The sequence below is a fragment of the Nelumbo lutea genome, chromosome 3, assembly GCF_056320005.1.
Source record: "Nelumbo lutea isolate HS-2025 chromosome 3, American lotus-T2T, whole genome shotgun sequence".
Classification (NCBI taxonomy): Eukaryota; Viridiplantae; Streptophyta; class Magnoliopsida; order Proteales; family Nelumbonaceae; genus Nelumbo; species Nelumbo lutea.
The window spans coordinates 8,508,095-8,566,244 of record NC_142686.1 but is presented as its reverse complement, the minus strand read 5'-3'; the positions used below and the strand labels follow the sequence as shown (position 1 = coordinate 8,566,244).

The following is a 58,150-nucleotide window of genomic DNA, read 5'->3' as shown; positions in this document are numbered from 1 at the left end:
TTCAGGACCTCATACAGAGGTTCTGCCTCCCTAGCGAGTACTCATATGGTCTTCCCACCGGCAACTTCCCATGGGAGCACGGTCCCAACGAGATCATGATCTTCAGGGAGCAATTGATAGCCGGGCTCAGACTTCCACTTCACCCTTTAATCGTTGAGGTGTTGGTACACTTTAACATTACCCTGGACCAACTCCACTCGAACTCCATACAGAATGTGGTGGGGTCCATTTCTCTTTGCTTTGACTGTTCCCTTTCCATAGATTTAGATGTTCTTAGTACGATCTTGACTATAAAGAAGAGCGCTTCGGGCGCTCTCCTTGGGCATAGGCGGTCTTACTACCTATCCCCCCGCCCAGGTTTTAAGCTCATGCACAAGCTACCGAGCAAAGTCCCAGCTTGGAAGTGGGACTACTTCGTAGTCCGGAGCAATATGGGGTGGCCCTTCCCCACCAATTGGAGGATAGCCGTTCAAGACCCTAGTGTCATCTTGGACGGGAAGACCAAGAAGGAGCTCCAATCACTGGCTAAGCTCGGGTTGCATTATAAAGACTTCACCTCTGAGGAGAAGCTCGTTCGAGTGGGCTTGAGTCCGGGTAGGTTTTTCCCACTTCAGCTTTTCCACTCATATATTTGCTTCGAGTTACTGATGTCGTATTTCACCACAGGTCCTATGAAGGCGGAAAAGATAGACAACCAGAGACTCTTCCACCAGATGAAGAGGAAGAAACGCATGGTAAAGAAGGCGTGTGTTGGGTCCCCGCCATCTCCAGCCGAGCCTCAACTTCCGCAGACCTCTGCCTCGGGGCCCGAGGTGGCAGCCATGCCCGTCATAAACTTGGAAGAGGGGACTGTGCCCAAGGGGCCCGAGGTGATGGTGGAGCCCATTGCTAAGTCTACTTGACTTGCTAGGGAAAGAGTCACCGAGGCTAACGCCGCTACTACCGGGGCCCATCCTACTGAAGATGCCGCCGAGACCTCTGAGAGCTCCACTCACAATGTGGAGATGACGGCTTCCAGCTCAGAGGGTCAGGGGAGCCAATCTGTCCTGAACCCCAAGTGCAGCCTGAAGAAGAGCACGCTTGTTGCATACTCGGGGGAGGTCAGCGAGTGGGCCAAACTCACTCCTGGTCAGCTCGGCGCCCGAGCTGCCACTCATACTATGGTGGTGAGTTTCTCTTCTTTTTCTCTTTTTCCTTCTTTTTTCTTTCTTTTTTTTTTGACTGGTTTCCCTTTCGTAGGTGAACACCGCCATTCGCGCCTTGACCCTTCAATCAAATCGGCACCTGAGGTGGGCTCTGGAGGCTGAGAAGTCGTCTCGCGCAGCCCATACTGAGTTGAGGGCAGCTCGTTGTCAGGTTCACCACCTGGGGAGTGACACCTTGGCTTAAAAGAGCTTCATCGAGATGTTAATGGCAGAGAAGGGGGAGCTGGCCCGAGACAAAGACAAGTTGAGGGCCAAGGTGAATGACCTTAAGGTCGGTCAGGAGGCCTTAGGGCTCGAGGTGAGTAGCCTCAAGGCTGAGCGGGATGCCCTGAAGCTCGAGGTGCAAGGCCTCAAGGAGGCGAAGGGGAAGCTGGAGCATGAAGTGGGGTACCTCTAGGAGGACATAAGAGAAGACTGTGATCTTCTAAGGTGCTCTTGAGGAGGCCGAGACCCAAGCCGTCATTGACTACGTCAAGTCTTCGAGATTCGACGATGTGATGACGGAGGCCTACCGTAAGGGCTTCAAGCTCAGTTGGTGGCTGATTAGGCACCATCTACCCCGAGCTAGACACGAGCGCCATTACTACTTCGCGGATCACTGATGACATCGTGCGTCAATCAAAAGACGGCCCCGATTCCGAGGATGAAGGTCCCGAAGATGGAGCAGAGGACGCCGGTCCAGTCACTGTCCCCGAGGGGGTCCCTGATAGAGGCGGCGAGTCCTCGAAGTAGTTTGCTCCTTATATTTGTAACTTAATCTTTTCCCTTTCTAAACTGTTAATGTACCCTCCTGAGCCTTCGAGCTTGGGTAAAAACTCTTGTACCTGAACTCTTTTTAATGAAATATAGTTTCTTTAGAGTATCTCTAAGTGCAAAAATACTTCTAAGTGTGAGCGGACTCCAAGCTGATCAATTTAATGTATGGGTTACCCGAGCTGTCAAGCCACCGAGTTGGTGGTAAGGGTGACTGAGTGAAGTTGTGTTACTTCGGGTTGCACGGGTTATCCCGGGCTATCGGGTTACTGAGCTGAGTAAGAGCAGCAAGGTTATAGACACCGTAGGGTTCACACCCGAGCTGTCTTTCCCTTAGGGGTTAGAGATAACCAGGTTTTTGTCAGTTTGCTATGCCGAAGTGGTAGTTGGGGTTTTCTTGTGGCCCTTAGGCTTAAGAAGGGACCCATAGTCTGTTCTTAGGTTTCACTCAGGCCAAAGTGGCGATTGGGGTCTTCTTGTGGCCCTTAGGCTTAGGGAGGGACCCATAGTCTGCTCCTAGATTTCACCCAGGCTGAAGTGGCGGCTGGGTCTTATGTGCCGAGGTCATGTTAGCTCGGTATTCTGGCCCTTAGGCTTGGGGGTGGCTCGTGGCCTACTCGATTCTTACAAATAATATTGTCTTAGGTTGACAATATTCCATGCTCGAGGTATTTGTTTCCCTTCGAGGGTCTCGAGTTCGTATGTTCCTTCCCTGAGCACTCGTTTCACTCGGTAAGGACCTTCCCAGTTGGACCCGAGCTTGCTAGCGCCGGGCTCAGGTACCATAACTTTACGAAGGACCAGGTTGCCAACGCGGAGGTTCTGCTTCTTGACCCTGGCATTATAGTACCGAGCTACTCTCTGCTGGTAGGCTACGGTCCTAATGTACGCGAGGTTCCTTACTTCGTTGAGTAGATCGAGGTTGGTACATAGCTCATCTTCGTTTGTCTGATCATTGTATTCTTCTAGTCATAGTGTAGGTACTTCGATCTCTACGGGGATCACTGTTTCGGTGCTGTAGGTGAGATTGAAGGGTGTTTCTCCCGTGGCAGTCTTCTCTGTGGTTTGGTAAGCCCACAGGACACTGGGTTGTTCATCTGCCCACAATCCTTTAGCTCGGTCCAGCCATGCCTTTAGTACGCGGAGGATGGCTCTATTCGTTACTTCTGCCTGATCATTTGCTTGAGGGTGCGCGACTGAAGTAAAGTTCTGTTGGATTCCCATGTCTCGACATCAATCTTGAAATTTGATGTCCTTGAACTGTTTTCCATTGTCGGAAATCAATACCCGAGGTAGTCCGAAGTGGCATACGATGTTCTTCCAAAAGAAGTTTTGGACATTTCGGGCTATGATTGTCACGAGGGGCTCGGGTTCTACCCACTTGGTAAAATAGTCCACTGCCACTACTAAGAACATTCTTCCACCCGTTGTTGGCGGGAATGGCCCGAGTAGATCAATGCCCCACTGTGCAAAGGGCCACGGGCTGGTGAGATACTTGAGGTTGGCAGCGGGTTGGTGGTGAATATTAGCATGTCTTTGGCATTTGTCATATTTTCTGACGAGCTCAAAAGCGTCTGCCTTCATTGTTGGCCAATAGTACCCTTGTCGAAGTGCCTTTTGGGCAAGGGCCTTGCCCCCAAGTGCCCACTGCACAGACCCTCATGGATGTCGCGGAGTACGAGCTTGGCTTCGATAGGTCACAAGCAGCGCAAGTAGGGAAGCGTGTAAGATCTTCGATATAGTTGTTCGTCTATCATGACATATTTGGCTGCCTGACGCTGCACCCTTCTAGCTGCATTGCGGTCTGCAGGGAGGGTCCCGTGTAGTAAGAAGCTCACGAGCGGATCAATCCAGCTCGGCTCTGCTTGAACGACGGGAGCGACCTCCTCTGCCCCCCTGAGAATGCTAGGCCGAGACAGGTCCTTTATCTATACGGTTCTCATGGTGATGTCGCTGGTGCTGTCTAACTTGGATAGGGCGTCGGCCTCAGCGTTCTCTGACCTAGGGATTTGTCTGATAAAGTGTGACTAGAAGTTGAGTAGGGCATTTTTGACTTTGGCTAAGTAGGCGATCATGGTTGGCTCGCGAGCTTCGTACTCGCCGGTGACCTGGTTGACCACAACCTGGGAGTCGCTGCAGATAACGATGTGCTTGGCTTTTACTTCTCTGGCCAGAGCTAGTCCAGCTATTAATGCCTCGTATTCTGCTTCATTGTTGGATGCCTCGAACTCAAAGTGTAGCGCGTACTCCAATTTTATGCCGCATGGGCCGTGTAGAACTATTCTGGCACCGCGGCCATGTTGGTTCGAGGAGCCATCTACGTGAAGGATCCAGGGCTCCTCATCCTAGCTCATGGTTGGCTGAGCTAGGAGAGGTGCCACACTAGATACTACTTCACAAGGTTTGGACTCGACCGATCCGGGAGCTTCGGGCTCACTCGAGGTGGGAGCCTCGCGCTCAACCAGACTGGGAACTTCGGAGCTGAATGTGCATTCGGCTATGAAATCTGCTAAGGCTTGGGCAGTTCGCGGCTTGTACTAGAGGTCGTACTCGCTGAGATCAATGACCCACTTCGTCAACCGACCAGAGACCTCGGGCTTAAGCAAGACTTGCCTCAGAGGTTTGTCAGTAAGGACGGTAACAGTATGAGCTTGGAAGTATGGGTAGAGCTTCTGAGCTACAATTATCAATGTGTATGCTAACTTCTCCATCTTCGGGTATCTCGTTTCTGCTCCTTGCAATACTTTACTAACATAATAGATGGGTCATTGGACCCGATCTACTTTATTAGTACCGAACTGACCACTTCGTCGCTCACCGAGAGGTACAGTTCTAAAACATAGCCCTCCTCGGGCCAGGTTAAGATCGGCACACTAGCGAGGTAATTCATGAGCTCGTCAAACGCGAGATGACAGTCTTGGGTCCACTCGAACCCTTTGCTCTTGATTGCCTTAAAGAACGACAGACAGTGCTCCGCCGATTTGGACGTGAAGCGGCTCAGGGCGGCTATGCGGCTATTCAACCTCTGAACCTCCTTCAACTTATGGGGTGATCTCATTTCTAAGATGGCCTTAACCTTATCAAAGTTGGCTTCAATGTCGTGCCGGTTAACGATGTATCCAAGGAATTTACCTGAGGTCACACCGATCACACACTTGTTTGGATTTAATCTCATGTTAAACTTACGCAAAATTTCAAAAACATAATGCAAGTCTTTTATTAATTCATGTGAGAATTGAGTTTTGACGACCATGTCGTCTACATAGCATTCGATTTTTCTGCCGATTAACGACGCAAACAATTTATTTACAAGCCTTTGAAAGGTTGCCCCTGCGTTTTTTAACCCCAAGGGCATAACCTTGTAACAGTATAGGCCGAACTCCGTGATGAAGGCAGTCTTTTCTTCGTTTGCCGGGTCCATCTTGATCTGGTTATAGCCCGAATAGGCGTCCAAGAAACTTAGCACCTCATGCCCTGAGGTCGCATCCACCAAACGGTCGATTCTGGAGAGCGAGAAGCAGTCTGTGGGGCAAGCCCGGTTTAGATCGGTGTAGTCGATGCACACGCGCCACTTGCCATTGGCCTTCTTTACCAGGACGGGGTTGGCTACCCAGCTCGGGTAGTGGACTTCTCTTATGAAGTCCGCTTCAAGGAGCTTCTCGACTTCCTCGTCGACCACTTTCCACCATTCTGGAACTAGGTTGCGTTTCTTTTGTCTAATGGGCCTAACTACAGGATCAGTATTCAGTTTGTGAGTCATGATTTTGGGGTCTATACCAGGTATTTTTGCCGTGGACCATGCAAAAATATCTAAATTTTGAAGTAAAAAACTTATCAGTTCGGATCGTAGGGGCTCCTGAACGGAAGCACTGATCTGAAGCATCCGAGTTGGGTCTGCTGTTAAGGTCAGGACCGCCACTGTTTCTTCTATGGGCGTGGCTCGCTCTTCGCCTTGCTTCGTGGGTCGTTCCAGTTTGAGTTCATTGGCCACCTTGGTTTTCCCTTTTAGGGCGGCAACGTAGCATTTGTGGGACTCGAGCTGGTCGCCTCGTACTAATCCCACACCGAAATCTATTGGGAACTTCATAGCCAAGTGGTAAGTGGAGACCACCGCCCGTAGGACATGGGTGATCGGTCGACCTATTATGGCATTGTAGGGAGAGGGGGTCGCTACCACCAGGAAGTTGTGTTCGAATCTGACCACACAAGGCCATGTGCCGATCTCTACAGGTATTGTTATTTTCCCAAGGGGGCGGACTTCCTCTCCGCTGAAGCCCACTAAAGGGGTGTCCGTAGGCCTCAGATCGCTTCTCTGCAACTGAAGCTAGTCAAACGTAGATTTGAAGAGGATGTCGGCTGAGCTGCCTGAGTCCACGAGTACGCGCCTGACCTCAAAGTCGTTGATTCTTAGCTTTATTACGAGTGCGTCATCATGGGGGTAGTGGACCCCTTGCGCATCGTCTTCTGTGAAGAAAATTGGATCTCTCATCTTCGGCCACTTTGGGGGGTTCTGCTCTTCCTGAGTGGCCTCACGAACTGACGTCCGAGTTGCTGCAGAGGTGCAACCCGCAACGATCGAACCTCCCACTATCATGTGGATGGTCCTTTTTGAAGCGCTTCCCACATACGGCGCCAAATGATGTAGCACAATCCGGTCACTCCTAACTGGTGCTCGTGTGGTTCCTGAGATGTACTTGAAATGAGAGGAAGGATGAAGAACTCCCGGGGGGTTTCCCAGTGGGAACGCTCCGATGCTTAAGTTAGTATTGCGTACAGGAAGCAAAGAGAGAACGAAGGCTAAGAGTGTAGGTTACGCTAGTGATTTTCAGATACCTTGTTCCTTGAGGGTAAGTTCCTTATAGCTGAATTCCGTTGCTCGTGGCCCTCTAACTTCTGACAGGGCAGGTATAACCGCCACTGTTAGTCTACCATAGCCACTACAGGCAAGGCTGAGGTGGCACATGCGGGGCCGTTGTGCAGGGTACGTGTCTGTCAGGTGTGGGACGCTTTCCTAAAGGTGGCAGGCGAGGCGAGGGGACATGCCTGCAATTCGCAGGTTTGCCAGGTACGACAATTGGGCAGGAAGCACTCCTATGGTATACCGAGCTGTTCTAATGCGAATTGCCCCGAGCTGGGCCGTTCCTTAAGTGACGGGCTGCCTGTAGCCGGTTCTGCCGAGCTAGCCGACCTGAGGTCTTTGTGCCTCAGAGCGTCCAAAGAAGAATCGGTGCGTTCTTGCTTGGGAGTGGCCCGAGGTCTATTGGGAGGAGCTCGGGTCTCAAAAGGGGTCAGGGTGCCCTGAACTCGGGACCCCCCGAAGTCCCTTGACCCCAAGGAGGAGGTGCGGGCGAGGCGGCTTTCGGCGAGTAGTTTACCTGCCGAGTTGCCGTGCTGAACTCGGTGTGACTTCCCCACTGAACTGTGCTCTTGTCCGTTGTGCTGTCATGCTGAGTCACTGTTTGAGCTAGATCACGCCTACGTGTACCTGAGCTACGAGGTCGGGCCAAATCACCCTCCATCACTATTTAACTTATTGTCTTTTTTTTTTCTCTTCTTTTCCCCTCCCTCACCGTCCTCTCTCATTATTTCTATCTCCCAACTTTCCAAAATTAAAAGAAAACACATTAAAATTGTCAATCCTTGAATTGTCTATGTGTTCGCTAAATTAAACAAAACAAAATGAGAAGGAAACTAACTAAATGCCTAAATTCCTAAGAAAGAAATCTCTCTCTCTCTCCAGATCTTAATCAACTCACCCAGGGAGGAGAGAGCTTTCCTGCCGTCACTACTCTATTTTTCGCATCTAGGTGGGAGACGATGAATAGTAACTCTTTGTCCCTTTTTCTTTATTTCATTGGAGAAAATGGGAGAACAGGGGAGGGAGATGTGGAAAAACAATTAGAGGTGAGAGGATCGGAGGTGGAGGAGATCGTTGTTGCCGCTACTGTGTCGAATAACCGAAGAAGATGAGCAATGCCCCCCTTGGGTCATCGTAGAAGCCAAATGTTTCAATTTTCAAATCAGAGTCTTCCCCTCACAATAAGTAGAAAAGTAGAGAATTAATGGCAGGCTATCTGCTGGATAAAATGGGGTCACTGTAACTTTGGAGGAGAAGCTCTAAGGCGTGTCTGAAGACACTGTCTTTAGAACGTTATTTGCCTCCACTCAATTTTACTGAGTTTGCTGTTGGGTTACAGGCAAATTCGTTCCTAGGATACAATAGAGCCTTGGGCGAGAATTTGCAACTAACAAAGTTTAAGAGTTTCCAAAGAAACCTTCTGTGAGATTGTAGTAGACCGGACTGAGAGAGAGTAAATATCGAAATTGTGTGTTTTGGAGTTTGATTCATGCTCCTTAAATAATTTGTGAAGAGGTATGAAGAAAAGGTACGTGCTGGTTTAGAGAAGGCACCTTGAACAGTCACAATTTCAAACATTGTGACAGTTTAAAAAGTAGTTAACAGTTAATGACTGTTAACTTTGAACTGTGCCTCTTGATTACACCCGATCGAATCGTGACCATTGATCTCATCAACGGTGATCAACGGTCACCAAAACCAAAGTCGTCCATCGCGAGCCACGCGGGTGCAAGCATAGTGTGCCTCTAAAACGCCTCATTGCGCTGCACACACGTGTTGCGTAGTATCAAATCTCCATACTCCCCTCTACTAATTATAAGGAGTGTAAATTAGCTCTTATTGAAATACTGAAAACAAAACTTATAATTTTCCAATGTGGGACAAATTTAAAACTAGGTTTTGTATGAGAAAAACTGATTTTCAATCAAGTGTGCAGGTGCAATTTCTCATGTAATTGACCATTCAAACCCATTGGATAAGGCTAGGGTGTGCCACCCACCCGGCCTTATGGAACGGCCACTCCCTACAGAGCACCACCGGTGCAACCCTAGGCTCTAGTAGCCAATCCCTACGTTGTGCCTTCTACGCCCTACGCTCCCGGCCACACGCCAGGGGACAAGCCCTGCGAGGACAAGCACAAGAGCAGCTCGGGTGGTGCTCCTTTGCCTTACTCCTTCTATCAACCGTCTTCGGCACCACTGCCCTCTAGCTATCCACCGGCTTCCGCCCCACCGCTTTTCGGCTACCCACCGTATGGAATCCCTTTCGCCTCTCTAGTGCTGTCGGCATTCCCTCCGGGAATTGATCCCAACATTGTCGCTTGCTTTCAGGCGGCCGATCAGGTGACTCCATATAATATCAGTGCTTGTTCCCTCTACCCATCTCAAGACTCTCAACTTCATCAAGAATGAACTTGCCCCAGAAGGGGTGCTACCTCCACACGAGCATCATCTTCTCAATGGGCACACCTCTCTTCTCCGGCAAAAACAAGTAGATGAACACCGTCATGATCAACACCCACCCAGCAAAGAAGTAGAGTCCGAACTTGAATTTGCAGAGCATCGCCAAGAACACCTGACCAACGATGAAGGTGAACATGTTCACTGCCACCAGTAATTTGGGCGGCCGACCTGATCTCGAGTCCTTAGTCTAAACGTGGCCGACAAGAAGAGTCAGAATGCCAGTGTTAGAATTTAAACAAGCAAAACAGATGATACCACCGGCAATCTAAACGTGGCCGGCCTCCAACCGACTTGAAGTCAGGCACTGTAAGATTGTTTCATCCTTGTTATACAGTAACTCCATCCTTCTGCTGTTTGTTCTTCATCTGCAAGGAACGAAAAAAAGAGGAAATCGAAAAGAAGAAAGGGGAGAGAGAAAGGGGAAGGGGAAGAAAGAGATCGGGGGAGAGAGAAAGGGAGGACTTCAATAGAAGTCCGCTACAACAGCTACCACCGCTGTTGTTCCTGTATCATGAGGTCGAACAAGATGAACACTTTTTTTTTTCAATTAAAAGTTATTACAAAGGTAGTATAGATATTAAAATATATTGGAACGATAGATTTCAATGAAAAACTAACGGAAAGGGGTATTTGTCTCACGGTCGTACTGCAACGAGGTCTTAATCCCAAAACATAGTAAGGGATCTTGTCACAGAGCCATAGTACGGGAGGGTCTTTATAATTTACCCATAATTTTGTATTCTACAAAGATTTGATTACGTGGCTTCTCTCTTCATCTAATCAGGTTGATGACCTGCCAAAAAGGAAAAGGTTGGTGACCCGTCACCATCTTTGGTTCCGGATTTAGCGCTAAGAAATGGTGAAAATACTTCTTCTGTTCTCACTCTAGCTGAAGAGCACTATTTTTAGGTTCATCTAACTTTGCAGAAGTTTAAGCGTGTATCCATGGAGATCGGATTCAGTGCTCATTAAGACCGTTATCATAGCCTTTTACAGCTACGTAGTGAAAATATTTCTATACTTGTAAGATTTTTTTGGGAATATATTTCCGATGCAAAGCTGCAAAAGATTGGGTGTGAGCACGGACCAAATCCGATTCTACAGCCAACCAACCATGAGTGTGACTTGTGGAACAATGTGTTATATAAATTAGGAATGGGTAACGAGATGGGTTTGGCACGCGGACCATAAGTCCTAGTCCCCCACTCTCTGGTTCCCGGTCCTACTGGGGAGAAAAGCTAACCTCCACCTCCAATCCCCATGGATTCTCCATTGGGATCCCAAATCTTTAGGGTGAGGACGTCATTGCCAATCCAATCAGGTCCAGAAGGTTGGTACGGGAATAGTAAAAATTGCCATCCTTATAAAAAATGTGTGTATTATTTATGGTTTTCTTTAATTAGTTTCTAAGTTATTTTGAATCTACTCGTTCTTTAATTTTTATGAGCGTTTATATGTTTAATGCCTTCGATACCCTCCTAGCATTGATTCAATATATTGATATGTATTAAGTTTCAGGGTCATGGAAAGATAATTTTTAGAAATTAGAACACATGGTTAAGGCTGTCAATGAGTCGGGTCTGGGTAGAATCGGAGCTGACCTCACAAGAAGAATCAAGGAATTGAAACCAAGGCAGACCTATAGGGTCTGTACTTTTAGACAGAATCGAACCGATCAGTTCTCAAAATAATCGGGTCTTACCCAATAAACCCGATTATAATAAACTTGTTAGGTCAAGTCTGAATCAGTTTGAGATTGGGTAGAACCAATTCTAAAACGATAATAATAGAGATAATAGATAAGAACTAGAACCGCCCCATCAGTTCTAGATCCTATAACAAGAGCTGGCCCAATTGATTCAGATCCATCGGGCCGCATCTGACCCAATGACCAACCCTACATGTGGTGATGATCAATGGTTAATACCCTTATCAAAGACAACTTGATTTCATGAGTATCACTTAGGGGTGGATTCGAGCCAAACTGAGTCAAATATTTGGCTGTTTGAGCTTGGTTCGCCAATAAATTATTAGGCTTGAGCTCAAGCTAGAGATTTAAGCTCGAATTAGACTCAAGACAAAAACTCGTAAGTTCAAGTTTGGCTCGATTTGAGTTCAATTGTAAGCCAAACAGATGCAGTGCGATCTGACTACTCCATGCTAGAGGATGATCTGGCTTCCAGTCGGGCGGCGAGCCAGGTGAATCTGCAAGAAAGGATCAGAGAATCCAGGGTGGCTAAGCCAGCGAGGTCACTCCGATGCTTAAGTCAGTAAACTAATGCAAGCTGAAAAGCTTTGAGAGCTTAGAGAGCTAGAGAGTAGAAAAATCACACGTACCTTTTCTTTTTTTTTTTCTTTTTCTCTCCCCCGAGTCTTTGGGGTTGGTGCCTTTATATAGGCATTGTTCAATGTGGGCCTCACACACCGCATCCAAGATTTCCGAGAGGTCATGCCTAACCAGTCCGAGATCCTCAGAGGTAACCGCCATGCACGTTGACCATCCTCCGGAACATTCGGTACGTGGTCCAACTTCCAAGAATCGTAGGAGTGTCGAGATATGCATGCCGAATTTGTTGGTGAGCACGTGCCGCATGTCACCACCTGGACCTCAGTCAGGCCGACATGCCCTCGAGGGTGGTTGCTCCTTGCGTCAAGGTCACTTTGGCCAATGACGAGGTCTACAGGTCAGCCCTGGACGAGGTGCTTCTAGCCGATCGGAATTGTGGTCAAGGTCGCTAGGTCGGCATAAAGGCAGGTCGCCAGGTCGGGGTAAAGACAGGTCCACAGGCCGGGGTAAAGACGAGCCGCGATCTAGGACTCCAAATATCACTTAGGTGGTGTTTACGTGTCATCTAGTTGTTCTGAGATGCCATGTGTCACAATGTTATTAGAGGGCCAAATCCGCCCTCATCAATTGCCCCCCACTCTCGAGCTGAAAGTAACTCGGCGAAGGGAGTAGATCGCTCCTTTTGGCCTGGAATGACTGATTCGATAAGCTCGTAAGTGTCGATCCAATTTGCTTCTCAGGTCGGAAGAGTTCAAGTGTTTGCTGCCTAATGTAGGACCTCGCCATCTTTATTTTCAAGGCGCGAGAGCAAATTCATCTGCTCAAGGAGAGGTGGAGCAAGTACCCCGATGACATCTACCTTATTAGGGATGTGACCATCAAGGGGTTCTGCAATTTGGCTAAGTACCTCAAGAGTGAAGCTCATCATGCCGTCATCAAGAGGGGGTTCTGTTGTGACTGCTTTATCAGGTCGCTCCACCTAGGTAGACTTTGACGCAGCATCCTTCGAGCTGGTTATAGCTAGTGAATTTGATGTGGAGCCTGCAACTGAGGTGGAGGTCGACTATGAAGAAATTGGCCAAGTTTGCATCCATCATGGTGTTGAGAGCGAACTAGTCTTTCCTTTGTTTTCTTTCTCGTGCTGAATGCGAACTGCATTTTATTTCGCCCATGCAAAAGAGGCGACTGGGCCTTATGTGGTGCTGAGGTCTTTTATCAACTCGGCACCTTAGCCCTTGGGCTCTAGGAGTGACTCGCGGTCAACTCTCCTTATCCTTGATTTTGCCCATGTTGAAGAGGCGACTGGGTCTTATGTGGTACCGAGGTCTTTTATTAGCTCAGCACCTTAGCCACTAGGCTCTAGGAGCGACTTGCGGCCCACTCTCCTTATCTTTGATTTTTCCCATGCCGAAGAGGCGACTGGGTCTTATGTGGTGCCGATGTCTTTTATCAACTCGGCACCTTAGACCTTGGGCTCTGGGATCGACTTGCGGTCCACTATCCTTATCCTCGATTTTGCCCATGCCAAAAAGGCGACTAGGTCTTATGTGGTGCCGATGTCTTTTATCAGCTCGGCACCTTAGCCCTTGGGCTCTGGGAGTGACTCGCGGTCCACTCTCCTTATCCTTGACTTTGCCCATGCCGAAGAGGCAGCTGGGTCTTATGTGGTGTCGAGGTCTTTTATCAGCTCGACACCTTAGCCCTTGGGCTCTAGGAGTGACTCGCGATCCACTCTCCATAATATTGTTTAGTCGACATATGGCCTAACCAGTTCGCTTAAGCGGGTGGTCGTTCTATTGTACCCTTAAATGTGGCTACTTCTACATCGTCACTTGAGATTGGCTTCCTGGGTGAGTGCTTGCGAGACCACAGCGTACACGTTCTACCCCCCTTGCGAGGGCATAATGTTATTGTCGATATGAATCGGCTATTCAGGGCCAAAACTGCACTGTATCAGCCTCGTTAGTGGCGACGGTCATCCATTCCTATAAGGAGCCACTAAGAGCTCAACCTACGGGGGCAACACTACTGACTTTAGGTTCCCAGCTCACACATGAGCCTTGGAAGGCTCAACCTGCAAGGGCGTCCATGCAGTCCGTTGGCTGCCAACTCCCGTGGAAGACACGAAGAGCTCGTCTTGTAGAGGTGACCTCGCGAAACAGGGCTGATGAGGCCTCGCCCTGACTGACTGCTATTGAGGATGAGTTGAGGATGTTCTACTGTTGTCTACATCAGGCTTTTCCCATGCTCAGATCTAGAAATTCATACTTCATCTCATAGAATTGCTATGCTTCAATCCTGAGGGAACCACTGATGGCTCTACCGTGGGGAGTGGGGCTTTCACATACAATGGCGATGTATTTATCTAGGGCACTAGGGATGCTGAGTTTGGCCTGAACTTGTCTGCTTGTCACAGGGAAGTTCTATAGGTTCATCATAGGTGTTTTTGTCCCCCAATAATCGGTATTCGTTCTAGGTGTTGATATTTTTGGAAGAAGAGGACTTGGCCTTTTAGAAGGTGAGAACTTAGCTTCTTGTAGTGTTTCCCACAGATGACACCAATTAATGCAACGCGATCTGACTACTCCCTACTGGAGGATGATCTGGCTTCTAGTCAGGCAGCGAGCTAGGTGAATCTGCAACAAAGGATTAGAGAACTCGGGGTGGCTAACCCGGCGAGGTCGCTTCGATGCTTCAGTCAGTAAACTGATGCGAGTTGAAAAGCTTTGAGAGTTTAGAGAGTTAGAGAGTAGAAAAATCACACGTACCTTTTCTTTATTTTTTCTTTTTCTCTCCCCCTGGGTCTTTATATAGGCATTGTTCAGTGTGGGCCTCATGCACCGCATCCAAGATTTTTGGAAGGTCGTGCCTAACCAGTCCGAGATCCTCGGAGGTAACCGCCATGCACGTTGACCATCCTCTGGAACATTCAGTACGTGGGCCAACTTCCAAGAATCGTGGGAGTGTCAGGATATGCATGCCGAATTTGTTAGCGAAGACGTCCCACAGGTCCTCGAGGGAGGTCACTCCTTGCGTCTAGGTCACTTTGGCCAATGATGAGGTGCTTCTAACCGACAGGAGTTGTGGTCCAGGTCGCTAGGTCGGCATAAAGGTAGGTCGGGGTAAAGACAGGTCGTGAAGTCGGGGTAAAGACGAGCCATGATCTAGGATTCCAAATCATCACTTAAGTGGTATTTAGGTGTCATCTATCTATTCTGGGATGTCATGTGTCACAATGTTATTGAAGGGTCAAATCCGCCCTCATCACAAACGTTTTATAAAATTAAAACATTAGTTATTATATATGTTGGGGAAGATGGGGTCACTGTAACTTAGGAGGAGAAGCTCTGAGGCGCGTCTGAAGACATTGTCTTTAGAACGCTATTTTCCCCCACTCAGTTTTACTGAGTTTGCTATTGGGTTACAGGCAAATTCGTTCCCAGGATACAAAAGAGCCTTGGGCGAGAATCTGCAACCAGCAAAGTTGAAGAGTCTCCAAAAAAACCTTTTGTGAGACTGTAGCAGGCCAGACTGAGAGAAAGAGAGAGATAGTGAATTTTGAAATTGTGTTTTTGGAGTCTGATTCATGCTCCTTAAATAACTTGTGAAGAGGTATGAGGAAAAGGTAGGTGCTGGTTTAGAGAAGGCACCTTGAACAGTCACAATTTAAACCATTGTGACTGTTTAAAAAGTTGTTAACAGTCGGTGACTGTTAACTTTGAATTGTGCATCTTGATCACACTCGATCGAATCGTGACCGTTGGTCTCATCAATGGTGATCAACGGTCATCAACGTACCAAAACCAGAGCCACCCATCGCAAGCCACGTGGGTGCGCGCGAAGTGCGAGCAAAGTGCGCTTCTAAAGCGCCTCATTGCGCCACACAAGTTTGTCTCTTGGATGCCTAAGAGATCGCACCCCCACCAAAGACAAAAATCCATCCAGATGTGGACTTGTTATCTCCATTACTAGTAATCCAACTTGCATCAGTGTACCCTTCTAGTACAGCTGGATAATCACAATAAAACAAGCCAAGTTCCAAGGTTCTCTTCAGATACCCAAGAACTCTCCCAACTGCCTTCCAGTGCTCTGCACCGGGATTACTTGTAAACCAACTGAGTTTATTTACTGCAAATGCAATATTAGGTCTGGTACAAAGCATAGCATACATCAAGCTCCCTACTGCACTAGCATACTCAAATTGTGCAATTGATCTACCAGTATTTTCTACTATCTTTCTACTAGATTCATATGGCGTGCTGTATTCTTTAAACCCTAAATGCGTAAATTTCTCAAGTACTTTCTCAATATAATGTGATTGGCTTAATGCATAGCTCCTACTATGCTTTTTAACTTTTATTCCCAAGATGATATCTACTTCTCCTAAATCTTTCATCTTGAAAATAGAGGATAAGTAGTTTTTTGTTTCATTTATGCCAACCATATTTGTACCCACAATAAGCATATCATCCACATAAAGACACACAATTACTCTATAATTTTTAGTGAATTTTGAGTAGATGCATCTATCAGCACTATTATGTTTAAAACCAAAAGCTAGAATGCAAGAATCAAATTTCTCATGCCACTATTTAGGTGCTTGTTTTAATCCATATAGTGATTTAACCGGTTTACAGACTTTCTTCTCGTTTCCAGGAAGAACAAATTCTTCTGGTTGTTCCATGTAAACCTCTTCATTTAAATTACCATTTAAAAAAGCAGTTTTAACATCCATTTGGTAAACAGATAAGTGATAAATGGATGCTAATGCTATAAGTGTTCTAATAGAAGTTGTTTTAGCCACTGGTGCATATGTGTCAAAGTAATCAATCCTTTCCTTTTGACTAAATCCTTTGGCTACCAATCTACCCTTAAAAGTTTGCATAGTTCCATCAATGTTGTATTTTCTTCTAAACACCTATTTACATTTTATTGGTTTTGATCCTAGAGGCAGATCTACTAGTATCCATGTGTTATTTGACATTATTGAATCAATTTCATCATTTATAGCTTCCTTCCAAAAGGCAGCATCTCTAGAGGCCATGGCCTCACTATCGGTTTTTGGATCATTTTCAATGTTTAGGACAATGGGTATTTTATTTAAAATCTTCTCTCTATCAGCCTCAACCAAAAATACAATTGACTGAGTAGAGATAAAATCTGAACCTAAGTGTTTCTCTGTTCTTTGTCTTTGACTTCTTCTAAGTCTTATTGTAGGTGTAATAGTTGTGTCATTTCTTCTTTCAGTCTCATTATTATCAACAGGTATTGAGATCTGAGTTTCTCTGTCATTTTCTGTAGATTCATTTTCTGCAGGTTCAAAACACAGTTTATTTTTAAAGAATTCAACATCTCTAATTTCAATTATTATGTTGGACTCTAAGTCTAGAAGCCTATAGGCCTTGCTATGTTTTGCATATCCAATAAACATACTTTTCTTAGCTCAGAGTCATAATTTGGTTCTTTTAGGATCTGGAACTCTATAATATGCTAAGCACCCCCACACTTTTAGATATGCTAAAGTAGGTTTTCTTCCTGTCCATAATTCATATGGGCATTTGTTATTAACTCTAGAAACAATTCTGTTATGTAAATGGCAGGCTGTTAGGAGTGCCTTCCCCCCACAGGTTTAAGGGTGCATTAGCTTTTAACAATATGCAGTTTATCATTTCTGTAAGTGTTCTATTTTTCCTTTCAGTCAAGCCATTCTACTGAGGGGTATAAGGAGCAGAACACCGATGTATTATTCAAATTCTTCACAGAAAGAATTAAACTCATTTTTAAAGTATTCAACACCCCTATCACTTCTAAGGATTTTAATTTTCTTTTCTAGTTGATTTTCAACTTCAGTCTTATATAGTTTAAACATGTCAAAGGCTTCATCCTTAGTTCTCATAAGGTAGACATAGGTGTACCTAGAAAAGTCATCTATAAATGTTATGAAGTATCTCTTGCCTCCTCTAGTTAATACACCATTGAGTTAACAGATGTCAGAATGGATTAGTTCTAGAAGTTGAGAATTTCTCTCAACATTAGGGAAATGTTTTTTAGCCATTTTAGATTTTATACATATTTCACATATTCCAGTTGATTCATTATTGTAAACAATTATACCTAGTTTGCTCATGTTCTTTATAGATTTAAAATTCAAGTGTGCTAATCTATCATGCCATAAAGAGAAAGAATCAACAATATAAGCAGAAACTTTTTCTTCACTAATACTTAATTTGAACATACCATTACAATCATATCCCTTTCCAACAAACATCCCATTCTTGGATATAATTAGTTTGTCGGATTCAAAGACAACTTTGAATCCTCTCTTACAAACAAGATTTACTGAGACCAAGTTCTTCTAATGTTAGGAACATGGAGAACATTCAAGAGAGTCAATGTCTTTCTGGAGGTGAAGTTCAACTCTACGTTGCATCTTCCAGCAATTTTGGCACATGTTTGGTTTCCCATCTGTACCTCCTGGCCATCAGTCACTTCTTCATATGTCTTAATAAGGACTTGTCCATACAAACATGGACTGTGGCGCCTGAATCAAACCACCATCCAGAAGACGATTCTGTCATGTTGACTTCAGTAATCATGGCCACGAGGTTGTCTTCTACCATGTTTGCAGGACTTGGTTCCGCCTTTCCGATATCGGCAAACTCGAGCATAATGCTCCTTCTTTCCACAAACATAGCAGGATCCTTTCTTATTGTTGCTCTTTTTGAAGTTCCCATCCTTCTTCTTTAATTGTAATGCAGGGTTAGTCTTCTTCGATCCATTTTCCACAAAATTTACCTTAGAGTTCAGCATACCGGTCAGGGTCTTATCCCTACTGTCTCTAATTCGAGACTCTTCTTTAATACGAAGGTGTTGCTGAATTTGCTCCAAGGTAAGTTCTTCAGCCTTGTGCAGAAGCTTCTTCCTGTAATCCTTCCAAGAGGGTGGAAGTTTGGCAATGATTGCTCCCACTTGGAAAGATTCAGGAAGGATGATGTTAAGGGATCGAATTTTATTGACTATCACCTGTAGTTCATGAACTTGCTCCAGTATAGGTTTATGGTCGTTCATGGTGAAGTCAAAGTATTCTGCAATAAGATACTTATTCGTACCTGCTTCTTGCACATTGTATTTGAATTCTAGGGCCTTCCAGATTTCTTTTGGAGATGCAAGTTCCTTGTAGAAGTTGTAGAGCCGGTCTGATAAGGCATTCAGAATGTGTCCTCGGCACAGAAGTGAGTCATCTTCCCGTTTTGTTTTTTCCTTCTTTAGTTTCTCAGAGTCTTTGTTAGTGGGTTCAGGAAGTGATTGCAGATTCGGGTCCAACAGATAGTATAGCTTTAATGCGGTCAGAAAGAAGATCATCTTGTCTTGCCATCAGCTGAAATTTGCTCCATCGAACTGGTCTAGTCGAACAAGATCTTGGTTCATCATTTTGATCGAAGTCATGCTTGCTCCCGCCTCCATTGCAGAATAATGTTCTAAAATTGTTGGGGAAGATGGGGTCACTGTAACTTAGGAGGAGAAGCTCTGAGGCGCGTCTGGAGACACTGTCTTTAGAACGTTATTTGCCCCCACTCAGTTTTACTGAGTTTGTTGTTGGGTTACAGGCAAATTCGTTCCCAGGATACAACAGAGCCTTGGGCGAGAATCTGCAACCAGCAAAGTTGAAGAGTCTCCAAAGAAACCTTTTGTGAGACTGTAGCAGGCCGGACTGAGAGAGAGAGATAGTGAATTTTGAAATTGTGTTTTTGGAGTCTGATTCATGCTCCTTAAATAACTTGTGAAGAGGTATGAGGAAAAGATAGGTGCTGGTTTAGAGAAGGCACCTTGAACAGTCACAATTTCAACCATTGTGACTGTTTAAAAAGTTGTTAACAGTTGGTTGCTGTTAGCTTTGAATTGTGCATCTTGATCACACCCGATCGAATTGTGACCGTTGATCTCATCAATGGTGATCAACGGTCATCAACATACCAAAACCAGAGCCGCCCATCGCAAGCCATGCGGGTGCTAGCAAAGTGCGCTTCTAAAGCGCCTCATTGCGCCACACACGCGCGCACGTGTGCGCGCGTTGCACGGTATCAAATCCCCATACTCTCCTCTACTAATTCTAAGGAGTGTAAATCAGCTCCTATTGAAATATTGAAAACAAAACTTATAATTTTCTAATGTGGGACAAGTTCAAAACTGCGTTTTTGTAAGAGAAAACTTATTTTATTTTTTATTTTTTTTAAACAAGTGTACAGATATAATTTCTCATGTAATTGACCAAATCTAAGGAGTGTAAATCAACGCATTGCATTAGAAATATCTCCCTAGTCATGTAATTTATTTGATGAATAAATATTCCCAATACAAAATTGGTTGAAACGGTGTGAACGAGGTTGTATATTAGGAGGCGAATCAAACTTTTCACACGAAGCTAGACTCGTTGCCACCCTATCACCCCATCGCATGTATCAATACTTGAATTATCATAGCTAATTTTAACAAAAATCCTCATCATAATTGTGAGGGCTTCAATCATTGATCTAAATCTTGACCACAGCTGAACAGCTTTTCTCTCTAAGTCAATGGATCAATCCGTGATATCGATATCAATATATTTTAAAAAGCTAAAAGAATACAAAAAAAAAAAAACGGTGACCCTCTGAATTGGTCAAAAGCATTAATGGACCAACCATGTTGGTCGACAGCTTATTGGTCAAATAGTCGATTAGAGGCAGTGGGCAGTGGGGAACTGGATCTCAAGCTAAAAATCAAGACCAGGTAATCCAGCTGTCCCACTGGCCGTGTGAACGACGGATTGGCTTTCAGCCATATATCTCTACAACGCACATACGTACACACATATAAGGGCATATGCGTGTTTGGCTGCACGCCTACACATCCTGATGGCTTGATGACAAAGGATTGTTTTTATTTTTCCCAAATTAATCATTTGGCCTTGCAAATATGAACCCCACATCCCCACCTTTATCTTTTTCTTAATATTCTATCTTGTCCCACACAAACAAAAAAGCAAACAAACACTGCAGCCTTTCTACAAATAGCCACCAGTTGATGAATTGGCCTTTGGCCATTGGGCTTTGTTCTTAATTTTTAATTAACCCCAGGCTCCGCCAAATGACATTCCCTCTTTAGATTGATTCTATGCTAATACTTTACATTAGCTAGAATAGAATAATATTAGTTTAATGTAATTTCCTTGATCATGGGGCTAGAATCTATTCCCCAAACCCAACTTTGCAAAGGCACAGATCCACTGAGATATCTTAATCACTGGGACCCCATTGAGAATGACTCCTTGTGGGCCAATATTCCTGGATACTTTCCTTTTATTTATTGCAGAAGTGATGAGTGGGTTTTTGTAGGATTAGATAAAATAAAAACAAAGGACTTTGCTATGGAAGTGGGAAGCATCATTGCCAGAACCCTAAAAAGGTAAACTAGGGAAAGGCTGGGGTCCCTATCCATTATTATTACCTACTTAATTCAACTTGTTTTACTATTTTTCTATTTTCTTTTATTTTTTATTGTTAGGTAATTGAATTTGCTTGCTCCAGCAAAAAGATTTAGAGCTACAAAATTCTTATATATCTATATGTGTATGTATGGAATGAATAAGAGTATAAGACTAAAAAAAAGAACCCTTTTCAGTAAAGCAATGAATTAGATGAAAAAAAATAGCTTTGATAGAAGATTTAATACAATCTGTGTTATCATTGAAAGATGTTGTGCGTACATAATTCTTGTCTAATAGGAATATCTATCTCATGGAATCTTTTGATTGATCATATCATTATCCACGTGGCTAGCTAATAGGTCATTTAGACAAGAAATTCAGCTGACCCATCTAAAGTTGGGTAAATTCCTTGTACCTCCACATGATTTTCCTTTGTACTAAGACCCAACTTAGATCCCTTTTACTACAAAACTACAAGGGATTTGTCAGAGGAAAAGACAATTAAAACAGAGATAACTATTTTATTAAAATGTCCTTCATTATATAACATCCGTTTTGTCTCTAAATTATATATTTAGAAGCTGATATAAACAATCTCATTTATGAATACTACATACAATTGTGTCATCTCAAATTTTTATTTTGTTTTAGTTTTCTTCAACTTATATTTTAAAAGGGCAAATGGACTTTTGAACAAATTTAAATGACATGTGACCCTTTTCATCACTAAAAGCGAGGTAAGCTAATGGAGGGATAAGAATATAAGATAACTAACTCAACCCCAAATTATTAAAAAAGGGGTAGCATTTGACCAAAACCCTCAATAAGGGAGGTATAAGTAATTTAACCCCCCAACTTTTTGTTTGTTCTTTTTCTTGTCCGGTGTTCTACAATCAGGACAGTCCATCAACTGACAAGGTTAAGCTGGGGCAGTTTGGCGGTTCAATTGGACGATTACCCATTGGTCCAAACAAAGCCCTCAAATAGCAAAGACATAGTCACTCTCAGTCAGTTGTCTGGTTCATCAATTCAATTCACCCTCTGAACTGCCTGGTTCAATGTTGATTTGAAAACAATTGTTGTTACTGTTATGCAGAGAAATACTTCAGTATCTTAATTCTGTCGCTTTTTTGTTCTAGTTGCGATTTATAAGATTTATCCGCTTTCTATGTTGAAGGTCAATCTATTATTAGAATGCATTTTATACCACACATATTTCATATGATATCCAGTGTTTTCAATTATATTCACTATTGATGCAATTGGTTGAAATATTTAAACCGTATCTGGGCTATGATTATGGATTTTGTTTTTTTTTTTATAATTCAGTTTTGACAAAAAATCATCCGATCTAAATGCTTGAACGGTTGACCATTTGACACAATAATGATGTCACGGCTTATACACTAAGAGGGTATTCTAAAAACTGATTTTGTTAATATGGTAGTTGTTTTTGTTCTCAAAAACAAAATCAATCATACTGTCGAATACCTTCTAAAATTTTCAGAGACTATAACTGTGCTTGGTTGTCTAATAAGGGTGATATTTATATTTATTTGGGATAATTTTTTGAGATTCTTCAACCCACTATTTTCTTTAAAAGAATGACCTAAATTCCCAAATTCCAAAATTTTTATAAATAAAAAAAAATTAAAATTAAAATATAAATAAATAAATAAAACATAAAATAATAATAATAATTATATATACACGTATTAGAGGAAAACAATGCTCAGTCTCCATATCGATTTTTAAAAGTTCGGATAATATCATATATGGGATCCACCTAACCGATATTCTTGCATCCTCCCTGACAATTTGGCGTTGCTCAGAGGAGGGAGGGTGGGCTTATAAGTTATAACCCATACAAGGGGAACCGGAAAGCCAACAGTTGGCCTTGCTTGATCATGGCATGTTCGGAGTGGCCCAAAGACCAATAGGCCATCAGCATTATTGGGTTGGATTCTAGTGCAGTGGAATCAGGAACGCCAAACCAAAGTACAGCCTTACTTAGCTACTATTTGAGACTCAGTTTAGAAAAGTGTATAAATGTATAAATATACAATGCAACTGTTGTATTTTGTATTATTAAACCTTGTATTTTGTAATTTGTACGTATTTTTGTTATATAAATTTTTATTTATACTGTTTCCAAACTAAGCATAAATTTAACTTTGGAATTATATATATCATGGTTTTTAAAAGCAAACCGGTGACCGAACTGGTCAGGGGTCCGGTTTCCGGTTTGAATGGTTGGCCCGTTTTGATAAAAAAATAACAAATTAAAAAATTAAAAAACGGGCAAAACTGTTCAAATGGTTAACTAGCTGGTTCAGCGGTTTGTTAACCAAAATGAATGGTTTTAGGAGAAAAAACGGTTTTAGAAGAAAACGGAACCAATCAGGTGATCGGTTCCCACTTTTTCCAGTCCAACCATCTGGTGCGATCCGGTTTTGAAAACAGTGATAAATACCAATGTACACTCCGATAAAAAATATAAGGTTTTGAGTTTTACATATTTGTATTTGTACGCCTTCTAAATAATACAATAATACCTTTATTTGTTTTTGGAAAAATCGCAGAAAAGATTTGGTCAATTGTTTTTCCGATATCATATCTTTTTTATAGTAGTCGAACCCGTTTTCATTATTAAGCATGTTTCACTTCTACCCTTTTCTTAATGACTTGCTCTTAGTTTAGTGACAGAGAAGGCGACCTGACCTCGTGGCCAATACAAAGAGCTGACAAAAGATGGATGGTGGGGACTAAGTGCGTCAATATCCACTTGGCAAAACCTCAAATCAAATAGTTGCTCTTCTGATTAACAAACGATTTTTTCTTTTTCTTTTTTTTTCTGGGTGATTAAAATAAGAAGTTAATAACAAATTCAGATTTAAAGGTAGAAGGTCAAGAGTCTAAACCTCGATATAGACGCCCACAGCCACAGCCACAGCCACAGCCACAGGCGCATACGGAGGCCCCATGACGCACACATATGCATGCACATAACCGAGTGCGTGGGCCGCCAGTGGAAGTGCGCTAGCGGCGAGTGCGGTAGAAAAAAAAAAAAGCTACACCATTCACCTTCACCATACGTAGAACGAAAAACAGCATTTTTCTCTCTCCACTAAAGACCAAAGAGGAATCGAGGAAGCAGGTATGTGTATGCACTTAGTACGTACTTACCATTTAGTGGTGGTTCTGGCAGCAGGATTTGTACACATGTTCTACCAGACTACGACCCCCATTGATCCACACCATTGATTTGGGATATCAACCTAAAGTTATACCATTCATTCAACCTGTCAAAAGAATGCTGGTCCCCAAGAAACAGCTAAGAGCCTAAAGACTAAAAGCAGTCTAAAAACTTCAAAGTCTAAACATCTAAACAGAGAAACTGTCGGCCACTGTTGAAGATAAATCTGTTCATCTCGTCATGCCATCATGATCATGTAAGTAAGGCCAGCCTATAGATTCCAACCAGTTTCTGATCTATTCTCTGCACGGTATAGCTTCCTTCCCCAATACTGAAATTTTACGGAATACAAACTAAAAAATTTCACAGTATACATGAAAAAAGAAAGTAGAGTGGCTTTCCATATTTTTTTAGTAATTTTTATCTTTGAATTTGCTTACACACCTATATTGTTACCCAGTTACCACATTACCTGACACAAAGAACATCTGGGGAAGTGAGAAAGAGGACACCCAAAGCAAAGAACATTAGAAACCCAGAATCAAGTGTAATTCTTCTTTGTCTTCGTAACCAAGGCAAAGAATAACAGAAATCAGTGTCCATTTACCCCCTATAAAAATATCACAAAAAGCCTAAAGCTTCAGTCTTTGTATCGGAGACCGGAAAACCCATAATTTCTTCCAACTCTTACTTTTCTCTTTTTTCCAACCAAGATTAAAGAAACTCGACAAGCTCTCAAAATTTGGGTCTCTTTCGATCACAATCCATTATTTATCCTTCCATGCCAAAAACCTCTTAAACACCCCCCCCCCCCCCACCCCCACCCCCCCACCAATTTGGGTCTTTTTTAATCAAGTCGTGCCTGAAGGTTCTTGTGTCAGAACACCAAACCAACCTACTTGAAGCTCTGAGCTCTGAGGGAGAGATCACTTTGGGAGAGAGACAAACAGACAGACAGAAAGAAAGAAAGAGAGAGTTTGGAGTTCTAAAAACCTTGGAAATGGTGAGATAGCAAGCTTGGTGTGCTTGGTGGGAGGTGTGTTTCCATGGAAACAACTCCGAATTCATGGGGTTTTGCTGATCGCAGAAGAAGACAATGCCAATGTATACAAATACAAACACATGTAGCAGAAGAAACAAGGCACAGAAATTTCTCTAACATGGCGACTAGCTGTTGCAGGATTTCCCCAATCATTTCCATGTTTGTTGGTTTTCTCGTTATTGCTTCTTCTGTTGGTCCCGTCGTCCCGGTATCGATTTCATCTGAAGTGAATGGGCGGCTTCCGGCAAATCAGACTTTCCGACCGGGGGAGGAGTTGCAGAAGTTGAAGAGGATTAAAGCTCTACTCGGGGCAATCAATAAGCCTGCTGTCAAGACAATTCAGGTATTTCTACGAGAATAAATTTTCTTTCATATTCTTTTCCCTTGATGGGACTTTCTTTCCTTGTTTGTTTCGTCTAAAAAGATTTGATTTTTTTTTGTTGGTTCTATGGATTATTGTTTACTGTTGCAGAGCCCTGATGGCGATCTCATAGACTGTGTTCTATCACATCAACAACCAGCCTTCGATCATCCGCTGCTTAGAGGACAAAAACCATTGGTAATTCATAGTTGAATTCTTCGAGCACTAATTTGAACTTTCTTTCTTTTACACTTTTCTCTCTTTAATGGGTTTTTGAAGTCTTGGACTTGGGAGCTTTGGGAGTGGAATTTAGGAGACAAGAAGTTGTAAATGTTTCTTCTTTTTGCAGGATCCACCAGAGAGACCGAAAGGCCATAGTCCAACAGGTTCTGTGCCCGAAATCTTCCAGTCATGGACAATTTCTGGCGAATCATGTCCAGAAGGAACCATTCCGATCAGAAGAACCAGAGAAGAAGATGTGTTAAGAGCTACTTCTATTCAGAGATTCGGAAGAAAAGTGAGGAGAGCAGTGAGACGCGACTCCTCAAGCACTGGCCACGAGGTTAGTTATTAAAACAGAAAGCTGAGTAAACACCCAGAAATTGTAGAGAAAACGGGAGTAGGCAAGACGACTGTATCTTGATATCTGAACAGACTATAAACTGCCAACCATAGAAAATGATGATTCAGAGGACAATAAAATGGCGTTTTCGATCTTTAAAGAAAGAAATGTCGTTTTCAGATTTTGCATTGCAATCTATGGTCGGCCAAAAGCTTTCCACAACTCCCTTGATCCTCTCCTTCATTTCTGGTTCATAACAGCACAAATACAATGGATCAAGTGAATTTAGGGGGAGGGAAAACATTGACAGAGTTAACAGTTTTCTTATCTCTTCTGTTCTTTTTTTTTTCTTTTTTTTTTTTTATGGCGGGGTGGGGATGGGGAATTAATTTTCCTTATACGACAAAAACCTGCTGTCAAAATCTCAACTCTTTCCTACCCAGCAACCAAACAGGGAGGGTAAGTTTCATTAAATTTATTATAATTTCATTAAAAAAAGACACTAAAACTGGCAATATTAGAAACATGAAAAGAAGCTTCCTGTCTGAGTAAAATAGCAAGTTTTGGTAGATGGGTATTCTTTACTTTCACTGATGGAGCATTAAATTTCATATCTGCTTACAGCAATCCCAAACTTCCATGTTTTTTTTTCTCTGAAGCATAGTAGTTTCACTTGTTTCAATGAACAACAACTTCCATCAATGACTACTCTGTGATTTCCTGAACGTAACTACCCATTAATTACTCCGCTCAGTACTTTCATCAGAAGAATTGTTCTGTAGAATTAAATTCTAAAGTTTGACGTTTAATTGAAGAAAATAAAGAAATCGTGGAATTTCCTGAATGTAATCGCTTTCAATAATTATTTATTTATTTATTTTTAACTTGTGTGCTCATACTCAAAGTGAATTCCAATTGACAACAGCATGCAGTTGGGTATGTAATGGGAGATCAGTATTATGGAGCAAAAGCCAGCTTGAACGTATGGGCGCCCCACGTAGCTAATCAATATGAATTCAGTCTGTCACAGATGTGGGTCATCTCTGGTTCATTTGGCGATGATCTCAACACCATTGAAGCTGGTTGGCAGGCAAGTAAACCACTTCGACTACTAATTAGCTTAAAACCAAAGGAGTAGGTAATTACTAATTAGCTTAGGTTCAATTACTAAAACCTTCTACTTGTTCTCATTCAAAACCAGTTATTTCTGCTCAACTACCTCTCCATGAAAATCCCAGATTTCTTCAATATAAAGAGTCTTGATGCCTCTTCATTGTTTTTATAAATCCAGGTGAGCCCAGAGCTATATGGAGACAACTATCCTAGATTCTTTACCTATTGGACGGTAAGTCTGTATTATTGAATATGGATTGCTTTCCATTAAGATCATGAGATTAAATGCTAATTTTGCCTTGGTTTAAAAAATATATATTTACAGAGTGATGCATATCAAGCCACTGGATGCTACAATTTGCTCTGTTCTGGCTTTGTCCAGACTAACAACAAAATCGCCATTGGAGCTGCAATCTCTCCCATATCGGCTTATAATGGTGGCCAATTCGACATTAGTTTGTTGGTTTGGAAGGTAAATTTTAATTTTAATTCCGGTGTTTGTTGAATGGAAATAATGTGTTGGGAAAAAGAAATTTATCTGAAAAATAGGTGGTTTTTACTTTTTACAGTTGTTTTTCATTTTTTAAAAGTTATTTTGTGTGGTAAGGCTGGGTGGTTTGCCTCTCTGTGTGTCTTTTGACTTTAAAGTAAAATGGCGAGCTCTGAGGAAACAACGTTGATTAATTGAACTTGTCTGACGTGATGTACAGCAAGAGAGGATTAGCTACTCCGAGGTACAGCATTATTCTTATGCTTGCACATCAGCTGGTGCCCATTTACCGTTGATTGTCCTTTAGTGGACCCGATGTAGGAGATCCCTTAGCTAAAGTTAAGCTTGATTGGATAGTTTGACTTTGACCTACCTGTGGAGTTTTATTCGTCCAAAGAAGATCAGTTCTCGGGGTTTATAGGAACCGTCCGTCTAGCATATCTCGTTAGAAAGCCCGAATCGACAAGAACAGGATTCTTTAACGTAGAGAAGCCCAAATTGGTTTTTTTTTAATAATTGTAGCTAGCAGTCTACCACCAGCCTGCTCCTTCTGTCCCCCCTACGGTACGTTTGCTTAACATGCACCGAGTGGACAAGACGCACGCGTGACAATTTCCCGTTTCTCAAAATTACTGAAATGCCCTTTTACCATCCCTTTTCTTTTCTTTTCTAAGATAAGAAAGATTCTCCTCTTTTACAAACAGAAGGGGTTCGCTGACGCCGGCCTCCCGGCTTTTTCTTTTTCTTCCTCTTCTCAATCTCCCAGTTGGTACGCTCGACTTTGACCGGCTTTTTTCTCTCTTTTTTTTTCTGAAAAATGAATTTCAATAGGAAAATGATCATTTTTCATGGCTATTTTACGTGCAACCAAACGCTGTAACATAATATTTTCCAATAAGTTTCGGAATTCTTGTGTGTAGGATCCAAAGCATGGAAACTGGTGGCTGGAATTTGGATCAGGATTGCTGGTTGGCTACTGGCCATCATTCTTATTTAATCATCTACAGAACCATGCAAGCATGGTACAGTTTGGAGGAGAAGTGGTCAACAGTCGACCAGGTGGTGTGCATACGGCAACCCAAATGGGCAGCGGTCACTTCGCCGGAGAAGGATTCGGAAAAGCTTCTTATTTCCGGAATTTGCAGGTCGTCGATTGGGATAATAGCTTGGTTCCTCTCTCAAATCTTCGAGTCCTGGCCGATCATCCAAATTGCTATGATATCCAAGGAGGGATTAATAGTGTTTGGGGAAACTATTTCTATTATGGAGGTCCAGGAAAGAACGTGAAGTGCCCCTGAAGGAAATGGATGGTATACAAGTCGCAGAAATTTTCTTTCATTTTCATTTTTTATTTTTTAAATTTTTGGGTCGATTTGGGTTTTCTTTCCAGATCAATTTCCTTTTTATTTTATCTTCTTTTTTTATTAATCCATTTTTTTGGTTCTAACAGATGATCCATTAAATATTTAAATATACCACCTCTAGGGATTTTATGTAAATGTGAAAAGGAGAAAATATAATGAATATACTATGGGTTTTGTGATTTTTGTATCTCGTCTTTTCTCTTAACCATTTCGTCGAACATATGAATGGCAAATGCAAGTCTATAGAGACTTTCAAGTCAACCATAAAACTAGCGGAGAATGGCTCTGAGCTATGGGATTTTACTAAAACAATCACAATCCATCATCTTACACTTGCACAAGTCGGTACTCGATTCAAAGATTTTACACTGCATTGGGCCCAGGCTTTGCGGACTGGGCCCATTCAACTTTTTACAAAATCCCAACTTGAGTTGAGCCCGCCAAGTTCCACCTCAACATTTCAAGGAGGCTAAGAAAACGTACAACTTGTAAATAATTTGAATTTTTAAAGAATATATGACTATGAGACGGGAAACTTGTACTTTCATATAACTTTCAACTTTTATAATATATTTATATTTATTGTGTGCATGTATTTAAAATTTAATATATCATACACATATGTGCCAATGATTTTACTTTAAACTTATTAAATAAAAATGTGTTTTGCATAAATACGTATTTGGCTGATCTTTTACCATATTATATTAGACTGGTTTTTTGGCATACTCTTTATTCTTGGTTCTAAGTTAATAATAATAATAATAATAATAATAATAATAATAATAATAATAATAATAATAATAAATGCATTATACTCTCCTGTCTCTTCATATTCTTCATAGGGAGAGATACTACTAAAATAGGATGTCTTTTGGCCGAATAAACTAGAAAATAGAAATATACAATTTAGTTGTAATTCTCATATGTAAATAAGCGAATGGGCAGAAGACTTAAACCTCCCTTGAAGTTGCGGATAAATACTTACACAAACCTCCCTTGCTAGAATAATATACAGTTATGTTTGACAGAATTAATGAAAAGACTATTTTGCCCTTCAACCCCTTTCAAACTTTCAAAGAGAGCCATCGATATTGGATCAAATTTGTCAACCATATGCAGTTGCTAACACAAAAGTAAAGTCGTTTGAGAGTAAGCATTCAATCTCCAGTCCAAATAAGAAAAACAAACCAGTTAATGGTAGTCAAGTGTTTGCTTCAGTCTACATACTCCACTCAAAGTTCAAACATCTCACTTCTGAAGAAAAAAAAAACAATAGCATATACTTTTAAATAAAGGCCCCGTTTGCTTTTTGGTAAGTTATTTAACTGGGTAAATGTAATTATCTAGGTAAGTTTTTCTTGGAAAACACTTATCCGGGTAAGTGCATTACCCATGTTCTTTTATTTCCTAGGTAAACAAGGTAATTATCATTTTAGCCATAAAAATCCATTATTAAAAAGGGCATTTTTGTCCCATTCAAGTATTAGCAACTTTCCCCCTAGGTGGGAAAGTTATTCACCCACCTAGGAGATGGGTATCACTTACCCAGGTAAGTGGTACCCATGAAAATAAACTTTCCCTAGTCCTCACATAAATCTGAAAAATGAACATGGGATTCTTGGTCAATGGGAACCAAAATTCTATTGACCAACTTTCCCCCCTCTCAAAATCCAAAAAAAAAAAAAACACCCCCCCAAAAGACACGAATAAATCTAAGAAAACCATCAAAATTCCAATAAAAAAAAGTTAAGCACCTAAATATTAGGTAAATCTAGCTTTGGCTCTTCAGGAACGCTAGGTAACCCCAACTACAAAAAAAATAGCTTTGGCTCTTCAGGAACGCTAGGTAACCCCAACTACAAAAAAAAAAAAAAAAAAAAGTGATAATTCTCTTATATTATATCTTTAATAGAGAAGGCAAATTAACGAGAAAAAATATGGAGATAGGTATCTCAGAAAGAAGAAACTCGATGGAGAAAAATCAATATAACCTGAAGGGGCAAATTTAGATTAAAAAAATCACTAGAAACTTGATGGAGAAAAATTAATATAACCTGAAGGGGCAAATTTCAATTAAAAAAATCACTAGAAACTCATGGAGAAAAATCAATATAACCTGAAGGGGCAAATTTTGTTTTAAAAAAAAAAAATCACTAGCCCATCATGTCATATGCAAACAGTTATTCATAGATCGTTAACAAAAGGGGAGGTGCTTGTCCAATGACTATCATCCGGCAGGGAAAGTCCTAGTCTATTTTGGGTAGTTTCATTATTTAGGAGAGAAGGGAGGTTTTAAGTCTAAAACGTTATAGTTAATAATAGTTGTTTTAAGGGAGAATGACGATTCAGCCCACAGGGTCAGAATTTGTAGGTCCAAAGTACTGTTGGGGTAGGTGTCAACTCGGAACTGATTTCAATTCAAGGCGGTGGTGCATAGTGTGGGTTATTGTCATTTTGAATGCTTATAGCTCTGCAGTGGAAAGAAATCAGCATTGGGTCTGTCTGTACTTTTCCGTTGTTTTAATCATTTGATAAAACATGTATCTTGTAAACCTTATTGGCTGAGAGAGAGAGGATAAATGTAACAAACAGAACCACCAAGAGCTTGAACCCATTGAAACCAAGGGAAAATCATGATAACGAAAGGGGTTTGACCAATCAACCCCCCGCCCCCATGAAGGGGTAAATTTCTTAAACTACCCTTATGGTTTAGTTAATTGACTAAATGTCTCCTTACTGTTTGAAAATTGACTAACACTACCCCTACTGTTTTTGGCAATTGACTAATCCTTCTTTGTGAGTAATGTGTGTCAATGGCAATTGACTAACCCTTCTTTGATCACAGAGCATCAAATATGGGCGTCAATAGATCCTTAATGTGAAGAATGAAGCCTTCAAGATGTGTTCAAGTGGAAGCATCTGTAAAGGGTGTTGCGGAAACAATTTGGGGTTCAGGAACATGCTCCAGTGCAAAATCAAGACAAAAAGTTGACCTCGATTCTGTTTCAGAGTTGGAAGTTCATAAAATGAAAACAAAAAAGACACATCCTAGGCAGATCTTCTCTGCAACCAACCAAGACAAACTAGTTCTATTTCAAAAATCAGTTCTGAAATCACTTATGTAGAGGGTGTTCAAGCAAAGAGTGGACTTCAGAACTCAGTTTTGAAATCACTTATGTAGAGGGTGGTGTTCAAGCAAAGAGTGGACTTCTGTTTTGTTTCAGAGTTGGAAGTTCATAAAATCAATACAAAAAAGACATCCTAGGCAGATCTTCCCTACAACCAACCAATGCAAACTAGTATTGATCACTCACAAAATCGACGTTAACATTTGCTAGGTGAAACCAAATACCACTAGGTGAGAGTAGTGAGTAGAAAAAATAAGTTTGTGCGGGAGAATTTTCTGCAATGGTCCAACCGGACTGATTTTGCGTCGATAGCTTTTATTGGTAATTTTTTAGCCCTTCAAAGATCATCCGATGCCCGTACCACCATTATTGGTTGCACTCCAGACTTTAAATTTTTATTGGGTTTTATTTTGAAACAGGAACTTAGTTCCTAGGTTTTCGACGGAATTGAGGATGTTGGAACTAAGATCTCTTCGCCAGAACTGAGATCGACATCTCTGCTCTTGGGTTTTCACTTGGAACAAATAAAGAAGTACTGAAAGAAGAAAGGTTTTAGGGATAGTATTTTAGGAACAAAAGTCAAAGGGATGTGAAAAGGGCATTTTAAGAATTTTTAATAAATATCAGTACGTGAAAGGTTTTAGGGATGGTATTTTTGCATACCCCATCTTCATCCCCACCCCTTACCCTAGTGGGGATGAAAATCACAGCCCCATCCCTGTCACTGTAATGGACATGGATTCCCAAATTTGTTCCACCTCCCCCGGCCATTCCTGCCTATGAACTTACTTTTGATTTTGTCTTGAAACTTACAACCATTTTATCTTTAAAGTAAATCTTTTAGAGAAAAAATCTCTCTAGGGATCACTACTAACAATTTAAGCTTTTAAGGTTAAATAGTTATTTGGATATCAAAGTTTGTTTAACAGTGATCCAATATTAGACACTCGCTGCCCCTATTATAATTATTTTAAATTTCAACACAAGGTATGGATGGGCCTGTGCTATTATAGTTGCTTTAAATTTCAGCACAAAGTATGGATGGGCCTGTGCTTGTCCAAACTTCATGCCCAATAGACTAGATTTTCCCGACTCTTTGAGAACCCCCTCCCCTCAACTTTTTATATCTCCTATCAAGGTTCAAAGTGGTAAGGCGTATCAGCCTGTATTGATACTGTTTTTTTTCGCATAGGTACAGTATACCCCCTGAACCACTTGTCGACCCAAAACACCCGCTGCAGGGGCATATCAAAAAGGTTCCGACACGATACATATCAGCCAATACAGAACGATATTTTGAACCTTGTCTCCTACCTTTTGCCAAACCAAAAACAGCTTTGAGTCTACACATTCCAAAAGTCATGACACTTCAAAATTTGAAAGAGAAACCCCATTTCCTTCTAAAATACAACTAGCAAGTAGCAACTTAGCTAGTCATGTGGGATCCCATGCCAGATCGTGTCCAGAGACCCAAGATTTTGGCCATCAAAATTAGAGTTTACCACACTTAATTAAAACGAAATAGATTTGCAACAATTGCAACTGCGACTAACCGTTACAATTTCATTTGCATTAATACAAATGCATGAAAGTGCAATTGCAAATAATTGAAATTCTGGTTCACCTTTATTTCAGTTTTATTTTACTTTGTGCACTCCAAGTCCAATCAAAGAGAACAAGGTAAAAACTGGAACAAAAATAAACTAAAATTTGTACTTAGCACTTACATCATTTGTATCATCATGTTTTTGCACCAGTGCAAATAAAATTGAACAGCAAGTCAGCAACAAACCAAGACAAAAAGGAGAAAACTTAAACGGTGATATTTGTGCAAAGGTACGAACACATGGAGTGGAAGTTAGGTTGGCCCAGTTTGTAAAGATTCAAATACAAATATGTACAGTACAAAATACAAGGTTTTGCAGTCTACATATTTATATTTGTTCTCCTTCCAAACTGAACCTTAGCCTGCATTTGGTTGCAGAAAATGCAAATTTTGATTTAATTTTGTTTTAGGTTTTATTTTATTCTGCTTCAGGTCTTATTTTACTTTATGTGTACTGATCAAACAAATCAAGGTAGAATTTAAAACAAAAATAAATCAGAATTTTCACACAAATCATTTGCACTACCATAGTTTTGCATCAGTTCAAATAGACTTGCACTGCAAACACCAAACACAGCCTTACTAAATGTTCGGTTTTGTCTTTCTGCAATTTAAGGGATCTCCACCATTGCAGCTCATCTCTCACCGCACTCGCATTCTCGACCAAAAAGAAAAGGGAATGAATTGTATAATAATCAGGAAAAAAACTGAAATTTGGATGATCCGCACTTGTTAATCAACCAAAAAGGAAACGACTAATAAAAATTGGTATAAGGTATTTCAATAGAGCGATGAGTTAATTAAAAACAAAATAGAAACTCGGTTTACAATTACGTACTTTCATCAGAGCAAGAGCTTGTACAAAGCCTTTGTATGGGAGCAATGTTTCGTGTGTTTCAGAGGAAGTTATGCCGGCCTTGATCCCACCCTAGTCCAGCATACCCTTTGTTACCAACTGCTTGTAATGGTTCTAGTAAACCTTTTGTACTGTTTCCAAGAGCTTCACCCTATATGCACATTAGAAGCGACAAAAAAATACAAAGGTAATAAGTTTCACATGTAGCTAAAAAATAAAGGAAGCACTATTTCATTATGCTTTATGCAGCATTTAACAATAAACTTCTTCATGTTCGTCAACCAACTACCTTGTATTGGCATGACACTAAAAGTCCCCCCCCCCAACCTGACTGTGGAATCATTTACCAAAAAAAAAAAAAAGACTGTTGAATCACAACCCAATAGAGAAAGGAGGGAGAGGGTGATACAGTAGTGCACATGTGGGTGTAGAAGTTGTTTATCCATTCTATTTAATCATTTAGTGCCTGTAGAGAACTTCCTATACAAAAATAAATAAATAAAATCTGGAATTTGAATGATCCTAACAAACAATTAATATTTCTTGATGCCCAAAGATTACAAAATGGTCCTCTAGAAGATACTGGGCATGTTGCAGAAAATGTCAGTTATGACTGTATTATGATATTCTATTAATCTCAAATAGATACAAGTTTTACATGTCGTTTAATGGGCCAATTCAATTATCCTATTCCTAAGAAAAAGTCATTGAATTAATAATAACAGCCATCCAGGTAGGTGTCATCTAAACTCTTAGTAAATGATGTCAGTAGATAGTAGATGCCATCTACAAGGCAGATTGCATAAAGTACACTTATTAGAACACAGTTCTACATGTCTATTTTATGAGTCTTTCATTTCTCTCCTACCAATCATATACATGTCTTACTTCAGCTATGCAGTAAACTTGGAAAGAATTAAAAAAAAAAAAAAGAGTATATAGTTTACCTCTTTCCAACCCATGCTTTCTAAAATTCGCCTGGCATAACTACCAGCTCCAAATGACATGTTCAAGGCTTCAGCAGCAGAAGCAGCAATTTCTGTATCAACAGAACAAGAGGGTGATTCTGTATCCGTATCACCTAACCCTGAAGTCTTTTGGCCTGGGCCCACTCCAAAACCACCATATAAGGCTCTTCTCTCAGCAGCTCTATCCCTGTAAGCCTTGCCCTTATTCTATGAAAAAGAGAAATTCCAACAGGAGAAGGCAATGATGTCAGACTCGGATCATTCTCAAAAACGGAAAGGCCACTGAATCACAGCCTATGGGCCAAATGGTCTAGCCACTAGGTTGGCCCAGTGACCCATGACGTCAGCTATATGATTATATAATATGTTATTTTAACATGTGTATTAGCTATATTCCAGTGGTCATTCTTCTTGTTTTCATACAAGTGGCACAGGTTCAAGTCTCACAAATCATGCTTTTGCCAAAACAGATGTACATATCCAGTCAATATGGATATTAGATAAACAAAAACAAACATAAATGGTGTCATTATTGCATGTAAATAGGAGATCATAGGTTCAAGTCTCTCTACCGTTTTATTACTTATAATAAAGCAATGACTCAGGCTGATCATTAAAAACCAGTTGGGATGTTAGAATCCAGATGTTTTTCAACAGATTGTCTAGGTTCAGTAGCAGGTCAGACTGTTTTATGAAAGAAAAGGAAAAAGAAAAAGAAAACCAGTATTCTTAAACTGGAAAGTTCACCGGTTCCCAAGTCTAGTGGTCCAACCAGTGTTTTAAAAGCGAAAGGCACAAGGCGCAAGGTGAGGTGCACACCTTTTTGAGGCAAGGCACACAATTAAAAAAAAAAAAGCTAAAAAATCAAAAAATTATAAAACATAATATTAATAAAAATATAAACTTAAGTTTTAAAATAAATGTTTTAAAAAACCTATTATGTAAAATTAAAATACATAAGCATAATATGTAAAGCATATTCAAATGAGAACTTAAAAATGAAATCAATCATATAAAACATTTTCAAGCATATATAACCCACAATCTCTTTTTTTCTCAATTGCATCATGTAGCTAATGTCACATATTACATTCCTAATTCTACTAGCCACCTTTGCGCCTAGGACCTGGGCGAAGCGCCTATCCTAAAATGTGCCTCGCCTGTGCGCCTAGGCGCGCCTTTTAAATCACTGGGTCCAACCTTTTGGTCTGGTCCAAAACTCCAAATCTCACAATGTAGGTAAAAGGAATGCTCAACAAGTGATCTGGGATTACGAATGAAAAGATATCATCTCCAATTTGCCTCATGACAAAGTTGATACCATGTGATGGCTAGATATGAACCATTTGACACTTCCAAGCATTATGGGAATTCATGCCAGGAATAAGCATAATGTATGGCAATGTTTTGGCGTTGCATATATCATGTGAGTGATTCACTAGTCGGAAACTCAGAATTCTTTGGATGCATAAATGGAATTACATTAATCTTAGAGAAAATGCAGACTAATACTAATTAAAGTCCTTTGGTCTCTTGCTTCTGGAAGGCAGCTTTAATTTAACTGGATAGTTGGATCATGAGATGTTGTCCCCATCAGGTTTAACTCCTCCAAAGTTTCACATGGTTTGTGTGTTTTTACATACTATCTAAACCATTTACATATGTATGTATGTAATTGTATATTGCAAAATAGAGAAGAGAGTATAATCTAATTTCAGTGCAAATTGCAAAATAGAGAAGGGAAAGTATAGGTAATTAGAGGTTACCCAACAAATAGGAAATAAGAAAAATAAATCATAATAACAAAATCCAGTTCAAAATATAGCACCCCCCTCCCCCCGGTGAAATTTCAATTTGATTCCAAATTTCAAAAAAAAAAAAAAAAAACGTTTTGAGCCAGGTTGAAATGCAGCTTGAAACCAAATTTTAAATCCTTAAGCAGAACTGAATCCACATCCTTAACACCTAAACCTATAGATTACCTTCAATACTGAGATTTGATTTGGCAGTGAAGATGAATCTTCAAAAGCAACTTGATCTGTGGTCCCAGATTCAGAGCCTCCATTGAGATTAGACAAGAGACTTTGCTTGTCAACTAATAGATCAGGAAAGCCCCAATCTTTTGTTGGGTTGGCAGAATCGTAAGTTGATAAAGAAGCCAAGTATTTTGCATTGGGACTTCTCAACCTATAAACTTCCCCTGGGGAAAAGAAATTGCATGCATCTATGTAAATATTATATTTTTAAATCAGCAAAAAAGATGCAAGAAAAAGGAGAAAATTGAAAGTCTTAAAGATTATACATGATGTAAAGCCTCTATAATGACTGTGAACAGAAGAAAAATCAGAAAATGTTGGGTGATCATTGGCCAGACAGGGCTTAGCACCTGGTATAAAGGGTTTAACCTAGTCCAGCCCAGTCAGGCCCCAACCCCAGGCCTGAAATATAGACCCAGTCCAGGCCGAGCTTTTGGCCTACAAGCTTATATACATGCGCATAGTATATACGATGTATGTTGTGAAACCACCATTTATGGTGACACCTATATGGTTATGTATGTCAAAACAACATGAACAGATAGTAGTGACTAGCAGTTGCTTCATTGGAAGTAAATGTAGTTGTCATCAGATGAGTAAAGGCGGACCTGATGCAACCCGTACCAGATCAAGATGTACTTCAGATATGGCAGCAGTTTTCAGAAGACCGCCACCAGAAGGCAAAGATGGATGAAGCTTAGTGGACTGTTTTACCAGTCTCCCAACCAGCCTGACTATCTGATGCTTCTTCTTGAACGAGTCTTTAACCATTGCCCAGTCCCATAAATCTACCACAGGGAAATCTGGTAAGTCATCTTCCCCAGATTGTACGACTTGACCATACTGAGCTCGCCATCTTTCCTCATCCTGTGAAGCACCTGTACCAAAATTCCTTGTAAGCAACCAAATGTATTTGTAGGTGTTGGAAAAAAGTCTAGAGGTATTGTACATGCAGCTTTTGGAAGCATCAAATCCAGATAATTAAATTGGTGGCTACACACCTTTCAGGTAATAGGCCATTCAAGAGAAATAACAAACAGAAACTTGGATATGTGTGTGTTTGTCTGAAAGTATAACCTCTCCATTGTGAAGGGAAGATAAACATGGCAAAATAAAAATATTACTTATCATAACCTATGGGATTATTTTGATCATATTGTAAATTTTTTTCCTATAAACTTCTTTGTCGCCATGGTTTTTGAGGTGCCGAGGCAAAGTTTGATGACCAGGGAGAGCCTATACACGCTTAGGGGATGAATTTTGCAAGTAAAAAACCTCTAAATCCAAAGTTGATTTATCATTTTGCATGGTAAGTTTGTAACCAACAATTATCTACACTAACAATTAGCAATTCATCAAACAACTATAACTTCCATACCAAAACATGGAAAATTATCAAATCACAAAAAGGTAGACATTTAAATATATTAGTTCCAATATTTCAAATATTACATTGCAATAATAATAACTCAATAAAGCAACTACATCAAAAAAGTTAAAGAATATTACAATCACTTCCACACCAAAAAAAGCCCCTAAAATAAGTTTCTATATAATTTTTCTTCAATTAAAACATTCACATAATCTGTTTACATGATTTAATTTAGATTTTAGAATATAAAAATTCCAAAAAAAAAATCAAACATAAAAGAGAAATAGATGCAGAAAATGAGTTCATAGGTTGTTAATAGTTATTTAACGTTGCATCATGTTTATTTTAATAAAACGAATCAACCAATTAAAGTATCTTGAGATGATGCAAAGTGCCAACCTAGCATCTTTAGACACTTAATTGTCTGTCTTGAAACCTAAGTGTGAACCTATTGGGTTGACCAATTAGGCAACCCCCCAAAACCACCCAGTCACCCAAGTAACACCTAGGGAGAGACCATGAAACCAAGTTTGTTGTAAACATCTCCTCTACATGTTCATCTTTTGCATTCTTATTCTCCCTCCAATCTGATAGTCTTACTTGTGTATGACAATGTTACTTCCACAGAATATAGTAATGCCATTTCTTTTCTGACAAGATTCCTCCCCTTTACTACATTTCTGCTAGGCAATCTTGGTCATTCAGATGTAAGAGTGGCCTTTATGGATCTAAATGAGAGAGGTGATTATGATATTCCAAGGACCTATAGGGGAGGGAGCAGAGATTGTGGAACTATTGCGGAGTGAATATCTTGTTCATTTTATATTTAAAAAAAAAAAAAAGAATACCTTGTCCATTAGAGAGATAAATTATTCCAAAAAGAATAGCCCATTTAGATGGATCCTTAATCAGCCAACTCCTTAGCAGATGTCTTAATGCCAATATGGAAGCAAGAAAAGAATCCATGGTGAAATAAATAGATTTTTAATTTCCTACACCAATTTCATAATTTTTGGATGCTAGGGGTATTGGTAATTTTGAGTTTCTAATTGTAGGTGTCTTAAGATTTAAGAACAGGGTTTTAATTCTTCTAGAAATTTACTTTTTCTTATCAGTATAGAAATTTACTAGTATTAGCTAAATAAAGTTACTATTTATGGTAATTTTCGGACTTACTATTTATGGTACTTCGTGTAATTACTGTAGTAGAATCACAATTTATTGTCCTTACTAATACCTGGTTTCTTTACATTAAGTAGTTTTAGTACAATTAGGAAAGTATTATTGGAGTTGTTTTATGAGTTAGGGTCCTTGTTCTCTTAAGGACTTTCCAATCTTGCTTCACCAATCCACTCCACCAAGGGTCTTGCCCTCTGTAAAATTGAGTCCCCAAATCTTTTGTTACTCCCCAAGTCCTTTGGCCTTCCCTGACTCTTAGAGAACTGCCTTTTTTTTTTTTTTTGATAAATTAGAGAACTGCCAACTTCACCATATCTTTTTTATTTTTGGTAATTATTTCACCATATCAATCCTTGAACTTGATATAACAAGTGTATATCTTTCTAATGCTAGGCATTTCCATTTCTTTCCCATATTTTCATGCAGGAATCAGGATATCTTATATTCCTAATTCTTATCTTTCTATTCATGCCATTTTTTAGTGTTTTCAGTAATTGCCATTTCAACACAAAATTGTTGGGAAAAGAGTATCTGCACAAAGAATCAATACTTTAAATTTCAATGGTTACATGAGGTAGAGCTTTGGTATAATTACCAAGTCAACAAAATAAATTGCTCTTTTTTGGCTTTTTTGGACTAAATCTAGTTTATAGGGAAAAAGGAACCTAGATGGATCTGGAGCCTTCAGAACTTCTCTGTGACTGTCACACGTTATCCTTTTTTATAGTCAATTTTCTGATTTTGTGTATGGTCATTGCTTTAAGAGGGGCCTGCCTAATGGATCATCAACTTTGAAACACGGAACACTGGCAAGTTATGGAGGACCCAGACCCATATAAGGGTCTTGTGTTCGCAGATGCAAGAAGCACCCTTTTTTATCTTGATTAAGAGTTAAACATATGAAAACAATATAATAGCATCCCTCTACCCCTCCCCCCAAGCCCCACATAGAAAAAAAAAGGCTTATTAAATTCTTTTACAATAATCTTTTTTTATTCATCATGATTATGCATCCAGTATTTTGGAAATCTCCATCTGACAAGCATGATACCATGGATTTGAGTTTTAGAGCAGCCATTTTGTGCAAAAGAAGAAATGCCAAATGTTATGTACCCCTCCCAAGACCCCTGATGTCCTGGACCATCATTGGATAATGGCCCTAAAAGTTTAGGCATCCAGTATATCTCATACTATAAATAAAGTGCAAGACTGCGGGCATCTAATATGTGTGTCAATGACTCGATGGTTAATCCTCAAAGTGATTGCCTTTTGAAAAGTTGATGGAAAAGAACGATTATGAGTTTGGACTCCTCCAAAAGCCAGCCGACTAAAATTAAATTTTGATGGTTGCAACCTGGGTAACCCTGGTGTTTAAGGTATTGATGGGGCGTTTAGGAATGACAAAGGTGATATATTGCATAGTTTAGCAGGGAGTGGCAACTCCCTAAGGGCAGAACTGATGACAGTAATTCAGGGATTAAAGCTTGCACAAGTGAAAAATTGGAGGACATAATCATTGAAGGAGACTATCAAGTTGTAATTTCCTGGTTGTGCACAGGAAAAGAAGTACATAGACTTTCAGATTTCTGTTAGGGAAGCTCAACCCTTGGGAGGAAATCTGAATTGCTTATTCAGATGGATTGCAAGAAGTGCCAGTGAGATGGTTGATAGGTTAGCTAAACCAGGAACATCAAGGCAATCTTTAGAATGGGGATGTCAGAGACCTGAGATAACATTGTGAAAGTAGGTTACTGGCATCTAAAGAATGGCTGGTCAGCTTGTTGCTGTTTGTATTGTACATACTTCCCATCTGCTATTCATATTTGGATAGCATGATTCCATTGCATTGAATGAAATTCATTCTGTTGAAAGACTATGAATGTTCAGATTCCACATTTACACTATGTAGCATAAAGAAGACAGCTTATAAATCAGTAAATACATATGAACAATAGTTTCTTTTGAAAATTTGAGAAATATATGTAATAAATTTGACATTGTATGAAGAACAACATAAAGATATAAAACAATTCAAAGGAATGTCTGTATCAACTGCTTAGTAGATTAGTAGTAAACTAACTTTCATCAGTGGCTTGAAAACTAGACTCAGTTGCATTTTGAAGGTCTTCACAGATCCATTCACCTTCTTCTATTTCATAACTATCATCATTTCCTGAAGCAGAAAAGGATAAAAGTCACTGAGGCCTATCCTTGCCCATGGATGGAAATATTTTTAGCAGATGAACAAGAAAAATCATGAAGAATAACATACTTAATTTTGAGTTAGACTCATCATACACTTCCAAGGGCATCACCATATCAGCAGCATTGATTGCTGACTTGGAATAACCAGTCAAATAGAGCTCAATAAGTGTGTCCTCTAACCTGGAAATAATCATTTATTATTTCAGTGAAAATAAACTCTGAGCAATCTGATGACATAAAGATGCAGAAAGCTAATGACTGCATACCATTCTGAGGTTGGTGGTGGATTTTCAGCCTCATCATTGTTATTGCACTCTGTGTGGCCTATTTATAGGTAAAATGGAAAGTGAACCAGTGATAAATCACCATTCTAATTTCTAATGTTACTGATAGTTATAATTTATATATGTTGGTCTACCATTACCAATGGTACAAAGTGAATGAGCCATCAGAAGGAACCACCTTGGGCATTTTCTACACCTATCATCCAACCCAAATTGTCAAAATAATCCAACTGACTACGTTTTTAAGACTTCAAAGTTTTATTTTCCTTATGAAGGAACAACAAGATGTAAACACAGCCCACTGATACCATTTTATGAGGATGGCATCAGCAAATCAGCACATATCTAAGCTAAGACTAAACATGCTTTATACCATGAAACCCCAAAGACTTCCTTCCCAGAAAAGGGGAAAAAAAAGAAATGGTACATCCTAACTAGCCTGATACCACATAATCCAAAAGTGCTGGTGGGCCATCTTTATGTTCTGTCCATTGGTTGTCAACTTAGATGATATGTGTGTGTGTGTCATATGCTTACATGGCTCATCTTGCAACTGTATGTTAGAAAGAGAAACATCCTCTCCACTTTGGCAATCTCTGGATTCCTCAGCCTGAAATCCACACATGTTACAGAACCAAATCATGCAAATACAATTAGTAAAGATCTCCAATTTACATATTACAATTCCTACCTTGTTAGATTCCAACAGCACGTAATTTCCATTCTCAAATTTGTAATAGAGGTTATCTCCACTGCTGTAGTACCATCCCGCATTTGGGTCATGATAAAATCCACTACTGCAGCAGATAAAGCCAAGAAATTTAACAAAATCAAAACTAAAAAGAAAATGGGCAAGAAAGAAACTTTCCTATTGCTTTTTTCTTTCCGTAGATTTTAGCTCTAGTGAACTATTTTCAACATGCCCATGTGGTTTTACCAAAAATACATGCTTGAGTCAAAGAAGAAACAGCATTGTAGGTCGCCCCTTAAATCTACATGGAAATAAGATGTCAAGAAAGACAACTAGTAACTTGTCAGTTAATTTTGATGTTAGCATGAATCCACAATACTCTACCTCTCTCTTATCTAAATTTCAAGCTACCTCGCTTAAATATTCATTAAACATTTCCTACGACTACATATGCAATGGCCTCCTTATCCATCACTTGAATAGTGCAAAAGGCCGTTAACTGCTCCAAAAGAGATCTATAAATCATGAGAATCTTTTGTATAAGCAATTTCTTTAGCTGAAACGAATCATTTCTCCTATATCTTATATACATGAAACCATCCTCGTTTTAGCCATCCAATTTTGGTGATATTTCGTGTAGGTGAGCATGCATTGTTCTTGATCTATTTTCACCCTTATTGCAACATTGCTGTCTCTGCAACAATGATAATCAAATTAAACAATATGTCACGAAATCCACCCCGGGACCAATTTCAGTTTTCAGACAAACTAGGGAACTAGGGGAAGGAATTGTTGTGAAATATTGATCTCAATCGTTATACTATAATATTCGAATAATAATATTGGTAACAACATGACTTCCTAATCCCCATAATGGATTTCGCTTACACATGATATAACATATTGCTGAATTCTAGGTTGGTTTGCATTCAATTTTCGAGTTATCAAAACCCTAATCATGAAACGTGGAGAAATAAGCCCAAAATTTTCAGACCGGCTAACCTCGCATGGAAGTAGAGTTGAGATTCGTCATCCCATACAAAGAAGCACTCCTCGCCCTGCTCCTGTTGATCTTCGCACTCCCTGGTTCCCGCCATTTCTTTCCATTTTACAGTCGTTAAGGTCGACCCATTAGGTGAATAGCAGCGGCTTGGCGGTGTCAAGTTCAAGTGCGAACACCATAACAGGATTCAGTCAGAGCAAAATCCATTCGAACAACCATCATAGCATGCATTGGGAATATCTTCCTAGAAGTACGGAGATATTCTCGATGCAAGGCTATTCGAACAGTGTTCGAACGGATTTTGTTCTGACTGAAGCAGATCTCACGCTGGATTTCGGTCCCGCTGTATTGCTATAGACATAAGAGACCCACATGGATCTGATCACGTATGTGCAATACTTGCAAGCATCACGCCATCACCTATGTTACTGTGACAAGTGTGTTGGATGATCATGCGGATGCAGAGGCTGAGTAAGCACACGATTGACACCTGTCCCTCGGAAAACAGGAGAGCTGCTTAAACACGCTAGAGGGACAGCCGCGTGGAACACTGATTCTATGACCACAAGCTACAAAAGAATTACATTTGGGCTGATAGATTTCTAAGTTTTGAACTTACGTAGGCTTGTTTGAGCCTGACGTGAGGGCAAATATCTTAAATTAACTCTAACGTTTAGAAATTTGACTTACTCTATCCTTAAATCAATGATTAAAATATTAATACCCAATGCCTTCAAGCAAGTGGATAATTGCTTCCTATCAGTGGCTAATACGTTATGTTTTTTTTTTTTCTATTTTATCGATATTAGAGGGTCCTATTAATTATTTTAAAAGTTTAGTGGTTAAAAAAAATCTTTGTGTTGGTATTCGAACATCTTTGTGATATGCTATTTTATTCTTCACTCTTTAAAATTTTAAAATAGACACATTTGCCGCTCTTTTTTTTTAAAAATAGACTATTTTTCTCTTCCTTCTCTCTCTCCTATTCTTCCTCCTCTTCTTCTTCTTCCATCTTTACTCTTTCTCCTCCTATGTCCCCCATCTCATCCAACCCAACACCAAAATATATGGGATGAGGGAAGTGTAGAGGGCAAATGATGGAACTCAATTTTATTTCTCATTCACTTGACATCATTAAAATTTTAATTAACAAGAAAAAAAGGTGGTTGTGTACCAATGATTTGTAATTCTTTTCATTTCCCAAAGCGTGATGGTGGCGATGCTGATGGGGTGGTGCTAGTCATGAGGGCGGTTGTGGGGGCAAGCTTCAGTCTATTGTGGCATTAGTATTCTTGACCTGGCTGACTGAAGGCCTTTCTTTAGAAGATAACGTCTCACAAAAAAATAGACAACTCGGGATTTAGCTCTCAAAATAAAGATGACAATTCATCCGATTGCCTTCACTGATTGTGCAATCGAGAACAAGGTGGATGTTGGATTTTATTTTGAAAATTTGAAAAATTTGAAAGCAAAATCGACGACAAAAAAGAATAATATATATTGGGTTTTAAAAAAAAATTTAAACATAACATGGAGCCACATGTGAATGGATTGCAATGGAACACTAAAGGAAGCTAACAGCAAGGGATGATTTAATCAACCGATATAAAATGTAGGAATACTATCAATTGCTAGAAAACATGGGGATAGTTTAAGTTAGTTTCTAAACAGTAGGATTTATTAAATCAATTTCCTAAAACTTAGGGATAATTTAAGAGATTTGTACTAATGTTTAAATATGGACTGAATTAGGTGAGTGCAAGCAAGCATGCGTGCACACGCACGCACAATAGTGTGTCATGGGGTGAACTTCCATTCATTTAATAACATGCCATTTGCATGAGAGCCTGAATAACTTGTGCAAACTTACCAAACGTCCTCCATTAATGTTTTAGAAAGTGTGAATGTACTTCATGTAATAGCAATGGGTGGTATTTGTTAACATTTCAGTTTTATATTTGAATTATAGTTATTATTTACCTATATATGCATGCTATTTGGGCTTTCTAAGTGGGTTAAGCTCAGTAAAATGTCACAAATTGTATAAAAAACTTGACCAAACCATAATACAACGGTTTAATTTGATTTAGTTTGGCTTGAAATTTTCTTAAATGCAGTTTATTGATTTGGTCTGAATTCTTCTCCAAATGTATATTTGAGTTTTCTAATTTATAAAGCACATACTTGCTTTGGTTTTGTCCTGGGTTATAAAAATTAAATTTTACTTTATGATATCAACTTATACCTTTATCCTCCTCAAAGTATATATTGATACAAAATAAAAGGAAATTTTTCAAAATTAGTACCCTAGGGATAGTCCCAATTGAGTACCCCAACTTCAAAACATGCCATTAAAGAACTTGAACTCCCGAAAACTATCAATTTAGTCCTAATTGTTAGTAGTTGGTGAGTTATAAGTATCACATGAGGACATGTAGATTTAAAACTTTTAAAAATGTCAAAACTACACTTTAAAGAAAATATTGTTCATTATCTTTTACCTTGAAACTAAACAAAAAGAGAGGGACTTGTAGTTGCATTGGTGTTTGATTCTCTCCATCCACTGTTTTAGGGACATGTAGCCGCATTAATGCTTGCCCTTTACATTATTTTATTTCTACATGTGAAAGTCGCAAAAGCCTTCGGTAGTGGCTCCAATGGCAAAAATTGCAGAAAAAGGAACAAAGCAAGAAGCTAAATCTGTAAGATGGTTAGATAGGGCTGATTTGTTCATATCTCTTGACCATCATAGTAAATGCCCTCAGTTGGGAGAGAATGCAATGTCTTTTATTTCATGATGGCTTTGGATGGTTTGAAAGCCATGGTGAGATGGGTTTCCGCTTATAACAGTAATTGAGAAATAATCACCAAGTGCAAGCGCTTGTATTAATTTAAAGCTGGACTGTTTGAATACAAATAGGATTGAATCATACAAGGATCAAGATAAACATTGTATAAGATATACATTAATTGGATAAGATAGGCTGCTTAGAGTTTGTTTCATCCTGGGTTACGTCAGTGATGAGAGGAGTTTTGTTTATGCAAGGTTTCTTCACCGACATGCCATGTGTTACTCTAACAGCCCCCTCGAGCGATGCAGATTGGAGATCACATTGAGCTTGGACTGAATGGTGCTGAATTAGCGGGAGTGGAGAGCTTTGGTGAACACATCAGCCAATTGGTCCGCAATGGAAACGTAAAGAACATCCAATTGTCAAGCAATTACCATGTTACGAACAAAATGATAATTCACTTCAACGTGCTTGGTTCGTGCTTTGAAGACAAGGTTGTGTGCAATTATGCTACACCAAGATTGTCACACCAAATAACAGGTCTAGATGGGGGTGGATATGCAATTCATCAAGCAGCTATTGCATCCAAATGAGTTATGTGGTAGCATTTGCAAGAGCACATAACTCTGCCTCTGTGTTGGATCGTGCAACTGCTGGCTGTTTTCGAGCACTCCATGATCAAATTGGAATCCAGAGATGTCATATCCATCCCTAGAGTGTCAGTCATCCACACAGCCGACTCAATCCACATCAGAGAACCCAGTAATAGTGAAGCCATTGGATGAACGGATGTACAATAATCCAAAGGTGATGGTACTCCTTAGATATCGAAGGATGCATTTTAGGGCCATCCAATGCTCCGAGGTGGGAGAATGAAGATACTGACAGATTTTATTAACGGCCTATGCAACATCAGGCTGGGTCAGTGTTATGTATTGTAAAGACCCAACAATACTCATGTAACTTGTGGGGTCATCAAGAGGAGTGCCATCAGAATGAAAAAGTTTATCACTTGGCGCAAGGGGGTGGAGATGGCCTTGACTCCATCCATACCAGCCCGCCTGAGGATGTCCAATATGTATCACTCCTGAGAGATGAACAAAGAGTTGGCATCCCGTTGAACCTCAATGTCCAAGAGGAAAGATAAAGGGCCCAAATCTTTTAAGGCAAACACGACTTGAATATTAGAGATAAGATTGGTGATGGCTGAGGCACAGTTGCCTGTTACTATTATGTCATCGACATAAATGAGTATGAAAACCATATATGAATCTCTAGAGAGGATGAATAGAGAGTTGTCTGCATGTGACCCAACAAAGCCCAAAGAGAGTAGATGAGAACACAACTTGAAGAACCAAAACCATGGGGCCTACTTGAGTGCATAAAGAGACTTGTGTAGTTTGGACATGGTGAGGGAAGCAAGTCAACGAAGCCCATAGGTTGGGCCATATAGATTTTTTCTTGCAACGTTCTATGTAGAAATGCATTGTGGACGTCAAGCTGGCGAATGGGCCAACCAAACTATAGTTTTGACCATCGGGCTAAATGTGTCAGTTTAGTCAATCCCACATTGTGTGAAGCCCTTGGCAACCATACAGGCATTGTACCTGATGAAGGAAGATTTGGTCCGACCTCATAGTTATGCGACACGTGGCAAAGTCAATAGTTCGGCACAAAAGCAAAACTAAGGCGCGAGCACTAAGGGGAGAAACCAGCAGTCAGAACTCCCTACTAGGGGTCCGAACTCACCCTTGGCCCCAAACCAGAAAAGTAATCTGAACTGGCCTGCATATAACAGTTCGAGACATACTTCGCGCGAACTGGCTTGCCTTGCAACAGTTCGGGACATACTTCGCCGAACTGGCCTGCCTTGTAACAGTTCGGGATACCCCTCGCCGAACTGGCCTGCCTTGTAACAGCTCGGGATACACCTCACCGAACTGGCCTGCCGTGCAACAGTTTGGGATACACCTCGCCGAGCTGACCTGCCCTATACATACCTCCGAACTCAAGACTTCGCCTCGCTCACCACTCCACATCGCCCTCAGGGCACCAAAACCAAGTAAACCGCACTATGCCTGACACCGAGGAAGTCCGTATCCGAGGGCGCCACACCTGACTGACTTGGGATCTGACGCTTGACGGCCGCACTCTAAACGGCCACCTGCCACCGCCTCCTGACACCGCCATCTCCAGTTAGAGAGACGATTAAGCAGTGACAGTTCTGTCCCAATAGTAAGGACGACGCCCGAGTTGACAGACGCAAGGGTAATCATACCCGACCTGACAAGGGCCTCGGGGCGAGTGCACGAAGTGATTATAAAAGCCCCCTGCCCCCAACAAACAAGGTATGTGAACTTTGCGCTATATGGTCTACACTTTGCCTTTGAGAGATTACTGACTTGAGCTTCGGAGTTATCACACCGGGCTCCCCTCAGAGTTCTCTCATCTTAATCGTTTCAGGCTCCCCGATGCTCCAGCTCAGAGGCGAATTCGTTGACAGTTAAGACCGGCCGGATTGTGCTCCATCAATTGGCGTCGTCTGTGGGAAAGCTTCTAAAAACCTCCCTCTAAATCTCTTTTACCTACCCTTCTTTCAAAAACTCCAACACCCACTCCAACACCAAAATGGCCTCCTCCAACAGTGCCAGATGCGGAACCGAAACAGCCACTACCGGAGAGGAACACCGTGTTCTGGCGGTGTGCATTGGGCAGTTCACCATCCCCCTTTCAGTGGATGGGATCCCAAGTCTGAATGTGCCACAGGCGGTGGCACCTCTGAACACTCCCTCGTTGAACATTCCTCTTCCACTCCCCATCGAAACGAACTTCGCGGAACCAAATGCAGCAATTCCAACAACACCAGGTGTTGCACCACCTCTCCCAACACCATTATCAACAATAGTTCCCTCAGCTACCATTGAACCAACCACTGCTTCCCCCCCGGCACCCTGTTTTAAAGCCGGTCAAGGCCTCCCCTCAAGGTGGACGACCTCACCAAGGAGATGCTTCCCGACCACAGAACCCCCCTAATAGTCAGGTCTCATCCCCGGGCCGTAAGCAAAGAAAGATCACCCCCGCCTCGCAGCTCGCTGGTGGGTCAGGAACCTCGTCCACGAAGTCACCCCGGCGCTCCAAGCCCGAGTTCCCACTCACGGAGAACCGCTTCAGCGCCTTAGCAGCAGGCCAACATTCCGGGCCCATCGAGCTCGGCAACACGGAGGCCAGCAGCGCCAGCACCAGGCCCACTCAAAGAAGGCGCCGGCGAAGTCGCCAAACTGCTACCCGTGTGCTACCCGAGCTCAAAGGCAAGGAAGAAACGAGCTCGGGCGAGGTAAAAACCGTCCCCATTCTCTCAGTTCCTTCCCCCCTTTCAGCAAAACTTTTGGCAGTCCCCTTGCCTAGAGATTTCAAACTCCCTTCCAGTCGCAAATGCACCTCGCTAGGGCAAGCGAGTTGTGCATGTGCGTGGCCTTCACCACCACCTTCAGAGGGGTGGTCCGCACCTGGTACCGGAACCTAGCTTCCGAGTCAATAAGAAGCTGACCCCAGTTCGTGCAGATCTTCACTGCGCACTTTGTTACCAGCAAAAGGTGTCCCAGAACCGAGGAAAGTATCTTCGGGGTAATCCAAAGAGAGGGAGAACCCATCCGAAGCTACATCAAACTGTTCAATGAAGCATGTTTGCAAATCCCTAGGTTAGACCTCGCGGTACAGCGCGGCCAAAAGAGGGGTGACGCACAAAGAGTTCAAATGGCACATGGTGGCCAGCCAGCCAGCAACCGTGGCCGACTTCCTCAAGCTCACGGACAAGTTTATGAGAACAGAGGAAGAGATCAACCAGAGAAACGAAGGCGGGGTTGAAAAAAGAAAAAGAGAATGCGAACCCTCCAACCCCAACGACAGAAGAAGCCAAAACCGAGAGGTGAAGCCAAGCCAACCGTCCCGAGCTCCCTTAGTAGTTCGGACAGACTACACGCCATTAAACACAAGGCGGACCAAGATCTTGATGATGATTAAGGACGCCCCCTACATAAAGTGGCCACCTCGCCTGAAGAGCAACCCAAACGAGAGGAACAAAAATTTATATTGTAGTTTTCATAAAGATCACGGTCATAGCACCGAACAATGTAATAATCTTCGTGACGAGATAGAAGGACTCATCCATCGTGGGTACTTAAGAAATTTTGTACATTATGGCAATAGTAATAAAGCAGGTCGGCAAGGGGAACACGGGAAGGATGTCCCCGAGCCGAGCAAAAAACCGGCCGAAGCCTTGCAGCGACCTCCCCCAGAAGAAAGGCCAGTTCGGGGAACCATCCACGTGATAGTGGGCGGTTCGGTGGTGGCAGGATGCACTTTGGCGGCAGCAAGGACGTCAGTTCGCGAAGCAGCCCGAGAGGAGCAGAGCCCTCCCAAGAGGCCGAAGAAGGAAGAGCCAATCTTTTTTACAGAAGACGATGTGTGAGGTGTTCACTACCCCTACAACGACGTGCTCGTCATAAAGCTAAGGATCAGCGACTTCGAAGTCCGGCGCGTACTGGTAGACTCAGGCAGTTTGGCGGACATCCTATTCAAATCGGCGTTCGACCAATTGTAGTTGCAAAAAAATGAATTGAAACCCGCGCACACTCCTCTGGTGGGCTTCAGTGGAGAGGAAGTCAAGCCCCTGGGGAAGATAACGGTACCTGTGGAAGTCGGCACATGGCCATGTGCGGTAAGACTCATCCACGATTTTTTGGTGGTCGCGACCCCCTCCCCATACAACGCCATAATAGGGCGACCAATTACACATATTCTACGTTTTGTAGTCTCCACTTATTATCTGGCAATGAAGTTCCCAACGGACTTCGGTGTGGGGGTAGCGCGGGGCGACCAACTTGAGTCCCGCAAATACTATGTTGCCGCCCTAAAGGGAAAAACCAAGGTAGCCGACGACCTTGAACTGGAGCAGCCTACGGAGCAGGGCGAGGAACGAGCTTCGCCCACTGAGGAAACAGTCGCAGTCCCGACCTCGGCTACAGATCCGGCGCGAACACTCCAGATCGGTGCCTCCGTCAAGGAGCCTTTGCGAACTGAACTGGTAAGTTTCTTACTCCAAAATTTAGATATTTTTGCATGGTCCACGGTAGATGTGCTCGGTATTGACCCTGGCCTTATAACTCACAAGCTTAACACTGACCCTGTAGTCAGACCCATTAGATAGAAGAAACGCAACTTAGCCCCAAAGCGCTGGAGGGCGGTAGACGAAGAAGTCGAAAAGCTCCTCGCAGCGGACTTCATAAGGGAAGTTCATTACCCGAGCTGGGTAGTCAACCCAGTGCTGGTGAAAAAGGCCAACAACAAGTGGCGCATGTGCGTCGACTACACCGACCTGAACCGAGCTTGCCCAAAAGACTGCTTCCCCTGCCCCGAATTGACCGCCTAGTGGACGCGACCTCGGGACATGAGTTGCTAAGCTTCCTGGATGCCTACTCAGGCTACAACCAGATCAAGATGGACCAGTCTGACCAAGAAAAAACCAGCTTCATTACCGAGTTCGGCCTGTACTGTTACAAGGTCATGCCCTTCGGGCTAAAGAATGCTGGTGCGACCTTTCAAAGACTTGTAAATAAACTTTTTTGGCCTTTAATTGGCACGAAAATCGAATGTTATGTAGACGACATGGTCGTCAAAACACAGTTTTCGCTAGAATTAATAAAAGACTTGGATTCTGTCTTTCAAATTTTGCGTCAATATAACATGAGACTAAACCCAAACAAGTGTGTCTTCGGTGTCACATCGGGTAAGTTTCTAGGGTACATTGTCAACCGGCGCGGTATTGAGGCCAACCTGGACAAAATAAAGGCCATCCTTGATATGAGGCCACCTCGGAAAGTAAAAGAAGTTCAAAGGCTAAACGGCCGCATAGCCGCTCTGAGCCGCTTCATGTCCAAGTCGGCAGACCACTGCCTACCTTTCTTTAAGGCAATCAAAGGCAAAGGGTTCGAATGGACCCGAGATTGCCAGCTCGCGTTCGATGAGCTAAAGACTTACCTGGCCACCATACCAACCTTAGCCAAACCCGAGGAGGGCGAGGTCTTAGAACTATACCTCTCGGCGAGTGACGAGGTGGTCAGTTCGGTATTAGTAAAACAAGTAGATCGGGTCCAGCGGCCTGTCTATTATGTTAGTAAAATTCTGCAGGGAGCAAAGACGAGGTACCCGCAGATAGAGAAAATAGCCTACGCACTGGTGATATCAGCTTGGAAACTCCGCTCGTACTTCCAAGCTCACATAGTCATCGTCTTAACCGACAAACCCCTAAGGCAAGTCTTGCTGAAGCCCGAGGTCTCTGGTAGGCTGGCGAAATGGGCCATCGAACTCAGCGAGTACGATCTCCAGTACAAACCATAGACAGCAATTAAAGCCCAAGCTTTGGCAGATTTTATCGCCAAGTGCACTTTTAGCCACGAAGCCCAACATGTTGAGTCCGAGGTCCCCAGTTTGGGCGAACCCAGAACTCCCGAGCCAATAGAGTCTGAACCCTGTGAAGTAGTAGCCAGTGTGGCATCTCTCCTGATCAGGCAAAACGCGAACTGGGATGAGGAGCCTTGGATCCTTCACGTAGATGGTTCCTCGAACCAGCAAGGCAGCGGGGCTGGAATAGTCTTATGCGGCTCGGACGGCACAAAATTGGAATACGCACTACGCTTTGAGTTCGCGGCATCTAACAACGAGGCAGAATACAAAGCACTGATAGCCGGGCTGAACTTAGCGTAAAAGGTAAGAGCAAAGCACTTGGTCATCTGCAACGATTCCCAGCTCGTGGTCAACCGAGTCACGGGCGAGTATGAAGCACGCGAGCTCTCTATGATCGCATACTTGGCGAAAGTAAAAGAGGCCCTGTTCAACTTCCAGTCACACTTCATCAGGCAAATCCCGAGGTCAGAGAACACTGAGGCCAACGCTCTGTCCTGGCTAGCCAGCACAAGTCACAACAACATGAGAACCGTGTACATAGAGAATTTACCTCGGCCTAGTATTCTCGGGGGGGGGGGGGCAGAGGAGGTTGCTCCTGTCCTCGAAGCAGAGCCGAGCTGGATAGACCCACTCGCGAGCTTCTTGATAGATGGAACCCTCCCTGCAGAACGCAATGCGGCCAGGAGGATGCAGCGCCAGGCAGCCAAATACGTCATAATTGACGAACGGTTGTACCGATGGTCCTACACGCTCCCCTACTTGCGTTGCCTGTGACCTTCCGAAGCCGAGTTCGTATTCCGCGACACTCATGAAGGCCTATGCGGCGGACACCTGGGTGGCAAAGCACTCGCCCAAAAAGCACTTCGACAAGGATACTACTGGCCAACGATGAAGGCAGAAGCAATCGAGCTCGTCAGAAAATGCGACAAATGCCAGAAGCACGCCAATATCCACCATCAGCTTGCTTCCGACCTCAAATACCTCGCCAGCCCATGGCCCTTTGCATAATGGGGCATCGACCTCCTGGGGCCATTCCCGCTAGCAACAGGAGGGAGAAAATTCCTAGTTGTGGCAGTGGATTACTTCACGAAGTGGATAGAAGCCAAACATCTGGCAACAGTTACGGCCCGAAACATACATAACTTCTTTTGGAAGAACATAGTATGTCATTTCGGGTTACCTCGGGTACTAATTTCTGACAACGGCAAGCAGTTCGAGGATATCAAGTTCCAAGAGTGGTGTCAGAACATGGGGATTCGGCAGAACTTCACATCAGTCACGCACCCGCAAGCAAATGGTCAAACGGAAGTTATGAATAGAGCCATCCTGCGCGGACTAAAAGCACGTCTAGATCGAGCTAAGGGATTGTGGGTTGAAGAGCTACCAAGCGTTTTATGGGCCCACCGAACTACAGAAAAAACCGCCATGGGAGAAACCCCTTTCAACCTCACCTACGGCACTGAAGCAGTGATCCCGATGGAAATCGAAGTACCAACATTGCGACTAGAATCATACGATGATCGGACAAACGGAGATGAGTTACGGACCAACCTTGACTTACTAGACGAGGTAAGGGACCTCGCGCACATCCGAACAACGGCCTATCAGCAGCAGGTAGCTCGCTACTACAATGCTAGAGTAAAGCAGCGAAGCTTCCGGGTCGGCGACCTGGTCCTTCGTAAGATTATGGTGCCCGAACCCGGCGTGGGAAAACTTGGACCAAACTGGGAAGGGCCCTATAAAGTAAAGAGAGCGCTCGGAGGGGCATACGAGCTCAAAACCTTAGAAGGCAAACAAGTACCTCGAGCGTGGAACATTGTGAACTTAAGGCGATACTACCTATAAACCGCTAAGCGAAGTGGACGAAATCGCTTCAAGGGCCTAGGGGCCATGATGCAGAGCCAAGAGAAACCTCAGCGTAAGCAAGCAAAGAAAAGTCAAGCATATTATCAGTTCGGCAAAAAATCAATTCGCTACAAAATCCTTAGCGCCGAAACAGGTCGCGTAAGTACAATAACCCGAACAAGAAACAATGGTATATTATCAGTTCGACAAAGAATCAATTCGGGAAAAAGAATACAGGCAAAAAGATTGTCTATTCCGTTGCAATAAACAGTACATTGGCCATTGGAAGGTACTTCCAAACAAAAAAAACAACTTTACATGCCCGGAGCTACTTCTTCGCCATCAGAAGGCACTTCAACAACACCCGAAGGCCCTGTCTTTCCTTCAGAATCCGGCTCGCCATCGGCAGCATTGGCCATCTCCTGAGTTATACGCAAGTGGAGATGGCACTAACATCGAGGTTGGGGTACGTGTTCTGGATCATCCACCGGCTCAGCTTGAACCACCTTCTGTAAGAATCCACCATTAGATCATCAAAACGCGGAGAGGCAATATAGTCTTCAACGGCCTTCTTCTTGGCGTCTTCAATGCCTTGGGAAAAAATCTGCGTTTTCTCCCTGATGTCCTCCTGAAGATATTCGACTTGATGCTACAAGTCCAACTTCAAGTCCACCATGTGCTTGACGACCACCCCCATGGCCTCGGCATCACGCTGAGACATCGCCTGCCTGGCCATGGCGACGCAAGCAGCCTCTTTGGCAGCATAAGCGGCCGCCTCAACAGCTCGGGTATTCGCCTTGGTGGCATGGAAAGGCTCTTCAGCAGCATGGGCGGCAGCCTCCGTAGCTCGTGCTTGTCACGAACTCCTCTCCACTTGGGCTGCTAAGGCGTGAATTGAAAAATTCACCTACCAAAAGAAAAAAGTGAGCAACAACAGTAAAAGCGATAGAAAATGAAGAAGGCAGACGAAATCTGACTTACCACCATAGCATGTGTTACGGCGCGGCAGGCGACCTGATTCAAAGGAAGATCGGTCCATGCCGCGATTTCCTCGAGGAAAGTAGCCTCCCTACTCTTCTGAAGAGCGTAGTTCGGCGTTAGCACTCTCCTGAACTCCCCTTGAGCTCTCGAGCCCGAGGGCCCAGCTCGCGTATGAGCGGACCCAGAGTGAGCAGGAGCACTGGAGTAAGAGGAGCACCCGTGTGAGTAGTCTCAATGTAAGGCACCCCGGCCGCTTCATGCATTGGTGGAGTCACCTCGGCTCCCTGGGCAGATCCTCCGGCGAGTGGCCTGGAACTTGAGGCTCCTCATCCGGGGGCAGCTCGGTACGAGTTTGCTTGGCGACCTGCTTCCTCCTCTTCATGCCTTGGAATAGGCGCCCCCCACGAGTTCTCTCCGCATCCATCACACCTGCAGAAACGAGTTCGACATCAAAAAAATGAAGGAACAAAGCAAACAAGAAACCGCAGAACTAGAAACCTACCCGAACTCAGGCCGACCGCAATAAGCTTGGCCTCCGTCAAGTACTGATGGCACTTTAAACCTTGTCGTGCCCATTGTCGGAGGCCCTTCACCGTCTCTTTGTCAAGAATGACACCAGAATCAGAAGCAGCCTCACCCCACCCGGTCTGAAAGGGCCATCCTTGTGCACTTCGCACACCGAAGTAGTCTCGCTTCCATGCCAGGACCTTATTAGAAAGATCGTGCAGAAGCTTAAAGCCCGGGCGAGGAGAAAGGTAATACGCCCGTCTTCCCCCAGGAAGAGAACCCGCTTGTCTCTTGAGCATCAAGATGGAGGAGAATATGTCCAAGTCTAAAGGGAAATTCTGCTCGCAAAAAAGGGAGATAGTCCCCACTAGGTTCCGAATAGAGTTCGGATGAAGCTAGCCAATGGTAACACCGAAGTGGTTTATAACTTCGACGAGAAGAGGGTGGAAAGGCAGTCGTAACCCCGTAGCAAGCTGCTCTTGAAAAATCACAATCTCATCAGGACCGTGTTCCCAAGGAAAGCTACCCAAAGGAATGAAATATGTATACCCCCCAGGCAGATTGTAGGACATAAGTATAGATTGGAGCCCCTCGGGCATCATGGTTGAGGGACCAAACCTGTCTAGCATTCGACCTCGGCGAGAGGTAGACGCCAAACTACCCGAAGCGGCTCGGCCTACGGGTTCATAGTCATCAAGTTCCACCTCAGGATCACTAAGGCAGTCGGGGGATACGGCACGGTTTGTAGAACCTACATCAGTCCTATCTGAAGAGTCGTCTAAGCTATCAAAGCTAGACATCGAGGAAAAGAGGTGGATTTAGGAAGGTACTCACCGGAAAGTTTTGAAGGCTCCGGAGATGGGAACAAGCCAAAAACCTTGAAGGCTAAGTAACCAGCCTAGACGCGAGCTCAAGAGGCAAACCGCATAAGTGACAAATCGACTGGGGTCCCCCACTATTTATAGCTACAGTAACCAAGAACCGATAGTGCAGATCAAAGACAATCCGACGGCCCGCATTTGCGCTAACTGCACGTCCCTTGGGATCGAGACGTGATTGGTTCACGTCTTTCC

General features: G+C 42.2%; 2 protein-coding genes across 2 annotated transcripts; one reads left to right on the top strand and one right to left on the bottom strand.

Moving 5' to 3' along the window:
• Positions 1-24,876: 24,876 nt before the first annotated feature.
• LOC148862746 (protein neprosin-like) lies at positions 24,877-29,346 on the top strand. Its single transcript, XM_088974281.1, has 7 exons — positions 24,877-25,612; positions 25,742-25,828; positions 25,980-26,192; positions 27,118-27,282; positions 27,484-27,537; positions 27,631-27,777; positions 28,716-29,346. The coding sequence occupies exons 1-7, from the start codon at positions 25,274-25,276 to the stop codon at positions 29,091-29,093; spliced, it is 1,383 nt and encodes a 460-aa protein (XP_088830407.1). The 5' UTR covers positions 24,877-25,273; the 3' UTR covers positions 29,094-29,346.
• Positions 29,347-34,609: 5,263 nt separating this feature from the next.
• On the bottom strand, positions 34,610-44,826 carry LOC148862745 (D111/G-patch domain-containing protein). The gene is made up of 10 exons (XM_088979195.1): positions 44,490-44,826; positions 43,488-43,593; positions 43,334-43,406; positions 42,779-42,836; positions 42,580-42,692; positions 42,388-42,480; positions 38,365-38,634; positions 37,703-37,920; positions 35,700-35,927; positions 34,610-34,903 (listed from the first exon to the last, which is right to left on the bottom strand). The coding sequence occupies exons 1-10, from the start codon at positions 44,582-44,584 to the stop codon at positions 34,793-34,795; spliced, it is 1,365 nt and encodes a 454-aa protein (XP_088835321.1). The 5' UTR covers positions 44,585-44,826; the 3' UTR covers positions 34,610-34,792.
• Between the last annotated feature and the right edge of the window lie 13,324 nt (positions 44,827-58,150).

Bases quoted from the DNA above. Each gene is read 5' to 3' on its own strand.
- LOC148862746 (XM_088974281.1), top strand. From the start codon at position 25,274: ATGGAAACAACTCCGAATTCATGGGGTTTTGCTGATCGCAGAAGAAGA. The intron at 27,283-27,483 runs GCAAGTAAACCA...TTATAAATCCAG, and splicing joins CCATTGAAGCTGGTTGGCAG to GTGAGCCCAGAGCTATATGG. The intron at 27,538-27,630 runs GTAAGTCTGTAT...ATATATTTACAG, and splicing joins GATTCTTTACCTATTGGACG to AGTGATGCATATCAAGCCAC.
- LOC148862745 (XM_088979195.1), bottom strand. From the start codon at position 44,584: ATGGCGGGAACCAGGGAGTGCGAAGATCAACAGGAGCAGGGCGAGGAG. The intron at 38,635-42,387 runs GTTAGTTTACTA...ATTTTGGTACAG, and splicing joins TTTTCAAGCCACTGATGAAA to GTGCTTCACAGGATGAGGAA. The intron at 37,921-38,364 runs GTCCGCCTTTAC...TCTTTTCCCCAG, and splicing joins TCTGGTACGGGTTGCATCAG to GGGAAGTTTATAGGTTGAGA.